At 39.0% G+C, this 67036-nt stretch overlaps 2 protein-coding genes and 1 pseudogene across 2 annotated transcripts; all 3 read left to right on the top strand.

Moving 5' to 3' along the window:
* Positions 1 to 11233: 11233 nt before the first annotated feature.
* LOC127426977 (DNA-directed RNA polymerase II subunit RPB1-like) lies at positions 11234 to 29282 on the top strand. The gene is made up of 28 exons (XM_051674217.1): positions 11234 to 11554; positions 12622 to 12754; positions 12877 to 13013; positions 13167 to 13340; positions 13468 to 13749; positions 13852 to 14013; positions 14244 to 14464; positions 17196 to 17328; positions 17431 to 17555; positions 17700 to 17910; positions 18038 to 18247; positions 18357 to 18525; positions 18617 to 18711; positions 18827 to 19030; positions 19152 to 19374; positions 19524 to 19707; positions 21288 to 21459; positions 21637 to 21742; positions 22256 to 22461; positions 22963 to 23434; positions 23571 to 23671; positions 24055 to 24159; positions 24258 to 24440; positions 24537 to 24740; positions 25199 to 25385; positions 25461 to 25574; positions 25725 to 25874; positions 26009 to 29282. The coding sequence occupies exons 1-28, from the start codon at positions 11468 to 11470 to the stop codon at positions 27154 to 27156; spliced, it is 5898 nt and encodes a 1965-aa protein (XP_051530177.1). The 5' UTR covers positions 11234 to 11467; the 3' UTR covers positions 27157 to 29282.
* A 15605-nt stretch (positions 29283 to 44887) lies between these two features.
* Positions 44888 to 51389, top strand: LOC127426820 (gelsolin-like; annotated as a pseudogene).
* Positions 51390 to 59450: 8061 nt separating this feature from the next.
* On the top strand, positions 59451 to 65179 carry LOC127426819 (E3 ubiquitin-protein ligase TRIM39-like). The gene is made up of 11 exons (XM_051673855.1): positions 59451 to 59523; positions 59873 to 59926; positions 60505 to 60638; positions 60756 to 60854; positions 61585 to 61716; positions 61875 to 62009; positions 62261 to 62389; positions 63350 to 63401; positions 63606 to 63632; positions 63753 to 63779; positions 63908 to 65179. Exons 1-11 carry the CDS (start codon positions 59451 to 59453, stop codon positions 64438 to 64440), a joined length of 1395 nt encoding a protein of 464 aa, XP_051529815.1. The 3' UTR covers positions 64441 to 65179.
* The last annotated feature ends 1857 nt before the right edge of the window (positions 65180 to 67036 follow it).

Genomic DNA, 67036 nt, shown 5'->3' with positions numbered 1-67036 from the left:
AACCACGTTGGTAGACAAATGCGTGATATAAGGCAATTGAGAAAATAGTTTTTACGTTTTCGTTTAAGTGTACTAATTAAGCACAGGCTAAAGTTCACTGTCAGCAGGTGCAATGAACTTATGCTCTAGCAACTTCATTCCAGAAGGGGGATGAATATAGTATCAAAATTATTCACAAATGTGTAAACCATCAATTCGATAAATGTCATACATGCATCTTACTATCCACACACAAATGCCTTTCAACATGTGTCTGTGAAATTCTGAATTAAATTAATGTGCACATATTTGTACAAATAGAGACATATTTGTGAATACAAATGTTTCCTTTTCTATAAATGTAACACAATTTGCATGTCTAACCAAAGGAAGACATTCCAAATTAAACACAAAATGGCCTTGTGAAGCATTGAATGTGCATTTGTGGATCAAGTGACACGTGCATTCATTGACATGTTTTTAAGTCTAATCTGTTTATTTCTTTGAATTTTGAGACTTTTGTTTAGCTGTTTTTACCATGGCCGACCCACACACAAACAACTACCAATGAATAAGTCCTAAATTCATCCATAAGTGTGGGCACATCTACCCACCAATTTGGGAAAAATTCACAAATGCGTGTTATTAGCCTTAAACAAATGTCTTTTTACTTGTGTCTATGTAATTTATTATTAAATGAATGTGCAGCTATTTGTACAAATAGAGACATATTTGTGAATATAAATGTTTTGTACAAATAAATCACAGTTTGTGTATGCAACCAAATGAAGATGTTCAAAATGAAACACAAAATGGTCTTGTGAAGTATCGAATGTGCATTTGTTGATCAAGTGACACACGTGCATTCATTGACATCTTTTGTGTTTTTTTTTTTCATTCATTTGAATTTTGATACTTCCTTTCCACTGGTTTTGCCTTGCATGATCCACGCGCAACTTTGTGTAATAAAAGCAGCTACCACTAGATGGTGGTCTCATTTTACAGATGTTCAATCAGGTGGGGCATGGTTTATTCACAAGGTCACTTGGCATGCACCATTTGCAAACACCATTTCAAACAAACAGCGTCTGAGATCAGCTGAGGCACGTGCTGTGTACATGCGCGTCATAAACAGGGCTCTCGTCCAATAACGTGAGACCACACATTTTATTGCAAAAATATATTCCTTCTCCTGCGTTTGACTTGTTTCGGAGTCGTCTTGCATTCTGTTTGTTCATCTATCTCCATGTTTGTTTGTTCGTCTCTCTCACTATCACTCTCACTTTCAGCCAAATGGAGCATTGCATGCACAGATACTTGCATACCACGATATTGATGATATAGAAACATTTCTACCGATTGACACTTTATTTCGTCTCCATGATATATATCGCCATTCCACTCAGCCCTATTGGATACTACACCATTAAGAACTATACTCATGCTTTGACTACACAAACAGATATTTCCCATTGTGTAGACAGCAATTTCAGTCTAGAAACATAGTTAAGATTGAAGTAGCAGACTCTAACGCTGACCTGGAACAAAGACCCGGTGAGCCAGGTGTTAGAATCCTATTAGCTTGAAAGCTACTAACATCTCACACAAACATATTGTCACTAGGACTTACACTCTAAAATGGGCTTTTTTCGCCTTTTGCAATGTGACAGGACATTATCCTTGGTTGTATATGAGAAAAATGTAGACAAACCTTTGATTTGAAACCTTCTGCTGATCTCAGATGTTTGTTTGAGGTGGAACTTGCAAACTGTGCATGTCAAGTGACCTTGGGCCGGTTGCATCAGCTATACATACGATACAACTTAGCCTAGTTGTGTAACATTGGTTAGTGGAGTGGAAGAGAGGAGACGCAAGAGTAACTTTCTTTTAATTGAGGATGCTGGATTGGAACAAATCTCATACAAAGGATCAGTCAAGGAAACACACTGGAGTGGAACAAGTATCAGACAAGGAATCAGTCATGGAAACAACGCTAGGAGATCTACAACTAAACATTACAGCGTAACACTTCAAGAACTGACAAAGGAATGGACAAAACAGAAGGGTACTTATACAAGAAGGTGCTGATGAGGGAATGGAGAACAGGTGAGGAGGATTGGAAATAGATGGCAGTGATGAGGGCAGTGTATTGTGGGAAATGTAGTTGGAGAAAACTGAAGACATAGGACAAAAAAACATTTCAAAATAAGAGTCCATGGAACAGAACGGCGAATAACTGTGACAAGTTGTGGCGTAAATGGGCACTAAGTCACAATTTACGCACTACTAAATATTTGAGTGTTGCACCATTAAACTTAGGTAGGACGTAAACCTACATATAAACTAAATATTTACAGAAGCCTCCGACCAGGAGGAATGGTTGGAATAAAGAAGCAAACTCCCTTAATGACATCAATGAGCTCATGTTTAGGTTGACAGGCTTCAGTCCTTTCGACATATATGATGATATTGGCATTTACACTCGTTTACATTTACGAAAGAAAACATTATGTAAAAAACTTACCTCTATAGCATGAACCCGATCTAACGGTGCACTTTCCTGTGCATGCCGCCCTGTGTCAAGTTTCAACATATATGAAATATATAAGATATTAAAATGAATAAATGTCTATTTTTCCAGCCTGTTGTATAAGTAATTATTTATTTATTGTCCCTTATTCATTTTAGATACAGTTATTAAATATTGCTATTTACATAAACAATATACCATTAATGAAATCCTGTTTTATTATGTATCGTATTTTAATGGGGATATAATTTATTACAGCTGACAGTTACGTGAGCAAACAAGGTTTGAACATCAACCATAACAAATTTGTACACTTCTGTGTACAAATTTGAAGGCTGCTTATTGGATCAATTAAGGTAAACATAATATTATGCCACTACGCATTACGAAGAGCTTACAACCTACTAGTTAAGTCTTGCCTTAAGAACAGGTGGTGGAACCAAATTAAGCACTGAATTAGTTACAAACTAACTAGTAGTTACTAAGCCCTTAGTGTGAACTTTACATCCTAACTTACGTGAGAACTCATGCACAACTGGTGCAACCCTACCCTTGTGACTAAACCACGCCTCGCCTGAATGAAAATCTGTAAAATGAGACTGCCATCTAGTGGTAGCTGCTTTTATTACACAAAGTTACGTGTGGATTGTGAAAGGAAAAATCAGATTCAAAGGAATGAAACAGAAAACACAAAAAGACGTGAATGCACGTGTCACTTGATCCACAAATGCACATTCGATACTTCACAAGACAAATTTGTGTTTCATTTGGAACATCTTCATTTGGTTGCATACACAAATTGTGATTTATTTGTACAAAAGTGAACATTTATATTCACAAATAGCTGCACATAAATGTAATAATAAATTACAAAGACACAAGTAAAAAGACATTTGTTTAAGGCTAATAACACGCATTTGTGAATTTTTCCCAAATTGGTGGGTAGATGTGCCCACACTTATGGATGAATTTAGGACTTATTCATTGGTAGTTGTTTGTGTGTGGGTCGGCCATGGTAAAAACAGCTAAACAAAAGTAGAAATAAAACAGAATAGACACAAAAGCATGTCAATGAATGCACATATGCCACTTGATCCACAAATGCATGTGCTATGCTTCCCAAGGCCATTTTGTGTTTAATTTGGAACATCTTCCTTTGGTTAGACATGCAAATTGTGTTACATTTATAGAAAATGAAACATTTGTATTCATAAATATGTCTCTATTTGTACAAATAGGTGCACATTAATTTAATTCAGAATTTCACAGACACATGTTGAAAGGCATTTGTGTGTGGATAGTAAGATGCATGTATGACATTTATCGAATTGATGGTTTACACATTTGTGAATAATTTTGATACTTTATCCATCCCATAAACCTAGATGAGTGAGGTGCGTAATTCCCCTTGCCTGCCAGGTGGGGCTGATGATCTGTTTGAAAAGCACCACTTAAGTAAACAGAAAAACTATTAGGCTGTGTACTTGAACTGTGTAACTTAAAGGGATAGTTCACCCAAAAATGAAAATTCTCTCATCATTTACTCACCCCCATGCCAACCCAGATGTGTATGACTTTCTTTCTTCTGCACAACAAAAACGAAGGTTTTTAGAAGAATATCTCAGCTCTGTTAGTCCATACAATGCAAGTGAATGGTGATCTGGGGCCGTATGCATAAAACTTCTCAGAAATGCTCCTAAGAATAGTTTTAAGCTTTGACTTAAGTGTCAAAAATTCTTAGCAAAGAGTAGTACTTGTGTAAGAGTAGGAGCTTTTTATTGAGATGCTAAAAGCAACTTTCAGCAAAGTCCAAGACAGAGTCTGGATTAGTCTGAAAGTTTTTGCTTAAAAACTATTCACAAAACTGCTAAGAGCAAGTTTTACTAAGGAAATCTTAATTTAACGTACATTTAACTTACATGACGTGACATTTTATGAGCGCACTCTTTTAAATCACCCAAAGTGATTTGTAGACAGAGAAGCACTATTTCTCAGCAAATTCCTCATAGACAGATAGTGGTATATATATATAACAAATATAATATAAGATAGACAGAGAGCCAAAAACATATATAAAATATAATATAAGATAGACAGATAGCCAAAAATATATATCAAAATATAAATAAAATGTAATATAATATAATTAGCTCCTAAATTTCCATGTTAGGAGCTACTCTTAGCCTTAAGATTTTTTTGTGAATAATCTTTAAGTGTTGACTGAGGTGACTCTTAAAGGAGCAATATTGACATCAAGCGTTTAAAATGGAACTGCAGTCCAAATTCAAAATACTGGAGAGAGTTGTCTCCCCCGCCCCCTCCTTCCCAGACTCGAAGCTCACGCGGGTTGCCAGGTTGAGGACACGCAACAGGAATGAGCAAACTGACAATGGCAAGCGACGAGCCTTACACTGTAAGTTGATCCGCTAATGTATATGTTTGAAATGTTTTTTATTGTTTGCAAATTAAAAACCAGCTCATGTGGATTTGTATTACTCTGTCAATGTTAGCTAGATGTGTTGCTGGCTTCCATGGTTGCAGTGCTCTGTGTTTGCCCGCTAACTTGTTTTAAATCTGGCAAACCGGGGTGTCGAAATACTATTGGGAAATGGGCAGTGGGCGGGATCACACAGACCAAAACACAAACAGAAATTCCAGCCCGGAAAGGACATTTCAAAGTAGAATACGGGCTGTAGCATTGTTTTCAGATAAGCCAGTATTTCAACTTAGCATGTTTCCTAAATCTCTGATAACATATTATGATAATGTTATGCTTTAGTACAGTAAATATATAACATATTGCACCTTTAAGTGTTGTGAAATAAGGACTACAATAATGTATATTCAAAATGGCGCCCTCAAACACTGAATTAGCCAATAGTGAGCCTGCAAGGGTAATATATGTCCCAGCTGTATGGCATCATTAAATCACTCATGATTTAATACACCACATTATAAAACAGTATTTTGATAATAGGTTATTTTCTGTTGATTAATTCTTTGGTTAATCAAATGAAAAAGCCAAATATAATTTCCTGTATATTAAAATATTATACCACATCTTGCCAAACGTTGTTCTTAATAAACTTGCAAATTGAAGGCTACAAAAAAATCAAATGCAAAATCTTGCAATATAAATATAAATAGAAGAAATATGAATATGTATAAAATATATATAAATAAATATAAATAGAAGCACAATTTGAATCACAAAATGAAAACTTTGTTTGGTTACTTCACTCCATTCATGTTTTTTTTTTATTTATTTATTTTTAATTATTTTTATTATTATTTTTTTTTATGTATATTTAATTTTTTGCCTATTTAAAGTAATAATGACTTGCTTGCTATTTTGGACAAGTTGTTTTGCAATATGGGAATTGAAACTTGCATGACTTTGAGTTTATAATATTTACAAATAAGTATAAATCAGCAAAATGTAAGTTATGAGCTGGGGTTAAACATCTCTCAAGCACATTAAACTGCAGAAGGAATCTGTTAAAGCACCTGACACCCCATACAAAACTATGAGCTTATTAAATGTTTTTATAGTGCTTGGGCTGGGCTCTTTTCAGATGCAGCTCTGTACCATTTTTCAAATGTATTTTTGCCCCATCAAAACACATTTTCACACATGTAAAGTGGTGTCACTGACGGAGGTTGCAGTGCTAGGGCAAAAATATTAAACTAATCATAATTCAATTCATTTTTGATTATTTTATTCACTGATTTATATAATTTTAGTGATATTTAGATTGCATTAATTAGTTGTTGCAGCCCTCTGAAATCTTAGGCATGTAATCCATTAAATTTTTCAAATGCTTCATTCACAACGAGTTTCAATGTATTCATTAAATGGAAAAAAAAAAGTGCTGCAATTAATATATATATATATATATATATATATATATATATATATATATATATATATATATATATATATATATTGATAGATTTAATTTTGCTGAACTACGAAACACATTTACCCTAATTCCACTATCGTAAGTCAAACACATTCTTTCTTTGTTGTAGATTGTGTTGTCCCTGCAGAACACAGTCATCATGCTACTATTAACTAGGTTAGGAGACCTCTCCAGCACACTTAGACAATTTAGGAGCTGAAAGTGAGATCAAATCTTAACACTTATGAACATTTATGAATCACACTTTTTCTTAAAGGTGCAGTATGTAAGATTCAGAAACCCTTGTTATTAATGACACCTGTGGCCGTTAAGTGAACTGCAGCCAGCTACCTGTTGCTCGTGATCGCGCACACACTCCATAAGGACGCGAGCAAAACAATGACATCATGTACAGAGAGACTGAACGTGATTCACCGACATCATGATGACAGATGAGGTAGCATAATTAAAATTACACAGTTATGACTGTTTTACTACAAACTTTGAGACTGTATATTATATTTGACTCACCAGTGCTGGAACAGGGCTAAAACAAAGTGTGGATATAGGTCTGACTATGCGAGACTGTAGTTTGAAGTAAACACTTTTCTTTGCATGATACATTGACTGCATTTATACGATAGCCTATGTCGGCGTTAGCTAGCTAGCCAGCTTTATCAATAGCTGTTAGCTAAATTTGGTGGATGATGACAGTAGCTGTTTATAAAATAGACTGCACATTATAAATATGTTGACACAATTCAGTATTGATGTGATTCCATCACAGCTGTCATTTTGATATATCGATGCGTTATTGTTTTATAATAACAGATTGTATATATTTTCTGTATAACCAAGTTACGTTGCACTAATGAATGGAGTTTTTTGCATAATCCTGAACATTGTCTAGCATTCATTTCATGTGTTATTGTAGTTTACCTTGTTGAATAATTACAGATTATCATTGACATTAACCTGACTTTTAGTATTAAGAGAAGATCGTTGAAATTATTTGAAAGTTATAAAGCAAGGTAGCTTACGATTTGTAAGCGTTAGCAGGCAAGATCAAGTTAGCTAAAATTACACAGATCAATCCTTATGGCACTATATTTCACATGCTTTGCATTTATGTAAGCTTACCTGTCCAATAAGAATGCCAATTCAGGGTCAGTTTTGATCCCCAAAAACAAATGAAGGTCCCTCCAGGAATCAAATGCCCTGCCGATGTTCACTCTAGTTTTCGCTCAACCACGATCATGTTCCCACTTAGCCAGACGGGATTCAGTAGATAAAATGTTTTTGTTTTTGGCTTACTCGGAGTTTGTGTTGGAGTCGGTGTTGTGCTGGATTCCATCTCTAAGATAACGTTACCTAGTGTTGTAGTTTGTTGATGCTGTTGAATAGCGGAAGAGCAACTACTGTCAGAGGCAAGGCTCTCGGGAGCGGGCATAAACGTCACATCCTTTGGATTTTCCCGGCAAAAGCGACCCGCTCCCTTTGCATGAAAATCAGTCTACAGGCTTTAATAGGCAACCTAGGAAGTCCAGGAAGGGCTCATTTTTTAAGTTTTGTTACAAGCCGTTCACACATTGGCAAAAAAAAAAAAAAAAAAAGGCGACTAGTACATGAAAAATGTTACATATTGCACCTTTAAGTCTAGGAATAAGAGTAAAATTACATAATTCTTAGAATTTTGACACACTTAAGACTAAAATTTATACAAATGATCCTAGATCACCATTCACTTTCATTGTACCTACAAAGCGGAGATATTCTTCTAAAAAAAAAAAAAAATCTTCATTTGTGTTCTGCAGACGAAAGAAAGTCATACACATCTGAGATTGCATGAGGGCGAGTAAATTATGAGATCATTTTCATTTTTGGGTGAACTATCCCTTTAAATATGTCAAACTTGTTTTAGTGTTGTATTTACCTTATACAGGTACATGAGCCTTTTTTCTACTGAGAAATCCAGGCTCAGCAGGCAGTAGTAGGCTTAAAAAAACACAGTGAAACAAGAATTTTGAATCCAAGCAGATTTTTATTTAGATACACTTAAGGAATGATAAAATAAATGAACATTCCAAATCCTTCAGAGTTCAGGTTGTGACATAATTGTAACCAAATAACAAAAGCCTGCATCTTTGAGAAAAGAGGTAAACGCATATGATAACTTCTTTCCGTTTTAGCCAAAACACCACCAACTTAATTTAAATAATCATATGCCAATGGTGGTGAAACCTTGGTCGGTGTGTCCCATTCAAAAATCTTTTCCAATCACAAATGGAATCCTAGCAAGTAGGGAGCCAAATAACGGATACTAGCAGTGTCAACTAAAGCACACCAATACAGTCCCTCAAGTTTGACAGTGAAGTGTGTGACCGTAAAACACACGTCAGACACTGGAAAACACCTGCATGTGGGACAAGAACATTGCAGCATGTCAAAGCACGCCGAACTCATCCATGTTGCATCGACATGAACGGCTGCTAACAAGACAAGTAAACGACGATCAGTGCTCGTATTTTTATGGATTGAGATAAGGATCTATCAAATACTTTTTGCCTCCCATCAGATAACTTAATGTCACCAGTTTCATTCGTGGACGAGATTAATGTTTTTTTGCAAATGTTACAGCGAGCGTTAGCTCGAGACGAGCTCGTTTCACTTCAGTCTGGAGTTACGCAACTCTGCTTCCCTTCTGCCCCAGTAAACCCGCCCAAGCACACAACTACTCAGACTCCATGTTTGTTCATCTCACCGCCACTGTACCCGCCATCTACGACAAAATGTCTATCTTTATGGTGTTAGAAGCACGAATAGATCTGCTTTACGTTAAGAGACTAATTCAGACTCAACCCAACACTTGCTCTTTAGAACATTGACGTTGTAGACTGTGAAACTACCATCGTTTTTGAACACTTAGACCCCCTAAACATTTAACGAAAATAAAGCGACCATTTATAGAACTTAAAGGCCTAAGTTTCTGGATAAAATTAAACGATTTGGGGTTGAAATGAGCCGGGCTGCAAACTCAATACAAGCTATAGCTACATTATCCGATTAGCTTTGTTAAGATTACTATTTTGAACAACTACATAATAACTTGTGTATTAAACAACCAATGTGTTTATTGGATTCGCGAGTCAGAGAACCTCAGAAAACAAATATTCTGTTTACATATATAACCAGCCAACATCGATGCTAACAGGCCAACATGGACATGATATAACACATACTCGGTTAAACAACCACATCTACGATATGAAACAATTTAAATACAAGATCGAATTAAACGAAATTTTCTTTTTCTAAGAATATTCACACACAAAAAAATTCAACGTTTGTCGGAATATACGTCTCACGCATTTGTCTTTCATCTATAATGTATTTATACTTCATCTGTGTAACTGAACTCAAATCATATAAAATATATATGATTGGCCCTATACTAAGAACAGTTCCACCAACATTTTACCTTGTGCTTTTACATCCAAATGGTAACAATATAACCAAGAATGTAGTTTACCCCCCGACTAGGCAACACAAACATTGGTTCTTTATAGTAATGTATGTCTATATATTGTTATATTACCCGAATACACACTACCTCATAGCATATACAAAGTATTTTTTAAGAAAGTGTCATAAAAATGGGCTTGATGCTTAGAACGTTTGTATTCTACACAGCACTAACGTCGCTAGGTGACATGTTAGACCACATTATACTAAACTTACAAATATAGATATAATACGATGGGTATAATAATAATAATAATAATAATAATAATAAAATAAAATAAAAATATTTAAGCATGCTCTCGGTACAATTTTTCATAGACATATTTCTGATAAGCAATATGGCCTAAAGTGTAAAATGCAAATTTTGTCTTTAATAACATAACTGTAATAACGTAATCCTCATAATAGTTGCAAAACATCAAAAGTTTGAAACTAGACCATTTTGGAATGATTTCCCCTATTAAAATGAATTGCCCGTAGCTATAGGCTTTCAGCGGACTTTCTAACGGAGCATACCGAAAAAAGCGCGTGTCGTCCAGCCATCGTTTTTACTCGACCTCGTGGATTCTTGCATTTTCCCGAAAAACACAAATAAACCAATGAAATTACAATAATAAAGTCGAGAAACATTAACAAAAACATAAAAGAAAAGCACCGTAATAATTTAAATAACACAAAACCTCATATTTATAACAAAAATATAAGTGCTAATCCTCGATGGTAGGTGTAGGCCTCTCGCACGAGCTACTTTTCCAGCACTCCTAGCTGATCCAGAGCGAGACGGACGGACCAGTACAGGTTTTTTTTATTTTTGCTCAGAGGGTGAAAAAATACCAGTCGGATAAAATCGGCAATGCTCGTGAAGAAGGCGGGTTATTTTACCGCCGTCAAGCGTTTTTTACAATTGGTCAATTACTCTCTTCTTATGAATATTAATGAAACGTCAGACGAATGATATCCCATATGGTTGAATATTATTTAATATTCATGTATAACAAATTTCAAGACCCTCCCTTGGTTTATATGGGCCTATTGCATCTCTTAAAATGCTGTGTCCCGCCTCCAACCGTATGGGATTGGCAGGACTCAACAACGCGCAACACCATTGGCTGTGCGTCTATTTAAATGAATTATTCAAGTTTTGCCCTCGCGCAGCCAATAAACGCTCAGAATCGTTGATCTATAACCCGCCTTCTGACTGTGCAGCCCCTGCCAAGCAGACTGTGTCAACCTGTAGCAACGCTTACAGTCTATATAAAGACGTGTGCGAGAGGTTTGCTCTCAGATGCGCTTAGAGCGCACTGGAGTGTAGATCAGAAGAAGGGAAGGGGATTGCTGGAAGTGGCAATAGCTAGTATATAAACACAAATTTAGAAAGCACATTGAGTAGCAAGACACGGTAGTCACTGGGAAACCGCCATCGGACAAGTTCCGGTCACCATTGGGTGCCAGGAGAGTCTTGGTGGCGTTTCAGAGGTGTTCCTTCTTACAAAGCGGCGTGCCGGGGGAGGACGCGTCTCTTTGAATAGACAGGATGCACGGACCGCCTTCCAGCGACAGCGCATGCCCATTGCGCCTCATCAGGAGAGTGCAATTCGGCGTCCTCAGCCCTGATGAACTTGTAGGTTCTGCTCTTGGGAAGGGGTATTCTCTTAATTCTTTGAGTATTACTGTGTTACTCAAGTCCTCATCGTGTTAACATCATATTAAATACGGAGAATAACAGAAAGTGTCTTCTGTGAGCCTGTGTTTAGCTAACATAGATAGCCGGCTAGCCAATGCTTCCTCTCTAGCAAGAGCATGTGTTAGAAAGTTGAACAAACACTACACAAGAGTCCGACTTTAACAGTTAACAACAAAGTCTGATTTGAACTCATAATTTTAAGTTGTTGTTTTTCTTGTCTCTTTATTCTTTTTGACCACTTTTGGAGGCACTTGGCAGACCCAAAGTTAGACCAAGTCTCCACATTGTTCCCAGTGTCTCCCTTATTGGCAATAAAATGTCTGAAACTTTTATTTGCATGCTTTCAATTAAAGAGGTCAAATTCATTCATTCTTACAGTTCCTTAAATGCACGTATGTTTAGGAAGGAGAGTATTACAATAAACACGGAACGTTTCTCATATCAGTGTTGACCTGTCAAACTTTTCTTGAGAGCAGTGAAAAGCAACTGGCCTTTTCATTATATAACAAACCTTAAACATTTAACCTTTTTTCTGCTGGTGTGTGTGTGTGTGTATGTGTGTGTGTATATATATATATATATATATATATATATATATATATATATATATATATATATATATATATATATATTATTTTTTTTAATGGTGGTGACTGGTGAGTTGAATGAAGAATTAAGCACTTGTTGACTCAAAGTAGTCCGTTTATGTTTCATGGGCTCAAAATGTACTTTTTTGGGTACATGTAAATTAATCTCATAGTTGTGGAATTATAAAACAGCCTTAGAGATGTTCGTGTTTCCAACAGAAAGGTCTAAAGAACTTTTCAGTGTCATCTGGCAAATTTATGTAACCTACATCTAAGCTATGGCTTCTGGCTAATGACAAATATATTGTTTTTGTTGTCTTTGCATTTCTCAAACTTGATTTTTAAAAGTATTAACAATATTTTCTAATCATTGTGTAAATATGAAAATTTGTAATGCCATTACATTATCATTTTCAGAAACGGATGTCAGTCACTGAAGGGGGCATCAAGTACCCTGAGACCACAGAGGGAGGACGCCCTAAACTGGGTGGTCTCATGGACCCCCGGCAAGGGGTAATTGAAAGATCCGGCAGATGCCAGACATGTGCGGGTATGTTCATATACTGATTTTGTCCTGGGCTTTGTTGTATTTACATATTTTGAAAGCTCCTTTTTTAAATGTTTTTGCAAGAAAATTTCTGAAGTTCCACTTATTTGGTTTTCATCATTTAGGTAACATGACAGAATGCCCTGGTCATTTTGGTCACATTGAGCTGGCTAAGCCAGTCTTTCATGTTGGCTTCATTACAAAGATCATAAAGGTCCTCCGCTGTGTCTGCTTCTTCTGTTCTAAGCTGCTTGTGGATTCGGTATGTAGTAGTTTCAAATACCATTTTATTTTCTCACTGTTGCAATGTTCTCTCATTCTTCAGATGAAGTTCCTTTGGAATTTATCTCCATGTTGAAAAGGCATGGATGAATTCATCAAGCTAATTTTATACAATAATTGCTTTTTTACCCAGAACAATCCAAAAATCAAAGACATCTTGATCAAGTCGAAGGGGCAGCCGCGAAAGCGTCTGACCCATGTCTATGACCTCTGTAAAGGCAAAAACATCTGCGAGGGTGGAGAGGAGATGGACAACAAGTTTGGAGTGGAGCAGCAGGAGACAGAAGAAGACATTACCAAAGAGAAGGTGCTAAAGAGTATCATCACAGATGGCAGTTTTATAGGCTCTTTACATTGAGTCCTAAAAGTTTTTGAAATGTTTATGTAGATGTTTACCAAACCATTTAACTGATTTTGAATTTTTGCATTTCAAGGGACACGGAGGCTGTGGCAGGTACCAGCCACGTATCCGTCGCTCTGGTCTGGAGCTGTGTGCTGAGTGGAAGCACGTGAATGAAGACTCCCAAGAGAAGAAGATTCTCCTCAGCCCTGAACGCGTGCATGAGATCTTCAAACGCATTTCAGACGAGGAGGACGTGATCCTCGGCATGGACCCCAAATATTCCCGTCCCGAGTGGATGATCGTCACCGTTTTGCCTGTGCCCCCACTTGCTGTGAGACCTGCTGTGGTCATGCAAGGATCTGCTAGAAATCAGGTAAGCACTTATAAAACAAACTGAAAAAAGTCTGTTGTGGAGCTTAGTACTAATAGCTGTTAGAATTCTTGTATTTCAGTTGTTCACTCCTTTTCCCTCTAGGATGATTTGACACACAAGTTGGCTGACATTGTAAAGATCAATAACCAGCTACGGCGAAATGAGCAGAGTGGAGCTGCAGCTCACGTTATAGCAGAGGATGTCAAGCTGCTTCAGTTCCATGTGGCCACTATGGTGGACAATGAACTACCAGGCCTGCCTAGGGTAAGCTCTGTGATCTGTTATACTATACAATATATGAATTGAGGCTAGTGCCAGTTAATTGTTTGTGATCTGCATGATTCTAGATACATGAGATGTGAATTTACATCCTTTGAAATGAACTGTATGATTATGCCAGCCATAATGCTTGCTTCTGCACTAGTTGCCAGTTCAAATCATCACATATTCAGACTAATGAAGACGTTGCCCTCATCTTCTTGGTTTTGTTTCAGGCAATGCAAAAGTCTGGTCGTCCTCTAAAATCCATCAAGCAGAGGCTAAAGGGTAAGGAAGGACGTGTCAGAGGTAATCTGATGGGGAAGCGTGTAGACTTCTCTGCCCGAACTGTCATCACACCTGATCCCAACCTGCAGATCGACCAGGTCGGAGTTCCCCGTTCCATTGCTGCAAACATGACCTTCCCTGAGATTGTTACGCCCTTTAACATTGACAGGTAACATTTGGAGTATTTAGATCTCTTTATTGTACAGCCGTTATTTACACACTCTTTAATTTTTATTTCTGTGTCTTAATTTTAAGATCATCTCCATAAGCCAGGGCCCACAGTAATGGAGTTCATTGACATGCATAATCTTACTCAGGTTATGCTTAAGCAGGTAGCATAAATGCCTTAAACCATTAAGGGCTTTTCCCTGGCAAAGGCAAAAAGTTCATAAAAACAGTTTTTTGCGCTATATACAGTATGTTTGTTTATTACACAAAGTGCTAGGTAGATTACTTCTGAATTGTAATCTGGTATGGATTATAAATTACATGACTAAATTTGTAGTCAGTAATGTAATCTCTTGGATTTCATTTTAAAGTAATCTCATCTGATTTCTTTTGGATTACTTCTGAACTTGTTTTTTGTTACATGCATTTGACTAGGATAAGCTTGGACCATTTTGACAATGTTATGTAAATGCATTAAAGAATTTATTGGATCACAATAGTGATGTTTTTTTTGTGCATTTTACTTGCTATTTTTCTGTTTCTATGTGAAATAAAAGGCGCATAAAATGTTCTTACTCTAGCAATTTTAGCATTACAAACGGCTTTTCAGTTTAATGATTCAGATCAGACCAGTTATATTTGTAAATCAATTTCACACACAAAACTCAAATTGTCGCAAAGAACCCGCCCGCCCCCACTCTCCATTAGAGAGAAAAAAAAAAACTTGAAGATTTACCGAATGCATATCAGCTGTAGGCTGAATTAGAATGAAAAATGTAAAATATTTAAAAAGAGAATTATATTATGTACAATTTACTTTTGTCTGATTATATAATCCATAAACAAAATCTAATTACAAGTATTTAAAAATTAATGAATCTAATAACAAGTACTTGATTTTTGTAATCTTTAATGAAGCAGTCCAGATTACATGTAATCCATTACTAACCAGTATTGTGTGTGTGTGTGTGTATGGATGGATGGATAGATAGATACAGTTGAAGTCAGAAGTTTTCATACACTTTGGTTGAAGTCATTAACTAATTTTTTTTTTTAACCACTCCACAGATTTCATATTAGCAAACTGTAGTTTTGGCAAGTCGTTTAGGACATCTACTTTGTGCATGACATGAGTCATTTTTCCAGACAATTGTTAACGGACAGATTGTTTCACTTTTAATTGACCACATCACAATTCCGGTGGGTCAGAAGTTTTCATTCACAGCAGCTTGGAAAATTCCAGAAAATGATATCAATCCTTTAGACCATTAGCCAATTAGCTTCTGATAGGATGTGTACTGAATTGGAGGTGTACCTATGGATGTATTTTAAGGCCTACCTTCAAACTCAGTGCCTCTTTTTTGACATCATGGGAAAATCAAAAGAAATCAGCCAAGACTTCAGAAAAAAAAATTGTGGACCTTCACAAGTCTGGTTCATCCTTGGGAGCAATTTCCAAATGCCTGAAGGTACCGCATTCATCTGTACAACAATAGTACTCAAGTATATACACCATGGGACCACACAGTCATCATACCGCTCAGGAATGAGACTCATTCTGTCTCCAAGAGATGAACATAGTTTGGTGCGAAAAGTGAAAATCAGTCCCAGAGCAACAGCAAAGGACCTTGTGGAGATGCTGGAGGAAACTGGTAGACTAGTAACTATCCATAGTAAAATGAGTCCTATATTGACATAACCTGAAAGGCTTCTCAGCAAAGAAGCCACTGTCCAAAATCACCATAAAAATGCCAGACTACAGTTTACAAGTGAAAGTGGGGGCAAAGATCTTACTTTTTGGAGAAATTTCCTCTGATCTGATGAAACAAAAATGAAGCTTTTTGGCCATAATGACATCATTATGTTTGGAGGAAAAAGGGTGAGGCTTGCAAGCCGAAGAACACCATCCCAACCGTGAAGCATGGGGGTGGCAGCATCATGTTGTGGGGGTGCTTTGCTGCAGGAGGGACTAGTGCACTTCACAAAATAGATGGCATCATGAGGAAGGAACATTATGTGGATATTGAAGCAACATCTCAAGACATCAGCCTGGAAGTTAAAGCTCGGTCGCAAATGGACAATGACCCCAAGCATACCTCAAGTTGTGTCAAAATGGCTTAAGGACAACAAAGTCAAGGTATTGGAGTGGCATCACAAAGCCCTGACCTCAATCTGATAGAAAATTTGTGGGCAGAACTGAAAAAGTGTGTGCGAGCAAGGAGGCCAACAAACTTGACTCGGTTACACCAGTTCAGTCTTGGAGGAATGGGCCAAAATTCCAGCAACTTATTGTGAGAAGCTTGTGGAAGGCTACCCAAAACGTTTGACCCAAGTTAAACCATTCAAAGGCAATGCTACCAAATACTAACAAAGTGTACGTAAACTTCTGACCCACTGGGAATGTGATGAAAGAAATAAAAGCTGAAATAAGTTGTTCTCTCTAGTATTATTCTGACATTTCACATTCTTAAAATAAAGTAGTGATCCTAACTGACCTATGACACGGAATGTTTTCTACGAAAAAATGTCAGGAATTGTGGAAAACTGAGTTTAAATGTATTTGGCTAAGGTGTATGTAAATTTCTGAATTCAACTGTAGATGGATAGATATATAGATACAGTATACACACAATGACAATGGTATTTTGTCATAAATGTAATTGTAGTCATTGTCAAGTTCAGCTCCAACTAAGTTTAGACTACTTTAACTCTTCTCTCCTTTAACTTTCCAGACTCCAAGAGCTTGTGAGGAGAGGTAACAGTCAGTACCCAGGAGCCAAATATATCGTCCGTGACAACGGTGACAGAATTGACCTGCGTTTCCACCCTAAACCAAGTGACCTTCACCTTCAGATTGGATACAAAGTTAGTTTTGACCATCTGTTGCACTGACCAGTTTAATGTAAGAATTTGGGGTATAACATAATATGGTGAGCAGTGTTTGAAATCCATGTGTTTTCTTGCCAGGTTGAACGACACATGTGCGATGGGGACATTATTGTGTTCAACAGACAGCCCACGCTGCACAAAATGTCTATGATGGGCCATAGAGTGCGAATCTTGCCTTGGTCTACATTTCGACTCAACCTGAGGTATTCCAGATTTCCTTAAGACTTGGTCTGTCACAGTGGTTGTAGTTTATGCTGATCAGATTTAGCAACATTCCAATAGGAGCATATTTGACTCTGCAGAAGAGGGCGATTGTATTTTAAAAGAAACATTCCCTTTACCTCTAGTGTGACAACCCCGTACAACGCTGACTTTGACGGCGATGAGATGAACCTGCACTTGCCACAGTCTCTGGAGACCCGTGCTGAGATCCAAGAACTGGCCATGGTGCCCCGTATGATTGTCACACCACAGTCCAACAGACCAGTCATGGGCATTGTGCAGGACACACTCACAGCTGTGCGCAAGTTCACCAAGAGAGATGTCTTCTTAGAGAGGGTGTGTTTACAAAGCATTGGGAGCAAGTTTGACCTGAATCATGAATGTAACAAGCTGTAAGGATGTACAGATGAATGACATTCATGCTAATGAAGAGCTTGGCTCTTATTTGTTTGCTTTATTTCAGGGTGAGGTGATGAACCTTCTTATGTTTCTCTCAACATGGGATGGTAAAGTGCCCCAACCAGCCATCTTGAAGCCTCGACCTCTATGGACAGGCAAACAGATCTTCAGCTTGATCATTCCTGGACACATTAATGCCATACGCACACACAGCACCCACCCTGATGAAGAGGACAGTGGTCCTTATAAGCACATCTCCCCTGGAGATACCAAGGTACAATAGGGGTTCCCAAATTTTGGCACTGTTTTAAAGGTTTATTCATCCAAACGTTGTTTATGCAAGTCTGGTTGTCTGAGTGTATGTGATTTGAATGCTTTTTCAGGTAATTGTGGAGAATGGTGAGCTGATCATGGGGATTCTGTGTAAGAAGTCTTTAGGAACTTCAGCCGGCTCTCTGGTCCATATCTCATACCTTGAGATGGGCCATGACATCACACGACTCTTTTATTCCAACATCCAGACTGTGGTCAACAACTGGCTGCTCATTGAGGGTATAATACAAAGCAGTTTTGGTAGTTGTACACCTGTTTAAAGTCATTTTGACATCAGACACTTAATTTTTTTACCCCTTGTCTGCTTCAGGTCACTCTATTGGTATTGGAGACTCCATTGCCGATAAAGCGACATATCAGGACATTCAGAACACTATTAAGAAAGCCAAACAGGATGTGATAGAGGTGAGAATTTGTAGTCAAACATGTAATTGAAGCATTTTTTGATATTGCTAAACTTCAGGAATCTATGTAATGGAGCCCTTGTGCATACATTTATGCATGTAATCTCTTCTCACAGGTCATTGAGAAAGCTCACAATAATGAGTTGGAGCCTACACCTGGTAACACTCTGAGACAGACCTTTGAGAACCAGGTTAACCGCATTCTGAACGATGCTCGTGACAAGACTGGATCCTCTGCCCAGAAATCACTGTCAGAGTATAACAATTTCAAATCCATGGTGGTGGCTGGTTCCAAAGGTTCAAAAATTAACATTTCACAGGTGAGATGGTGTTTGATTGTAAGTAAGTCTTACGCCTTAAGGCACTTGACATGGACACATGAGTAATCAAACAATAACTGTTTCATACTGTTTTTGAACAATTTTATCTTCACCCTTCTAGGTTATTGCTGTGGTGGGGCAGCAAAACGTTGAGGGTAAACGAATCCCTTTTGGTTTTAAGCACCGCACTCTCCCTCACTTCATTAAAGATGACTATGGTCCTGAGAGTAGAGGCTTTGTGGAAAACTCTTATTTGGCCGGTCTGACGCCAACGGAGTTCTTCTTTCACGCCATGGGAGGCAGAGAGGGTCTGATCGACACAGCTGTCAAAACTGCTGAGACAGGTAATGAATGGAATGAGGAGCTAATGGGGGCTGCAATGCCTGTTTCTGGTCCCACCGTAATGTGTCATGAGAAATTGATCTACACTTATGTTTATCAGTTTTTAATTTAAATTAAGTGTTTTCTGATGTATTTTTTTCCCATTCTTCAGGTTACATTCAGCGTCGTCTGATCAAATCTATGGAGTCTGTTATGGTGAAGTACGATGCTACAGTCAGAAATTCCATTAACCAGGTTGTCCAGCTGAGGTATGGAGAGGATGGGCTGGCAGCCGAAGCAGTGGAGTTTCAGAACATGGCCACACTTAAGCCCTCCAACAAAGCCTTTGAGAAGAAGTGAGTGTAGATGCTTTTTGTGCTCATAGTGATGTAGTGTTTACCAATAATAGTTTAAGCCAACTGAAAATGAAAGCTTCAGTGTTTAATTTCTGTGGCACTAGTGTCACCAAACGGAATTGCAAAAATTCTCAAATGGGTTTCCTGAACACTACCCCAACCACCATTGGTCAAAAGTAGATGGTCCATTGTTTGAGCCGATGTTACTATAGGTGTGTTCAACTTCATGCAGCGCTGTGCAGACTGATATGCGCCTGGTTTGAACCATTGCATGTCGGTAAGAAAATCTATCAGACTTTCTTTGGTGTAAGCCATCAACATGTCGTGAGGGTAAGGCGAGACCAGCTGCCTGGCTCAGCTGATTCAGCTGCACAAGCTCATATGACAGCACAGCTTATTCTTAAGGCCAAAGTATATTTCGGCTGTCCGTGTTGCAAATCACATCGCACACCATATGTGTGATGCAAATTTCATTATCAGCCCAGATTTTCCCAACAGGTGGACACATCGTCTGTGCATGCGCTTGCCATTGACTGTATTAAGAGTATCACAAAGCAGCTGTAGTGGGCATGCGTCAAATGCGTTCATATTTTCTCTTCGAAAAGCAATGCGGTCAAGGGGGCACGAGCCAACCCGGAACACACAGAAACGAAGTATACCCCAAATGTGTTTATATAAACGTAAAATTGTATTTTCATGTAAGCGTAAACTTGCACATTTATTCCTAAAATTATTTTATTTTTATTTATGTATTGGTTTTTAAATAATGTTGGCTTATATAGGACTCTCTTGTATATAGGTATGTCCCGATACCATTTTTTGAGTATGAGTACTGCTACTTTTTGTTTAGTACTTACCAATACCGAGACCGATACCTGTTTTTTTTTTTTTTTTTTCTGAACTCAATATCAGCAGTTTATTTTAATTTTTATCATCAAAATTGTTTAAATAAATTAAAACTTTGATTAAAGTATAACAATTTTCAACATGAAATTGTATTTTTATCGAATGAAGTGATTTTATACAGAACCTCACAGCACAATCCTAAATATAACATTGGAGTTATTTTTGTCAAATAACGTTCAACCGTCTGTATAGCTGAATTTCTATCACGTATCCATATCTACAATAAATATAGCAAACATTGCGCAATCTGATGGCTCTCTTTTCTACTCTTTCCCCCGGCAAAACTGCAACTAGCAAATCTGGCCGATTGGTAAGGTGGGGCACAATTGGAAGTCGAACACACCCAATGTCCGGCTGGTTAGGTGTTTACTTTTTGGGGGAAATCAACTTATAAAATGGCTTGCTGATAGTTTTCACTGCATATTAAGGAGGGAAAAGTGTTGTAGCATAAAAAATTACACTAATTATATGCTGTTAATTAGCTCTTTAAAGATGACATAGGTTAACCTATGTCCTTTTTTTTTTTTTTTTTTTTTTAGTGCGAGTTGGTCCTTTTCAAAGTTATTGTTTGTTTTCAAATTATGGTTTTCTTGTCTGAGCAAAGAGCCGATACACAGCTGATTACCTGCTAACATCATTAATTCAACCTTCAACATCTGTCTTTAATCGCATAGATTCAAGTTTGACTACACCAACGAACGAGCTCTCCGTCGCACTCTACAGGAGGATGTGGTGAAAGATGTGATGACAAATGCTCATGTCCAGAGTGGGCTGGAGCGAGAGTTTGAGAAGATGAGGGAAGACCGAGAGATCCTGAGAGCCATTTTTCCCACAGGAGACAGCAAGGTGTGTCCCGCAGTGTTAGATTAAACATTTAAGCTTCATGTGCATTTGCCGTTTGGTTGAGATGGCCTCATACAATGGTCACAAATGGATGACATGCATGAGTATAACTGTACAGTGTACATGCACACAACAGGTCTTTAGACCCAAAGTTAATGGAAACTGGCATGTTTCCCCTAGGTGGTACTGCCATGCAACCTCGCCAGAATGATTTGGAATGCTCAGAAGATTTTCCGCATAAATCCTCGGACACCAACTGACCTCAACCCAGTGCGAGTAGTGGAAGGTGGGTGAAACAAACTAATTGGGTGGGGAATGTTTTAACAGTTAAGCCTTTATATTTTTGTCATCCTGCTACACCGTTTTATACACTGCTTTAAACCTCTTAAGGCTGTAGTGATTGAGCAGGTCTCCCAACTAAATTAAGACCTTGCTTCTGCCAGCTAAATAAAGCCTGCTGACGACTGATCCCTATAGCTTACATTGTCTTGTGGCAGATCTGTGCAAGCTGATTATAAAAGCCAGTTTTATATCTTTTGTATACTTGTTGACCGAAGAAAAATTGGTGAAATTGACCACATATACTATTTTTCTGTGCCTACTCAGTAGTTCATATGACTTCCTTTTTATTCAGCTTTTGTTCCCCATAATGCAAGCACCATTACTTTGCTTTGTCGTGATTGTGGAAACACTCACTAATTGTGTTATTGGAATGGGCTACAGATGAACCCTGCAACAGTACAATTGTGCATTAATTACAAGGCTATGGTTCTATTCACAATGTGGTTTTTGTGTATAGGAGTTCAGGAGTTGAGTAAGAAGCTGGTGATCGTAAATGGTGATGATCAGCTAAGCAGGCAAGCCCAGGAGAACGCCACTCTGCTCTTCAATATCCACCTGCGTTCAACCCTCTGCTCGAAGCGAATGACTGAGGAGTTCCGTCTTAGCACAGAGGCTTTTGATTGGTTGCTCGGAGAGATAGAGACCAAATTTAACCAGTCGATTGTAAGTATTAATGCTTGATTAGAGCTGTTCAAATATTGTATAAATCTTGTATAAAGTAGGAAGGAGAGAGCAACGACACTTGTAATTGTACAATTATTGAATTTAAAATCAACTAGAGCAATTTACCTTAAGATTTTTAAATGGATAGTTCAAAGGCAAAGATGAAAATGATCATTTACTCATAATGTTCCATGTTGTCTTTTGTGGAACACAAAGGGACATCTTAGGCAAAGTGACCGCATCGGCCACCATCTTTTTTTTTTTTTTGTTTTGTTTTTTTTTTTTTTTTTGTATGGTAAAAAGATGCAATGAAAGTGAATGATGACTGCGACAAACATTGTGAAACATCATGTTCATACGGGTTTGGAACAACGAGTTGGAGAAAATCATTCATTTTTGGTCAAACTATGCCTTTAAAGAATTTTCTCCAACATTATTACATTAAAGTGTTCCCATTGGCCAAGGACGACTCCATTGAACTTTGCCTCGTCTCTTCCTCAGGCTCACCCTGGTGAGATGGTAGGTGCTCTGGCTGCCCAATCTTTGGGAGAGCCTGCCACTCAGATGACCCTGAACACTTTCCATTATGCTGGTGTGTCTGCCAAAAACGTCACTCTTGGTGTGCCTCGTCTCAAAGAGCTTATCAACATCTCTAAGCGACCCAAGACTCCCTCTTTGACAGTCTTCCTCCTGGGCCAAGCGGCCCGTGATGCAGAGAGGGCCAAAGATATCCTCTGTCGGCTGGAGCACACAACCCTGCGCAAGGTCACTGCCAACACAGCCATTTATTATGACCCCAACCCACAGAACACAGTGGTGACGGAGGATCAGGAGTGGGTGAACGTATACTACGAGATGCCTGACTTTGACGTGACCCGCATTTCACCTTGGCTGCTGCGTATCGAACTCGACCGCAAACACATGACTGACCGTAAACTGACCATGGAACAGATCGCAGAGAAGATCAATGCTGGTGAGTGTAAACAACCATGAGAATATTTATCAGTAGATCAAATACACAAATGTTTATACATTGTTTAAATTATGAAACAGGCTTTTTGTGGGGTGGTACATAAAGTGTCAAACACTAATCCCTCTCTCTCTCCTAGGATTTGGTGATGACCTAAACTGCATCTTCAATGATGACAATGCTGAGAAACTGGTGCTGCGAATTCGTATCATGAATAGCGATGAGAATAAGTTCCAAGAGGTACTTTTTTTTCCTAATTGATCTTGTTTGATCAGGGTTCTGACCATCATGAAAAATCTGGAAATATCAGGGAATTTTGAAACTGTTTTAAAGTCCTGGATAAGTCATAGAAATTACTTTACAACTTGCTCACAGACCATGTTGATGTCTGATTGTGAGCAGATTGTTCTTTTAAGTCAGTTCTTTTAAAGGAAATTGAACCGTACACCAATCGGCCTGAGTGGTTCATTAGGGAATCAGTCTGAATCAAAATTATCTTTTAAAAATGTTTTATCCAGTAATCACAAATGACTCGAAAGGTCATGGAAATTAATTTGTAAAAAGGTGTTAACTAGCCTCATTGCTCTCAATATCATATCCTAAACTTCTGATCTCATCTCCAGGATGAGGAGGTAGTGGATAAGATGGATGATGATGTCTTCCTGCGCTGCATTGAATCCAACATGCTAACAGACATGACCCTCCAAGGCATCGAGCAGATCAGCAAGGTATTTTATTTATAAACTTCTCACTATAGAAATAATTTTACTTGTTTAAAGAACACTTTTTACACTGAATGATTAATTTCTCCCACTCTGTTCCCTAGGTCTACATGCATCTTCCACAGACGGACAACAAGAAGAAAATCATCATTACAGAAGAGGGAGAGTTTAAAGCCCTGCAGGAGTGGATTCTGGAAACAGATGGAGTCAGCCTCATGAGGGTCCTCAGTGAGAAAGATGTGGACCCTGTCAGGACCACCTCCAATGACATTGTGGAGATTTTCACTGTAAGACTTTTCAATTCAATAGTTTGCACTTTGAGGACTTCATTGGTCACCATTTTTAGACAAAGAACTTATCAAATGTGTGCTCTTCACCTGCAGGTTCTTGGTATTGAGGCGGTGCGTAAGGCTCTGGAGAGAGAGTTATACCATGTCATCTCTTTCGACGGTTCTTATGTCAACTATCGCCATCTTGCCTTGCTGTGTGACACAATGACCTGTAGGGGTCACCTGATGGCCATCACTCGTCATGGCATCAATAGACAGGACACTGGACCACTCATGAAGTGCTCCTTTGAAGAAACTGTGAGAACTCAAATTTATCCACTTAATTCAAAACATTTTGATTTATATTATACAGTGGGATTTTAAGAGTCTATATTGAAATTTTTACATTTGATATTCAAATTATGATTTTAAACCTCAAAACGAAGCTTTAGGATTTTGAAATCTAATAAAATGCAATGACAAAGATTCTTCAATATTTCTTGGCTATTAATCAAATAAGCATATTTGTGACATTGACCATGTTAACACTGTACAAAAGGTCAAGAACTAGTTTCTTCCATTAAAGCACAAGATGCTCTTTGGAAGATTTTAAAATCATGCAGGGGTAACATGGATCATCAGGTTTTGCACAAACTTGAGTCCAGGCCACCTCTCCCATGATGTCATTGCAAAAATTGGGACATACCAAATACAAGAAACTCTGACATTCTTAAATTTTAATATAAACTTTCTGAACAAACTTCTATTTTCTACAGGTGGATGTGTTGATGGAAGCCTCATCTCATGGGGAAAGTGACCCAATGAAAGGTGTGTCTGAGAACATTATGCTGGGACAGCTGGCTCCTGCAGGCACTGGCTGCTTTGACCTGTTATTGGATGCTGAGAAATGCAAATATGGCATGGAGATTCCTACCAACATCCCTGGCATAAGTGTTGCAGGACGTAAGTGAAAAGTCCTATTTTGAGACCTTGAGGTCTTAAAATTTAAGCCAAATAATAACACTTTTTCCTTTCCAGCCACAGGTATGTTCTTTGGCTCTGCCCCCAGCCCCATGAGTGGCATGTCTCCAGCAATGACTCCCTGGAACACAGGAGCTACTCCTGCATATGGTGCTTGGTCTCCCAGTGTCGGTAAGTGAAGCATTCTACTGTGATATCAGTAAAAAAAAAAAATATATATATATATATATATATTTTTAGTAACACCCTTATTTACAGTGCCTTATCTCTTGTGCATGATTGCAGACTTAACTTTTTCATGCTCTGTTCTTTTCCATAAAGGAAGTGGAATGACACCAGGTGCCGCAGGCTTCTCTCCCAGCGCTGCGTCTGATGCCAGTGGCTTCTCGCCCGGCTACTCTCCTGCCTGGTCCCCTACTCCTGGTTCTCCTGGATCACCTGGGCCAGCCAGCCCTTATATCCCCTCACCAGGTTACTGCACTGTTCATTTAAGCCTGGTTTTCTTCATAGTAACAATTTTGTGACAACATTGTTTGTCCAGTTGCATGTTTTTATTTTTTTTGCAAACTGAACTGGTCACTAATGTTTTCCTTCAATTTTTTCAGGAGCTTTGTCTCCCAACTACTCTCCAACATCTCCTGCCTACGAGCCTCGTTCCCCTGGTGGCTACACCCCACAGAGCCCTGGCTACTCTCCAACCTCACCATCATACTCTCCAACTTCGCCATCTTATTCTCCCACCAGCCCCAACTACAGCCCCACATCTCCGTCCTACTCTCCCACATCACCCTCCTATTCTCCCACATCTCCATCCTATTCTCCGACATCTCCAAGCTACTCCCCAACCTCACCCTCTTACTCTCCGACCTCGCCGTCTTACTCCCCAACCTCACCATCCTACTCGCCCACATCACCAAGCTATAGCCCAACGTCACCCAGCTACAGCCCCACCTCGCCAAGCTACAGCCCCACATCCCCATCCTACTCCCCCACCTCTCCGTCTTATTCCCCCACCTCCCCTTCCTACTCCCCTACCTCCCCCAGCTACTCTCCAACCTCCCCAAGCTACTCCCCAACATCTCCAAGCTACAGCCCCACTTCACCCAACTACACACCCACCTCACCCAGTTACTCCCCAACCTCTCCTTCTTACAGCCCTACCTCGCCCTCCTACTCGCCCACCTCTCCCAATTACACCCCAACCAGCCCCAATTATTCCCCCACATCTCCTTCATACTCACCCACCTCACCATCCTACTCACCATCCAGTCCACGCTACACCCCACAGTCTCCCACCTACACCCCAAGTTCGCCCTCCTACAGCCCGAGTTCTCCATCATACTCCCCCACCTCTCCAAAATACACTCCCACCTCTCCTTCCTACAGTCCCAGTTCTCCTGAATATACCCCAACGTCACCTAAATATTCACCCACTTCCCCGAAGTACTCGCCCACCTCACCCAAATACAGCCCCACCTCTCCAACCTACTCTCCAACTACACCCAAGTACAGCCCCACCTCCCCTACTTACTCTCCAACTTCTCCCACTTACACCCCAACCAGCCCCAAATATTCGCCCACCTCCCCAACCTACTCTCCAACTTCTCCAAAATACTCACCAACATCTCCTACCTACTCTCCGACTAGCCCCAAGGGCTCCACCTACAGCCCAACTTCTCCTGGCTACAGCCCCACCTCTCCGACCTACAGCCCAGCCATCAGCCCTGACGACAGTGATGAAGAAAATAACTAAAGATGGTTTGGGCCGTTTGTCCCACTTCCCTGATTGGAACTCTGACCCTGGGAAAAAGACTGAAGGAAAGCCACTCAGCTGGGGTTGCTGTGATTTACAGGGAAGGCTGAGGAACTTGGGATCCCACATGTGAATTATTTTTTTTTTTTATAATTCACATGTGGACTTCTTGGACTATTCTAAAATAGCCTCACTAAACAAGCTCACTTTTAATGGTTGCATCTGTTGTCACAGGTTTGAACTATAAGCCATACAAGGCTGCCTTTGTATAGACCATTTTTGTTCTAAGTTTGAGGGAGAGATTACTGAACCGTAACTCAAAATTGATGGAAAGATGCTGGATGTTGACTGTTTTTGGAGGAAAAAGATTTGTGCTCCTCCTTTCCATCCAGTCATTTCTGTCTCCCTAACTTTTTCTCAAATTCAGTGTTGGATGTAAAAGAAATGAGATCTCAAAGTATTGCCAAAAGCCTTCAAACAGAAAACAGTGGATTGTATCTAAAAAGTTTCAAAATGAAACCTTGAAAAATCTATATATCTTAAAAAGAAAGGGGAAACTGACCTTCTACATTTTACAGAAACTATTCTTTTTTTCTTAATGTATATAAGCGCTTGTTGCTAGTTTTGATTTTTGCAATATAAGTGGAGGTCAGAATTGAGATCTGTTTAAAGGTTAATGTTGATTTTCTGTCAAATTTGACTTCACTCATGAAAAATGTTATTTCTAAAGAAATGGGGCAGTGGCTGATGTTTATTAGAAAGTTGCATTTTGAAACATGGTGAAGGTGATGTACATTTTTCAGATAAAAAAAAAAGTCTTGTAATACTGTAGTCTGTAATGTATGCCAGCCCATGATATGGGTAAAAGTGTTGTGTAGTGATTTTATAGTAATAATTGGAGAAAGGATGCATGGTTTTAAGCCATCATCTTTCTAATCAATTGTGTCCCCAAATCCCTCTGTCCCCAAAAGATGCAAGCCTTATGTCCTTCACCAGCATCTACCCAGTGCTTTACCATTTTAAAAATAGCAAAAACAAAACATGAAACAATAACCAGCAGTCTTGTACCTCTGAGCGCACAGAGGAAGTGTATTTGTTACCTTTCTGGTTTTCTTTTATCCTAAGAGTGGGCTTGGCAGGAGATGACTAGGTGCACTGCTTTGCACAAGCTGAACTGTTAACATTTTCAAACCTACTAGCTTTAAATCTTATCAGAGATCTGAAATCCCTGTCCTTAGCACTCAACCCTTTAATCTCTAATTAGCAAGTGTATAATTGTGTGTTTCTGATATTTGGATCATTTATTCAAAGTTATTTTATAAGTACATTTGCTGTTCTCTTGTGTGAATTATTGAGGAAAGGATTTATTTTACACAATTTTCTAGTGCTGGCTTCATAGTTGTCTTCGAGTCAGCCTGGCTCCCTGGATTAAGTGCTTGGGGAAAAGGTGCACTTTGACTTGTTTCCTTTTGAATATGCACTGTTTCATATCTAGCGTCATCGTGCCCTTAGACCTTGTGGTCATTTATCCTAAATTTGTCTTCACACAGCTGATTCTGTACCTGCTTAGTGCTTGATAGGCAAAAGGCATACATTTTCTATAACATCATTTGCTTAAACAGTAGAGGGTGACAGAGACTTGAGTTAACATCAGTGACAAGTGGCATTTGGTTCTATTCAGGTGCAAACGGCACCTGTTGTTTCCCTCAAGCTGGTTTTCCTAATAGACACTTGTAGTGACAGGAGTTTTTGTTGACCTGTAAAGAACTTTAATGCTCTTGCATATTTCAGTTTTAGAATTAAGGCCTCATATTGCATTAGGGAGAGCAGTTTTGGCAGTGTCTCTTTAATGTCCTTGTTTGCCTTCAGTTTCATGGATGTTTCAAACAAGTCATGTTATTACTCTGTACCCAGGCTCCTAGTAATGTGCGTGTGTGCATGAGGGAATAAATGGTAAGACAGGGTTTTCATGCGATCGAGTAAATACTGGGTGGGGTTTATGGGGGAAAGAACATTTAAATTAAGAGAAATTGCCACTGTATAGAAATCAGTCTGATTACTTCATTTTCTGTATCTATTTGTTTTTTTGTTTTTTTTGACTTAGAAAAATAAAAAGTTTGATTACACCTGTTGTTTGTTTCTTTAAAAAACAGGGGTTGTGTGTTTGATGTGGAAATATGTATTAAAATATTTTTTTCGAGTTCAATACAAGTTAAGCTCAGTCAACAGTGTTTGTAGCATGATGTTGATTTCCACAAATCAATTTCAAGTTAGCCCTCAATTAAGGCAATTACATGTAAGGTTTTTACAATAGAAGTCAATGGGGCCGGTCCATCCATAAACATTAACATACACACGGTTTCAAAAGTATAGTAACTAGATGCAAACATCATGCATGTTAATATGTTTTTGGTGTGATAAAATCACTTTGTTGCCATGACGAGACAACCTTGTAATTGATTTTATCAGACTAAAATCAAGTAGAACAGATTTTATCACATTAAAATCATGTTAACACAATGTTTGTTTTGTAGCAACACTTTTGAACTTTAATGTTTATGGACTGGCCACATTCACTTAGATTATAAGTGGCTCACTGTAACCACAATTCTTTTATTTTTTTAATAGAGGGACAATTGAGATTATTTTCTGAGCTAATTTATATTGTACTATAGATGTTTTTAACTGAGCTCAACTATGTATTGAAGCTTCAAATTGGAATTGAGTTGTATCTTACTAGTAGAACAGGTGCAATTTAAGTGAGAAATCATATGACTTATGATTCAACAGAGTGTTTGTTTAGGTTCTTTAATGAAACAGCGATGTCTGTCTGTAAGAACACCACATTGTTGATGCTCAGACATTATCCAGTTCATAATTTCTAATTTCCAAATCAAGAATTTCCCTTGCTTAGGCAGTGTTCTACATTTCATGGCTGAGATAGGTTCTTGTATTCAATAACCACTGAAACTCTTTCCCCTATGCTCTTTCAAATGTCTGGGGGAATGCAGTCATAGCCATTGCATTTCAACCACATGCTTGGCTACATTTTAAGGTTGATATTATGACCTCAGTTGTGACTTCCAAATGCACAGCTCTTAGATCAAATATAAACCCAGCAAAAAAAAAAAAAAAAAAGATACGTCCCTTTTTCAGCACACTGTATTTTAAAGGTAATTTTGTAAAAATCCAAATAACTTTACAGATCTTTACTGTAAAGGGTTTATACAATGTTTTCCATGCTTGTTCAATGAACCATAAACAATTAATGAACATGTGTCATTAAGACACTAACAGCTTACAGACAGTAGGCAATTAAGGTCACAGTTATAAAAACTTAGGACACTAAAGAGACCTTTCTACTGACTCTGAAAAACACCAAAAGAAAGATGCCCAGGGTCCCTGCTCATCTGCGTGAACGTGCCTTAGGCATGCTGCACGGAGGCATGAGGACTGCAGATGTGGCCAGGGCAATACATTACAATGTCTGCACTGTGAGACACCTAAGAAAGCCCTACAGGGAGACAGGAAGGACAGCTGATCGTCCTCGCAGTGGCAGACCACGTGAAACAACACCTGCACAGGATCGGTAAATCCGAATATTACACCTGCGTTACAGGTACAGGTTGCCAACAACAACTGCCTGAGTTACACCAGGAACGCATTATCCCTCCATCAGTGCTCAGACTGTCCGCAATAGGCTGAGAGAGGCTGGACTGAGGGCTTGTAGGCCTGTTGTATGGCAGGTCCTTACCAGACATAACCAGCAACAACGTCGCCTATGGACACAAACCCACCTTCGCTGGACCAGACAGGACTGGCAAAAAGTGCTCTTCACTGACGAGTCATGGTTTTGTCTCACCAGGGGTGATGGTTGGACTCGCGTTTATCGTCGAAGGAATGAGCGTTACACCGAGGCCTGTTCTCTGGAGCGGGATCAATTTGGAGGTGGATACAGGGAAGATATCCTCCTCCCTCATGTGGTACCCTTCCTGCAGGCTTATCCTGACATGACCCTCCAGCATGACAATGCCACCAGCCATACTGCTCGTTCTGTGTGTGATTTCCTGCAAGACAGGAATGTCAGTGTTCTGCCATGGCCAGCGAAGAGCCTGGATCTCAATCCCATTGAGCACGTCTGGGACCTGTTGGATCGGATGGTGAGGGCTTGGGCCATTCCCCCCATAAATGTCCGGGAACTTGCGAGTGCCTTGGTGGAAGAGTGGGGTAACATCTCACAGCAAGAACTGGCAAATCTGATGCAGTCCATGAGGAGGAGATGCACTGCAGTACTTAATGCAGCTGGTGGCCACACCAGATACTGACTGTTACTTTTGATATTGACCCCCCTTTGTTGAGGGACACATTCCATTTCTGTTAGTCACATGTCTGTGAAACTTGTTCAATTTATGTCTTAGTTGTTGAATCTTTTTATGTTCATACATATATTTACACATGTTAAGTTTACTGTTAATAAAAGCAGTTGAAAGTGAGAGGACATTTCTTTTTTTGCTGAGTTTGTCAAAATGTTCTACAGTATGTTCTAGGCCTATCTATATATTCTATTTTACTCATTCAGTTTCAGTATGTCCATTGGCAAGCTCTGATGTAAAAACCTGAATGCTTTGTGACCAGCCTGATCTCATTAGTATATGTAGCTATTTGTACGTTAATATCTGTAACTTTTAAACATACATGTTTGAATGGACACTAAAACATTCAATACGGATGTTTGAATGCATCTAAAACGTAAAAGTTTTTACGTATTTACAGCTTTAGAAATGTAAAATATTAGGTCATGTGACACCATGCAAGAAGCAGACGTGTGAGCAACGAGCTCTGCGCACTTTGCTAAATTTTTAATTATTTTCATGTTATAATCTGGTGAAATTTGATACACCCAGTTACACATTTGCTCTTTAAGGCAAAACATGGCAAAGAAGTCAAAATCCTCGTGCTCTGGAGACATTAAAAGACACTTACGTGTTCAGGATGAAAGCCCCGACAGGCCTACAGACTCGATTTGGATCGCGTGGTGGGAGAGGTGATCCAGCATCAATTGTCCAACATGTCGGTGATGTTGACGAAGGTACTTGCGGACTTTGAGGATCTCGCTGTAATACATCAATCGATTACGGCGATGGAAATAAAATTCTCTGAGTTAGTTACAAGAGTGACTGATGTTGAAAGCATACGCGATTGTCTGGAATCTTCGGAGAGGGAATTAACCGCTAATCCGCCCGTGACCAAAGTTGATTTGGAACATCTCCTTTAAAAGCTTGAAGATCTTGAGAATAGAAGCCGCAGGAATAACGTTCAAATTGTTGGAATTCCTGAGCATGAAATTCCTAGACAAGCTTTTCCCGAGTCTGCTCGACATAACAGGCCACAAGCTGGAAATTGAGCGAGCTCACAGAGTCCCAGCTCACAGATTTGCTGAGGGAGATCATCTGATAAAGATCTTGTGTTGCACCAGGCGAGGAGCAAAGGGAAGCTTTCTTGGAAGAACCATAATATTTTCTTGTTCCCGGACTTTGCGAGTTCAACAAGAGAGAAACGCGATCAGTTCAAGGAATGTAAGAAACTCTTACATCAGCGAAAGATCACAATTGCTCTGATGTTTCCGGCCAGACTGAGAATAGAAACGAAGGACGGTCACAAAGTATTTACATGTCCCAATCAGGCAGTGTCTTTTATTGAATCAGTGGGTGAGTATGTGTTTCTCATGTGAGTGGGTCGACTCGCTGTACTTACTCTGGCTTTTGAGGAAGCTGGGCGTCATTTTGGTTTCTTTTTTCTTTTTGCGTTGGCTCCACCGAGCGGCTGGAGTTTGTTTTGTGAATAACACTTTTCCTTAAAGAAACATTTGCATTGGCGAAAGATTACTTTTGCATTGAAGTTCCCGGCCAGTTTGAGAGTGGACACTACGGATGACTGCAAAATATCTACATGCTCACACAAAGGATGTCTTTTGTAAAGTTGACAGATTGTGTAAGTCATGGTATATACTTTTATGCGGCCTCCGAGTGAATTGACTCGACCATCCGGGGAACCGGGATGCCGGTTTTGTTTCTTTTTGTATTGGTTCCACCTAGCGGCTTGTTCTATTGAATAACACTCCTTTGGAACAGCTGTGGATTAATCTGTTCGTTCTTCATGCTTATTCCTCCTGCTGGCTGGAGTTTGTTTTGTTGAGTATTTTTACGGAACATTGGAATGATTACGTCATCCGTTGAACTCATAACAGCCAGCTCACTGAACATTCGTTTGTCTGTCTGAGGAATCTGAATGGTTTTATATCAGCTGGAATTTGTTTTGTGGAAGATCACACCTTTGAGACAGTTCTGTGAATGAATCTACACATTCTTTGTGTTCATTCTTCCTATTGGCTGGGGTTTATTTTACAAAGTATTTTCTGTTATGTAATTTTGCCTCACAAATTTTTGAGGCAAAATTGAGCAATCCGATGGCAAAATTGTCATGGGGGCTCGTGGGCGTTCATGGACATTTTGAGTTTAGAGGGATTGTCGCCGGTTGGCGCTTTTGTGCGCGGGGTTAATACGCACAATTTTCTTTTTTCTGTTTGTTTTGTTCGGGGGGAAGTTCGGGGTTTGATTGTTTCACTAATGGGGAATGTGGTCGGTATAATTTGTTTTTGATACACAATTTATTTTTTCTACTATATCAAAATGTCAAATGTTAATATAAGTGTACTATCTCTCTCCATATGGAATGTGAATGGGTTGGGGCACCCCATAAAAAGAAGGAAGGTTATTACTTTTCTTAAACTTAAGAAATATGATATAGTGTTTCTTCAAGAAACATCTCTCCCCGCAGGAAGCTGAAAAATTTGGGAAGATATTGGGTGGACATGTTTTTTTTTAGTGTTGGTTACACAAGCGAGTGTAAAAGTTACCATCCAATCTCCCTGATCCAACTAGATGTAAAAATATTGTCAAACATTTTGGCTAACCGATTAAGTAAGGTTATGACTTCTCTTATACATATAGATCAGGTGGGATTTATTCGGGGCCGTAGCTCTTCTGATAACATCAGGCATCTCATCAATATCATGTGGTCAGTAGTGAATGATCAATCTCCAGTCACTGCCATCTCACTTGACGCCGAAAAGGCATTTGATATGGTAGAATGGGATTATCTTTTTAAGATTTTGGAAATGTATGGGTTCGGGAGTACATTTATTGGTTGGATTAAGTTACTCTATTGACACCCTGTAGCAGTGGTACAAACAAATGGATTAATTTCAGATTATTTTACTTTGGATAGGGGAACTTGACAGGGCTGCCCTCTTTCCCCTTTATTGTTCTGTCTTGCCCTGGAACCATTAGCAGCCGCGATAAGGTGGGAGGATGATTTTCCAGGGGTGGTGGCGGGAGGTGTGGCGCATAAGCTTCTGCTTTACGCAGATGATATTTTATTATTTGTCTCTGAACCTACTAGATCTATGCCTGGCCTCCACAGAATTATTAATTCCTTTTCCAAGTTCTCAGGATACAGAGTCAATTGGTCTAAATCCGAAGCTTTGGCTTTGACAGCGTACTGCCCGGTAACGGCTTTCCAGCTGGGCGCCTTCCAGTGGCCCAAACAGGGAATTAAGTATTTGGGCATTTTATTCCCAGCAAATTTGTCTGATTTAATTAAAGTTAATTTTGACCCCTTAATAAAAAGGTTTTCGAGTGATGTGGGCAGGTGGGCTTCATTACATTTATCTATGATTGGGAAGGTTAATGTTATTAAAATGAATTTTATTTCAAAATTTAACTACCTGCTGCAGTCTCTCCCTGTAGATGTCCCCCTTTCTTATTTCAACCAATTTGATAGCATAGCAAGGTCCTTCATTTGGAATGGTAAATGTCCCAGATTGCATTTTTATAAGTTACATAGGCCGATTGACAAAGGAGGGCTAGGCCTACCCAAGATTTTATTTTATTACTATGCTTTCAGTCTCAGACATTTGGCTCAATGGTCACTTTCACCTGAGAGAGCCCCTCCCTGGTTTGTTATTGAACAGGCAGTTGAATTATTTTTGGGAGTAGCACACACCCCCCTAAGGAGGTAGGTGCTTTGGGAGAGGTGATTGCGGCTTTTGGAAAAGGTCATGAGGCATCAGTGTACAACTCCCTGTTAATTCAGAGTATGGGGGATGGAGCTTTAACTTCTATTAAGAGATTATGAATTTGGTATTGGAGGATGGAGTGTGGACTAAGATTCTGAAAAATGTCAAGTCTGTATCTAGAAATGCAAGGGTTTGCCTTATTCAGTTCAAGATTTCACATAGATTCTATTGGACCCCCTCTAGACTGTATAGGCTTGGTCTTAAAGACACACCTACCTGCTGGAGATGCCGGAGGATGGAGATATAACCCATGTTTTTTGGGGGTGCATTAAGATCCAAGGGTTTTGGTTGAGAATTCAGAATTTTGTATGTGATGTCATGGGCACTCAGGTTTCGTTTTGCCCCAGACTCTGTATTTTGGGAGATGGGGCAGAAATCAATGTGGAGAATAAACATGTGGAGGATTGGGTCCTAACCTGTGTTATGGTCGCCAGGCAGGTGATTCTGAGGGGTTGGAAGTCGGTTGGAGCACCCCCGTTTCAGGAGTGGTGCTCGGAGATGGGGAGAGTGGCAGTCTTAGAAGAGGGGTCTTATAGAAGACTAGGGAATCCGGATTTGTTTGTAAGAAAATGGGGTGGATATTTAGCATTCTTGGAGGGTTCTCGGGTGGAATAGTGGAGAGAGAGGGGTAATTGTCAGTGTGTGTGATTTTTATATTTGTATATATATGTATTATTATTGTTTTATTATTATTATTATTATTATTATTATTATTATTATTCTCTTTTTTCCTCTTTTAGTTATTTGGTTTTTGTTTTTGTATTCTTTTATATGTGTTCATCTAAGACCACAGGGATGTTTGTTGAGGTTTGGGGTGGGGGTGGGGTTGGGGAGGAGGAAGAGGGGTGGTAGTGGGTGTTAAAACTTGATTTTGTGTATTTATAATTATGTTTTGTTTTTCTGTGTTTTAATAAATAAAAATGTTAATCATAAAAAAAGAAATGTAAAATATTGATGAATCCATTACAAATATATTTAAATACACAAATCGATTATAATATCGAATATATTTTTATTGTTTTATAGATATTTTAGATCCCTTAACCCTTCACAACCTCTAAACAATCACTTTTTAACAATATAAAAACATGTAACAAATAGATTAATGTACAGTAGCAATAATGTTTGTTACAATATATTAATTTATATATATTTTACAGCCGCTAACACCTACTCCTAAACCTAACCATAACCATCTATTAAGCATATAAAACACATAACAGGCAGATACATTTAACCTTTTGATGAGTAGGGTCTAAATTCCTCTGCAGTGCCCCCTGGAGTGAGTTTTTTTGCATGTGACACTGCACAGCCGGTAGAGGGGGCAGAGTGTGGATGAGTTTTTTTTATTTTATTTTTTATTTCTTGTCATTAATATATAAAAACACTGTATATAATATAGTAAACATGTGAACAAATGGGTTATGTCTGCTGTACTGTATTTGTTTAATTTATTTTGTTTAAATATAGCTAGAAAAAAAAAAGAACAAATAATATTAGCAGTCTGGTTTGCTTATATGCACTTTTTGACATCTCATACATTTTGTGTGTGTGTGTGTGTGACAAGCGCTAATGTAAACAGATGTGACTGCGTGCATCCGTTAATCATGCTCAGCATGTTTTTACTGTGAGTATATGAGTTTTAAACTGTTATCATAGTGCCTTTGTGATATTTTGGCTGTCTGTTTCAGTAAACAAACATATTATATGCCTGAAAAGACTGTTTGAGTTGCTGTTTGTGTGAATGAAAACCGCATGTGCACCTAATAAGTAGACGTGGCTGTGTGCATGGGAAGATCACGTTTAGATATGATGGCTGTGCATATACAAGCTGTGAACTGTTATCGTGGTACTTTGGTGACAGTTTATAAAATAAACATATTATGTGTTTGAAAAGACTCTTTGAGTAGCTGTTTGTTTGAAGAATGACAACCGCTACTAATGTAAACAAACATTTCAGCACGCATTGGAGGACAGGCAGCGTTTGCGTACGAAGGTATTTCCAGAAACTGGTTTTGGACAGGCTACTGAGGCAGCATTATGTCACATCATTGCTAGGATACCAGCAACTGATTATAGTCATCTGGTGTCCACTAAAGTTAATGTGTCTACTTCATTCATCCAAAAGTAAAGTATAGTATTTCAGCTAATTATCGGTTGGATGAGGCAGGTTGGATAAAATTATTATGTGAGGTGAACAGGTCCAGGATAAGCTACAAAGACTACAAAAACTGAAATGCCAAAAATGAATTAAATACTAACTGTACTGACTGACATTTTGGAGGCTGTAATTTGTATTTATTTATTTTTTATTTTTTTGCCAAAGTAGCTATGTTTTTCTGTGCTTCATCTATCAACACTCTCTGATGAGTAGAGGAAAGATGGATGGTGCCTTGCAGTAATTATCACGCTAGTGTTTAGCGTTAGTCAGGCAACCCGACTCTCCTCACTGTGGGGCATCCTCAGCAGGGCCGCTCAGATTATTCCCAGTGTCCAGTTACTGGCAACATATAAGCTAACCAGGCCAGGTAAATGCACAATGCATATACAAACCCACTGTGGAACAGGCAGAATGGAGCCAGACTCAGAAAGCATGCCGGAGCTGACCGAAGGGGTTATGCAGTTAAGTGAACTACTGTGTTTTTTAACTTTGAGTGCTTTTCACACTCTTTACATTTCAAGTGAAGCTGTGAGCTTAAGATATTCTGTTGTCATCACTGTCTTTACATTATGTGCACAAACCCTATCTCTACTATCCTGCACTGTATATCTTTATCATTCTCTTTTGTTCTGAAAAGAGGAATCAGAAACATTTCTTCATATTTATTATGTCACTCTCACTCTGAATGTTTCTCAAATTTTATGCTCTTCAGTATTAAATACTATTGTTTTCCATGCAATGGTGCTTTGAATGATAATGAAAGTCTTGTCCCCTAATAGGAAATTGGTGACTTCTGTTGAAAACTTAAAGGTGATGTCTGTATGTTTTTTTTTTTTTTTTTTTTTTTACGCAATTATACTTTTAACTATAAGCAAGCCATTTATAGGTTGATTTCTCCAAGAAAAGTCCAACAATGTTGCAAGATTTGAATAGGACTATCTATTTACCCAACCAATGGAAGACAAGAGAACTGGTTGGGGAAACCTCTTTGATAACAATAATTATTTCTGCAATTCAATTTGGTGACACTAGTGGGACAGAAATGACACACTTTACCTTAAAAGAATAAGCCATTAAAAGTGCACTCAGTAACCTTTTGTTTGTGTCATCTTGGACTTACAGTTACAACTAGTGGTGTGGATGCACCATCATTCAAAATCAGTAGTTTTCATTTTACAGATGCCATTGTAGAAAGTCACTATTCACAATCAGCCATGATTAATTTAATATATAACAAGATGGTTACTGATATTAAGTGAGTAGTATTCAGCTGGATGAATTGCGTTAGGCCGTAGTGCGATGCTGAGCATGCACCAAATCTGGAGGAGCAAAGACATCAGCCTCACAACCAAATGCAAACTGGTCCATGCTATTGTGTTCCGCATATCAATGTATGGGTATGAAAGCTGGACCCTGAAAAAAGCTGACCGAAGGAGGATTAATGCTTTCGAGCTATGGTGCTGGAGAAGACTGTTACGGATACCATGGACAGCAAGGGTCACCAACAAAGAGGTTCTGGAGCGCATCAAGCCAGAAATGTCACTTGAGGGAAAGATCACCAGACACCAGCTCACTTACTTTGGCCACATTAAGCGATCAGTTTCATTGGAGAAAGCAATGATGCTTGGAATGGTCAGTGGAACAAGAAGACGAGGCCGCCAAAGAATGTGCTGGCTCGACACCATCAAAACGGACACTGGCCTAGGTGTAGAACAGTTAAAAGGGAAAGTCCAAGACTGGAAAGCGTGGCGAGAGATGGCCCATAGAATCACCGAGAGTCAGATCCAACTGAACGGATAACATCATCATTCAGATGGTCATGTGATTCTAAAATGGCAGCCCCCTTGAGAGCACCCTTCCCCATGTAAAGGGGTGCTCTCTACATGGGGACCCATCTTGGACTCAAGATGGCGCCGAGTATGGCTGCTGCGTTGCGAGCTCCAACACAACATAGTAGTGTTTTGTTTGTTTTGTTCACAATTCTTATGTTTTTTGTCTTGGATGTTGTCTGCCTTATTGTCTACAACAGACAAACACTTTTGGATATTGGTTCAGCAATCTCACACCGTAAACCGGACTTCACATTCCTCAATGCCGACCCACTGTTTACAAACACGCAAGCAGAGCCCTTTGTCTGGGCAGCATGGCCGTGGAAAAGCAGGAGGAAAAGGGGAAACAGAGCTGACGTTCTCATCAGAGTAAGACGCTGTGCAAATCGACTCCCGCTACCCACTATTCTACTGGCAAATGTTCAGTCTCTGGATAACAAGCTCTGCAAGCTGAAAGCGCGGATCTCTTTCCAATGAGATACAAGGGACTGCTGCATTATCTGCCTTATGGAAACTTGGATGTCTGTGGAGATTCCAGACTCAGCCATTGAACCCGTGGGGTTCTCCGTGCACCGAGCAGACAGAGCGAAAGACCTCTCAGGTAAAAGCAGAGGAGGTGGTGTATGTTTTATGATCAACAAATCCTGGTGTGATCAGAGGAACGTACATTCTGTCAAGTCTTTCTGCTCTCCTGATCTGGAATTTCTCATGCTTCTGTGTCGACCATTCTGGCTACCGAGGGAATTCACAGCGGTCATTATCACAGCTGTGTACATTCCCCCACAAGCCATCACAGACCGGGCACTCAAGGAACTGTATGGGATTATAAGTGAGCAGGAAACCACGCACCCTGAGGCCGCGTTCATTGTGACCGGGGACTTTAACAAAGCCAGTTTAAAATCAGTCGCACCAAAATATCACCAGCACATTATTTTCAACACACGAGGGGACCGGGTTTTGGACCATAGCTACTCTCCGTTCCGGGATGGCTACAAATCCCTCCCCCGTCCACCATTTGGCAAATCGGACCACTCTTCCATTCTGCTTCTGCCAGCTTACAGGCAGAAACTGAAACAGGAAGCACCCACCCTCAGAACGATCCAGTGCTGGTCGGACCAATCAGATTCTATGCTACAAGACTGTTTTGATCACACGGACTGGGAGACGTTCCGGTCCGCCTCTGATGACGACATCGAGCTTTACGCTGATAGCGTAATGTGTTTCATCAGAACGTGCGTAGAGGACATCGTTCCGACCAGAACAATACGGATCTATCCGAATCAGAAACCATGGATTAATAGCGATGTTTGCGCGGCACTTAATGTGCAGACCTCCGCTTTTAATTCCGGGAACGTGGAGGAGCATAAACAAGCCAGTTATGCCCTCCGAAAAACCATCAGAACCGCAAAACGCCAGTACAGGAGCAAGACTGAAGGACAGTTTAACACCACCAACTCTAGAAGCATGTGGCAGGGAATTAACATCATCACGAACTTGAAAGGGAGTAAAAACTCCGCCATGAACACCGCTGCCTCTCTACCGGATGAGCTAAATACTTTTTATGCTCGTTTCGAGGGAAATAACACCACCCTCGCGGAGAGAGCTCTCGCGACCGAAGCTACAGAGGTTAGTTCACTCTCCGTCTCTGTAGCGGATGTAACCCGATCCTTCCGACGGTTGAATATCCGCAAAGCCGCGGGCCCAGATGGCATTCCGGGCCGCGTCATCAGAGCGTGCGCGAACTAACTGGCTGGTGTTTTTACGGACATTTTCAACCTTTCCCTCTCTTTGTCTGTAGTCCCCACATGCTTTAAAACATCCACCATTGTGCCTGTTCCAAAACAATCAAAAATAACTTGCTTAAATGACTGGCGTCCTGTTGCTCTGACCCCCATCATCAGCAAATGCTTTGAGAGACTAATCAAAGATTACATCTGCTCTGTACTGCCTCTCTCTCTTGACCTGCTGCAGTTTGCTTACCGCAACAACCGCTCCACTGATGATGCCATTGCATCTACAATACACACTGCTCTCTCCCACCTGGAAAAAAAGAACACTTATGTGAGAATGCTGTTTGTAGACTACAGCTCAGCATTCAACACCATAGTGCCCTCCAAGCTTGATGAGAAACTCCGGGCTCTGGGCTTAAACAGCTCGCTGTGTAGCTGGATCCTAGACTTCCTGTCAAGCAGACACCAGGTGGTTAGAATAGGTAGCAACATCTCCTCATCACTAACCCTCAACACTGGAGCCCCACAGGGCTGTGTTCTCAGCCCACTACTGTATTTCCTGTACACACATGACTGTGTGGCAACACATAGCTCCAATGCCATCATTAAGTTTGCTGATGACACGATGGTGGTAGGTCTGATCACTGACAATGATGAAACAGCCTACAGAGAGGAGGTGCACACTCTGACACACTGATGTCAGGAGCACAACCTCTCCCTCAACGTCAGTAAGACAAAGGAGCTTGTGGTGGACTTCAGAAGAAAAGACAGAGAACACAGCCCCATCACCATCAATGGAGCACCAGTGGAGAGAGTCAGCAGCTTCAAGTTCCTGGGTGTCCACATCACTGAGGAACTCACATGGTCCATCCACACTGAAGTCGTTGTGAAGAAGGCTCATCAGTGCCTCTTCTTCCTGAGACGGCTGAGGAAGTTTGGAATGAACCGCCACATCCTCACATGGTTCTACACCTGCACTGTAGAGAGCATCCTGACTGGCTGCATCTCCGCCTGGTACGGCAATAGCACAGCCCACAACCGCAAAGCACTGCAAAGGGTGGTGCGAACTGCCAGACACATCATCGGAGGTGAGCTTCCCTCCCTTCAGGAAATATATACAAGGCGGTGCGTGAAAAAAGCTCGGAGGATCATCAGAGACTCCAGCCACCCGAGCCATGGACTGTTCTCACTGCTAGGCGGTATCGCAGCATCAGGACCCGCACCAGCCGACTCCATGACAGCTTCTTCCCCCAAGCAATCAGACTTCTGAACTCTTGATCTCCCACGATCAAATACATCAGCACTGCACTTTATTACCCTTACTCTTATATCTCACACCGGACTGTCATAAATTATATTATTATTATATTATATTCTCTCTTAACAACTGACTATCAACCGACAGCCTGAATGTCAATACAGTACAATACTGTACATTCTATATATATATATATATATATATATATATACTTTTTTATATATTTTTATTTTTTATTTTTATTGAATAATGTTTATCTATATAGTGTGTATTGTATACTATACAGTGTATGTTATTATTTGTATACTGTTGAGTGTAATTATGTGTATATCAGATGTTTAAATTGTGCTGTGTTAATTTGATGTTATTGTAAATTGGTATATGTCTCATCACTATCACGACTGCTATGTTGATCGAAACTGCACCCAAGAATTTCACACACCATTGCACTTGTGTATATGGCTGTGTGACAATAAAGTGATTTGATTTGAGAATAAAAGCACTTTTATAAGGTTACTGATATGACTAGAGTTCTCATCTCATGTGGGCATTCATGATTTCATATATTTCAAAATTAATTTCTTTAGGGGTAAATCTTTTTTAATGGGCAAAAAATTACCGAGTGCACCTTTACAATGAGAGTACATTCAATCTGCCACGAAAGGGAAAATTAGTCTGTAAGTGTGATTGAAACAGTGAGTGGGTGTTCCATCCCTTTTGTCACCACCAAAACAACATTTATAAGCGTTGTTATACAACTGCATTGTTTTCAAAGAAGTTTAACTTTTAGGGTGTTTAACTGATCAAAATCCTGCGAATAGTGCCAACTTGCATGTTCTCTGCAGTTCTTCATGACTCACGAGTTTACAAGTTACAAGTGTTACAAGTTTACTTTATTTATCAAATGCACAACAATACAGCACACTGCAGTAAATGCAGGCAATGAAATGCATTATCTGCAAGCTCCATGCAGAAGAAAGAAGAAAAATCCAAATTAAAAGTTGAAGAATTTAAGGTTAAAACAAACATTTAAACATTTAATGAAAACATAAAGTAGAGCACACTTTAGAAAAGCTACAATGTAGAAGTGTAAATATGATACTCAATATACTAAATAAATAAATAAATAAATAAATAAATAAATAAGAAAAATATAACCATATTTGGAAAGATTCAGAAAGGCTGTGGCTGTTTAGCAGTCAAATCACCTTCAGATAAAAACAGTTTCTAAGTCTGTTTGATTGGTATGGAATAATTCTGTACTGTGTGCCTGAAGGTAAGAGATCAACTTATAGCTGGGATGATGACTGGTATCTCCTACGATAGACCTGGCCTTTTTGAGGCATCTGTCAGAGTAAATGTCCTGTAGGTTTGATAGCTTGCAGCCTATGATGAATTGAGTTGCCTTCACCACTTTCTGCAGCATTTTTCGATCATTCGACTCACTTTAGTTGACTTACGCACATAGTGCTCCTGTTTGAATTTCTGTACTTCAGCTTAAATGGTGACACTTTCACATTTGCTTACTTAAAAAAAAAAGCTTTTTTTTTTTTTTAATCATCCTGACCACCCCACCCCCCAAGAAAAAACTTTACATGGACTTACTAGCACCCCCTTGCAGCCTGGGGGTCCGTGGTCCACGGTTTGAAAAGTCCTGGCTTAAAGGAATGTTCCAGGTTCAATACAAGTCACAACGTTTGTGGCATAATGTTGATTACCACAAAAATTATTTCAACTGGTCCCTTGTTTATTAAAAAAGTAATTGCAAAAATCACAGAAACATTAAAGGCACTTACAATGGAAGTGAATGGGGCCAATCCATAAATGTTGAAATACACAGTGTTTTAAAAGTATAGTCACATAATTTAACCTTGTGAGACCCTGCATCCACATGTGTGGACATTACGTTTTGGCTTCGCTATAGGCTATGCTTAATAAAAAATTATTTAAACCAACTGATCTTAGTTCAGGAGACTCTAGGCTGTTATTAAAGGGTTAAACTTTCAGCGCACCGAGTCATGTGACAAAACAACATGGTGCCAATCTCAGCCAAGTTTGTCTTTCGGAGAAACAGCAAAAAAACTACATCTGGTAAGAAACCAGCTTAAGTTTTCACACTAATACCTGTTTGAGTCGAAAGCCTAGAGTCTCTAGTTTAAACCGATATGGTATTTTAAAATGTGCATCAATTTATCGCGGAATGGCATGTTGTTAAACACAGGTACGTGGATGTAATGGGGTTCAGGATGGGCAAGGAGGAGGCGGAAACCGGCTGAACAGTCAACGTAAAGTTGAATGAAATAAATGAACTTGAAACAACATAAAACATAAAGACACACAGACACACATGCAGCGCGGCCGTGTGCATCTCTCTCTCTCGAACCAGCATCTCCAACTGCCCTTTTTAGCGCTGTATCGCGCTGTCCACTGCACAGCAGCATCTCTTCCTCAGATGCATCGCTTCTCATATCGGACTCTTGGAAATAACAGTGAAACAAAATGGCAGTTCTTGTCGATAAAGAGCAGACTGAAATTGACCCGGCAGATATGGAGGATGTTGAAGAGTTGGAGGAAGAGGAGACTGGGGAAAATAACAGGTAAGCACATCAGCTGACGATGCAGATGATGCAAAATCCACAGATCCTCTTGGCACTGCTGGAGAGGTTGGATGGGTTTGTGGAATCTTCCTCAGGATACATGGAGAGCTTACCAAAGGTGGTGAAGCAACGCGTTAATGCCCTTAAAAACCTCAAGGTCAAATGCACCCATATTGAAGCAAAGTTTTATGAAGTCCACGAACTGGAATGGAAATACGCCACACTGTATCAGCCTCTCTTTGACAAGCGTAGTGATATCGTGAGAGCAGCATACAAACACACAGATGAGGAGTGTGAGTGGAAGAAAGATGAAGAGTTGACCGTAAGCAGGAGGAAATGAAGGAAAAGGCCAAAGTGGAGGAATAGAAGAAAGACGAGGAGAAGGAAGACCCTAAAGGAATCCCGGGTTTCGGCACCAATGTAAAAATTAAAAGATGGCAAAAGAGGAAGCTGGGACTGGCTTGACAAATACGTAAACATTTAATAAACACTTTTCAGCGTGTAACAAAACAAAAACATAAAAAGACACACACAAACAGGCTTTGTGCATCTCTCTCTCTCTCTCATCTGCCTCTGTCTCCTCTCCTTAAATACTCCCGCCGCTCCTCACTAGAACACAAGACTGGTGTGGCACACAGGTGGACCTCATTCACCACTTATCTTCCCGGCCTCGCTCTGCCCAGATGCGCTCTGCCCCGCCCTGCTCGCCACAGTGGACAACATGTTTTGAGACCAGTGAAGACTGACAGCACACTAGAGGTTAAGTCATTCACCAATTAGGGAGCAAGGGAGCATCCTATAGCTCACTAATTAGGGAGCAATGGAGCAATGGATCATCCTATGGCTTTCTATGCAGCTAAGTGCATTCACTCCTAAAATCTGACCAAAAGTTCAGTTTCAAGCTGCAGATGATGTTTAGACCACTCAACATGTTTGGCAGACATAGGATATAACTTTTCATTATTTATTCAGCTTTATAGAAAATCAGCTGTAATGTCTATAACATCTCAAAAACATGAATATCCTACACTCCTGGACACATAAAAACTATCTGATGAAAAAAATCTGACTTTCTATAGCTTGAAATTACTTAAAATTTCACAACTTAGTCCTGCTGTCCACATATGTGGACATCAGTTGTTTGTTTTTTCTTTTTTTTTTTTTTTTTTGCTTGTTTATTAGGTGCTACTAGTTACAAATCAAAAAGGGAAATGGAAAATGCTCCCAGTAGTCATGTGGTGGTCTCAGGAGGTTAAACATTATATGTGCTAAAATGATTTTATGTGATAAAATCAGGGGTTAATTGGCATTACGCTGTTAACCAGATTACAGGTTTTACAGTGTTATGTTATCGACAACGAAGTTGTCATATTAGATATAACTTTACACAAATAGGGTTAGTAAGTGGTTTTATTACACTAAAATCATGTTAACGCACTGCAAAAACTGATTTTTTGTCTTGTTTTCCTGTAAAAATATATAAGCGTCCCTAAAATAAGATGGCAAAATGGTGTGAGATATCCAGAATTCTTTCAGTAAATATATATTGAAGTAAGCTTATACATGCTTGAAACATGAAAAAAACAAAAAACAAAAAAAAAAAAAAAAAAACGGTTTGCCTATGGGGTAAGAACAATTTATTCAAGATTGATGTAGGCATTTGTTTGTTACCCCATATGTTTATTACCCCATTGGCAAACAGTTTTCTTGTTTCAAGCATGTACTATATAAGCTTAATTTAAGATACAGTATATTATCTGAAAACAAGTCTTAATATCTCAATAGAAATATTGAAGTCCTTTTTTTCACCCTTAAATCTCCCTTTTCACTTTTTTGAAAGTTGATTTGGAGTACAAAAAAAAAGCCCTTCACTTCATTTTGATCTGTTTCTCACCCACACCTATTATATTGGTTCTGAAGTTATGGATTTACACACTAGAGTATTATGGATTACTTCTGTGTTTCCTTTATGTGATTTTTGGAGCTACAAAGGTCTGGTCACCATTCACTTGCATTGAATGCACTTGCACATGGATATAAAGAGCTGAGATATTTTTCTAAAAAGCTTTGTTTGTGTTCTGCTAAAAAAAAGTCATACACATCTGGGATGGCATGAGGATGAGTAAATGATGAGAAAAATTTCATTTTTGGCTGAACTTTCCCTTCAGTGTTTGATTTTTGCAAGAGCATACTTAATGTAGGACTGGATTTGCTTCTCTCCATCACATGATTATTCAGAAAAAAATTATTTTGACGACGTTTTGTTACTGAAACCGAACTATACAACTATCTAGCACACTTCTCCTTTTATAATGCCAACCTTTTTACCTCATCACGTATCCCTTCCTGAAACTGACAAGATTATATTAATAAGTAAAACTGACATCTCTTAGAATGTCTTAAAATGGATCATAAACTGTATCATAAAGTCATAAACTTGGCAACTGTGACTGCAACAAACAGTAACTGTTGAGCTTTCAAATAAATCATATTTTTTATAAGGAGATAGCTCCCTGTTATGGTTTATTGCAGTGTATGAGGCATAGCATCATGCCTTTTGGAGATGAACAAACTTTATAATGCCATGTGTATTGTGATTGAATGGATTATGTGGTACTGAATGGGCAGATAAAGAGGGAGCAGCAGTGTAATTTACCTATCATCACAGATGCTGTCATAGCTTGTTGTGTCATATGTATTCATAACAGTAACTATATCAGAGCATAGAAGATACCATTAGATGCATTCTTTCCTTTGTGAAATATGTGAGGGCTTGTTTGCCTCTAACTTTGTATGGCATGTCTCAGTAGTGGACTAAAGCACTGAACTGGTAAGCAGAAGGTTGTTGGTTTGATCCCCACAGCCACCACCATTGTGTCCTTGAGCAAGGCACTTAACTCCAGATTGCTCCAGGGGGATTGTCCCTGTAATAAGGGCACTGTAAGTTGCTTTGGATAAAAGCATCTGCCAAATGCAAAAATGTAAATGTATAATTTATAATACGGCCAGTTGTGGGTTGCATGTTGTTGGGCATGCCCATAACACAACAGAGTATGACCAATCACTAATATTTGACTCATGTCAAATATCCCCACGTATATAATCACTATATTAATCTCATTATTACTCACCACTGTTATATATATGTGTGGGTGGGTTGTGTGCATGTCTACGTCTACCCTCCAAGATCACCTAAACAAGTGATTCCCAACCTTTTATCTTTAGGTGTCTCCCTTTATGCCCCCTTATCTGAGACACCTGATTCAACTAATCAGCTCATTAGTAGAGCTTTCCATGAACCTGAACTGGGTGTGTCAGTTTAGTCAGACATTTTACAGTGCTGGGGTATTCCTGGATCAAGTGTGGAAATCACTGACCGAAACTACTTTATCCTGCTGTGGTAGAAACAAGGTCACAAGCAATTGCTTCTAATATATACATTCCAGTAAACAGAGTATTTAATAGTTTTGTATATAGCCCACAAGGTTATGGCTCGGACTATTTAATAACCTTTGATCTATTTTTATGAATTCAAGACTTTATACTGTATATAGCCCATTTCAGGCCAATCCAGGACAGTTTGGGGAAGAGGTGAGGCAGCCAGGGCTGAGGTGTTGGCGAGTGGAGAAGATGAAGGCTGTTCCCTTGGACTCTGCTGAGGTGGGGGCTTTCTTCAACGGTGACTCCTACCTTGTGCTGGATAACCTGGGCGACCAGGGAACAGACATCCACATGTGGATTGGTGAGATGTTAGCTATTGATTTGCTCATTGGCTGTGTCCGAAAGCTTAGACACAAATCTGGTTTCGGATAGCATTGCAAAACATCATAATATCATGTTTAATGATTTAAAACCAATTTAAGTGAGCTTTGGACATTACCAAGAAAAATTAAGAAAATACAATGCTAATTTCCAGCTAGAAGTCATAAGTTGAAAGAAATGAAAAATAGGACCTTATAAACTGAACTTATAAATGAACCATCCAGTGTCACAGCTGAAAGAAAGCACTCCAGCAGAAGACAGCCAAGCAGATCTATCAAACACTGCCTCCCTCTATAAGGTACTGCAACACGCTCAGAATTATGTTAGGCTTGTGTTTATTAACCTAAACAGTGTAAATAGACAATTTAAGGGCCTAACCCTAAATTTAGAGACTAGCTGCAGATATTTGGATGAATCCTAGCCATCTGGAATCTCATCCATATCTACAATTTCTGCTTGGTTCACATATTTACACCAACTCTCTGTTCCCATGTCTATCTGTCAGTGGATTATCAGCTTTCTGACAAACAGGCAGCAGCTTGTGAGACAGGGGAAACTCACTTCTAGCACCTGTACAATCAGTACTGGTGCCCCCCAGGGATGTGTGCTCTCCCCACTACTCTTCTCCCTCTACACCAATGACTGCATTGCCAAGGACCCCTCTGTCAAGCTCCTGAAGTTTGCAGATGACACCACTGTCATCGGCCTCATCCGAGATGACGATGAGTCTGCATACAGAAGGGAAGTTAAACAGCTGGCTGTCTGGTGCAGTCAAAATAACCTTGAGCTGAACACGCTCAAAATGGTGGAGATGATTGTGGACTTTAGGAGAAACACCCCAACACTGACCCCCCTCACCATTCTAAAGAGCACTGTGGCAGCAGTGGAGTCATTCAGGTTCCTGGGCACTACCATCTCACAGGACCTGAAGTGGGAGACCCACATTGACTCCATTGTGAAAAAGGCCCAGCAGAGGTTGTACTTCCTTCGCCAGCTGAGGAAATTCAACCTGCCACAGGCGCTGCTGATACAGTTCTACTCAGCAGTCATTGAGTCTGTCCTCTGCACTTCAATAACTGTCTGGTTTGGTTCAGCTACGAAATCAGACATCAGAAGACTACAAAGGACAGTTCGGACTGCTGAGAGGATTATTGGTTACCCCCTGCACCCTCTGAGCTCTGAGCACCAGAACCGTCAGGCACAGGAACAGTTTTTTCCCTCAGGCTACCCATCTCATGAACAGTTAAATTGCCCCATTGAGCAATAACTATGTGCAAAACACAGTTTAGTCTTTCTTATATTTATCCAACACATCCAACCTCTTCTGCTATTTCAATCCTCAGAAAAAAAAACAAAAAACATTTGCACTGTACATAACAGATAACAGATTGTATTAGATTTGCACTATGTATGTGTGTATGTATGTATGTGTGTGTCTACGTATGTGTATAGTTAGTTTTATTTTTTATTTATTTTTTTATTATTATCTATGTCTTGCTGCTGTTTTTGTATTGTTTTTGTATTGTTGTACACTGGAAACTCCTGTCACCAAGACAAATTCCTTGTATGTGTAAGCATACTTGGCAATAAAGCTCATACTGATTCTGATTCTGATATTTGACTCCAAAATCCTTAAAAGTTCTAACAAACATGCTTTTTATTTTCATATGTAATGTGCATTCAATTTGAAGAAATTGTCAATTCATTTAATAGGTTTCAGATGCAACAGGGTCAATGAAGTTGACAAAGGTGTCAGAGAAAATTCAATTTGCCAAGGACTTGCTAGTACTTGATGACTGCTTTATCCTGGACAATGGGGCCAATGGAAAAATCTTTGTTTGGAGAGATAAGAAAAATGTGTATGCATGTAATAATTTAGAATTCAGCCAAAAAAAATTAGTTTGCTTTGAATTACATGTGTCTGAACTGGTTACTTATCTATATAATTGCAATTATATGAAAGTATGCGTGTGTTTTTTTTTTTATTATTATTAATTTATTTTTGTTATTTTGTTTCAGTCATTGAAAATAAAACTGAATTGACATTATATTATTTTCTGTGACTGGCAGGAAGCAGTGCCAATGCAGAAGAGAAAAGGCTGCTCTGAAGATGGCAGATGACTTCATCCAACAAATGATTTACCCCAAGATGAAAACACAGGTCTGAACTTGCAGACCTACTTGATTCCTTGTGCAGTTGTTTAATATTACAGGTGAAGTGTGTAATGTCTGATCTAAATGGGTAATCCCACTCCAACCCCTTACTTCTGAAGTAATCCTGCCCCATTCTGGAGTTACCCCACTCTTTTTTGGAGATTCCGCCCCATTTGAAAATGTGCTGTCTGCAGCTATACCTACTTGGGACCAGTCCGGTTGCTCAAATAAATATTCTGTTTGGTGCCGCTAGTTATGCAGAAATTACACTTCACCTTTAAAGTTACATGCACAAAAGTCTATTTCTGATGAGAGTGATATAAGACAATTTCAGCATCTGCCATCTAAATTCATGCATACATGTTTAACTAAAGTATTCTATATGTACATGTACATTGTGATGTTCTGTTTTTCGAGGCATTACTCAAAAATATACTGACTTCTGTGGAGTTTAGAATGGAACCCCTCACATATGTGAATAGATGCCATGCCTTCTGAAACAATTTATAAGTGTTTGTTTTTCTTTTTGAAATGTATCATTGGTGATTTTACCTCAGGGTCGAGAGACCGTCATCTTCAAACAGTTTTTCCAAAACTGGAAATAAATTGCTTCACTGCATGATCAGAGAACAAACTGCTCCCAACCAGTTATCAAAAAGAGACTGTAATTTACTTAAGGTCTGCAGAGACAACAAATTATAGGCTATACATATATACAGTTTTAATTAATAAGACCAGCATTTGATTCATGGAGGGTTGCAGTAAGAGTGAGAGAGGATTTGGTATTTGTCTCTTAGCACATTATAGCTTTTAAAAAGGAGTTTATATTAATGAATAAAATGTTTAGAGCTTTTAAATTTTTTTTTAATTCAAGTCTATTTTGCAACCTTAACAAGTGGGTGCCACTCCTTCTTACAGATTATTTTTCTAACCATTTTTCAAGTCAAGATGCTATTTCACAAACCTTTGCACTTGTTGCTGTTTTTTGTATTTTTACTCATTTTGTGTATGTAATTGCAGCATGGCAATAAAAATGCAAAAACAACAATAGAACAAAGAATTGTGGGATGATTTCTCTTTCACATACTCGAACACAATCTTTTTCTAATGCCCTGGAATCCTCCTTCATACAGAAAAGATAAGATGACACAGTTATGTTACCTAACAGCAGTTAAGGTCAATGTGCCCTATCAGAGATAAACTATCACTGCTGTTATAATGGTTTACATAAGCTCATATAAACGCATACCTTTGCTTGCTCCAAGAGTTAAACCCTTAAACTTTAAATATATATATATTTTACATATGAATTCATTATAAGTAGTGATTGTTTAAGTAAGTCTTATACACACATGGCCTTCTCTATGACATCAAAATGGCCTTGCAAACCACCACATTTTGAGTATTTTATTAAAGCATTGTCCAAATGATCATTTTCACTTGATAATTGTATTAATCTGAAATTTGGTTTGGAGGACAGATAAGGTTTATCATAATTTCAATGAAAGTTCACATTAAGTAGGTGAACTTGCTCCTGCCAGCTGCTGTTTACCTGAAATCAGCCTTCTAGCCAGACCTTTGACTAACTGGCAAAAGGTCTGGTCCACATTGCAGCTTCTTTTGGCCAGGAACCGCCTACTTGGAAAGGAAGAGCCAAGTGGCCTGACATGTAAATTGACCAGCCACATTTCTTTTTGTTTTTACATGTCATTTAGGGGTGGGTTTATCAGCAGTAGAAAATAGCACAATAATATACCGGTGTGGAAAATGTTTGAAGGAATGTTTCCGGGTTCAGTACAAGTTAAGCTCAATTGAAAGCATTTGTGGCATAATGTTAATTACCACAAAAATTTATTGTGACTCATCCCTCTTTTTTTTAACCCTTTCATACATACTGTCACACATATGTGATGGTTAATAACCGTGCTCCGCAGAGTAGCATCACACATATGTTTCGTGCCGGCACAGGCCGCGCTGGTCAAGTTCTGTAATTTATATTTGCTCAAACAGTTACTCATACAGTCTTTTAAACCACAGAATACATTTATTTTATATACATACATCCAACTCGCAACCAAAGTACCATGATAAAACGTTTACAGCTCTTATATGTAAAGTCCGTACATCAGATCCCTCTGATACATGCTGCCATTTGTTTACATTAGTAGCGGTTGTCATTTGTCAAACAAACAGCTATTCTAAGAGTCTTTTCAAGCACATATGTTTATTTTATGTAACAAACAGCCTAATTGTCACCAAAGTACCGCAATAACAGTTCACAGCTTATATATGCACAGCCATCATAACTAAATGTGATCTTCCCTTGTACGCAGCCACGTCTACTTATTAGGTGCAGATGCAGTTTTCATTCACACAAACAGCAACTCAAACAGTCTTTTCAGGCATATGTTTGTTTTCTGAAATAGACAGCCAAACTATCACAAAAGCACCACGATAACAGTTGAAAACTCATATACTCACAGTGAAAACATGCTGATCGAGTGTGATTATCCGATGCACGCAAGTCTGTTTACATTAGCACTTGTCTCTCTCTCTCTCTCTCTCTCTCTCTCTCTCACACACACACACAAACTTGTTTTTATATCATTGTGGGGACTCTCCATAGTCTTCCATGCATTTTATGGATTTTACACAGATCTAACAATAATTTCTATCCCCTAACCCTACCCCTAAACCTAACCCTCACATAAACCTTTTTGCATTTTTACATTTTAATAAAAACATAGTTTAGTATGTTTACTAAGCCATTTCCCTCATGGGGACCGTTGCTAGGCCCCACAATGTAGGTGATCTCAGGTTTTACTATCCTTGTGGGGACATTTGGTCCCCACAATGTTGCATAAACATATACATACACACACACACACACACACACACACACACACACACAATGTCTGAGAAGTCAAACAGTGCACATAGGCAAACCAGACTGCTGATATTATTTGTTTATTTGGTTTTTACATCTATATAAACTAAATAGATAAAACAATACAGTACAGCAGACATAACCTATTTGTTCACATGTTTACTATATTATATACAGTATTTTATTTTTTTATGACAAGAAATAAATAAAAAAATAAAATAAAATAAACTCTTCTACACTCTGCCCACCTCTACCGACTGTGCAGTGTCACATGCAAAAATAACTGACTCCAGGGGTATTTAGACCCTACTCATGAAAAGGTAAAAAAAAAAGAAAACTTTCAACCCCTTAAAATCACTTGTCTGGTGATCATAACACTGGTTAGGACCCAAGTGTTTATTCCCTATATTGATGATCATACCATCGCCTAAAATACAGAGTCTGGGGCACAATAAAATTTGAGTACCCAATATGTCACACATAAAACTCGGAACCCTCAACCAAAATTCTTGGATCTTAACACACCACAAAAAAACATGGGTTGTGTCTCCATCTTCTGATTGGCATCACCACCAGGTGGGTGTGTCTTTAAGACCAAGCCTATACAATCTAGAGGGGGTCCAATAGAATCTATGTAAAATCTTGAATTGCATAAGGCAAACCCTTCCATCTCTAGATGCAGACTTGATGTTTTTTAGAATCCTAGCCCACACTCCCTCCTCCAATACCAAGTTGAAATCTTTCTCCCATAATCTCTTGACAGAAGTTAAAGCTCCGTCCCCCAGACTCTGAATTAGCAGGGAGTAATACACTGATGCCTCATAACCTTTTCCAAAAGCAGTAATCACCACTCCCAGAGAACCTGCCGCTTTAGGGGGGTGTATGCTACTCCCAAAGATAGTACAGAGCAGGTGGTGCAGTAAATACCTAAAGAACTGAGATCTGGGAATCCCAAAATGTTGAACCAAATTTTCAAAGGATCTCAACACTCCACTTTCATATAGGTCACCGAGTGTATTAACCTTCCTCACAATCCACTCTGACCAGCAGAAAGGGGACTTATTAATACATAATTTTGGGTTCAGACATATACTCGAGGCAACATTTAAATAAATGTCCAAATTAAACACTCTGGACACTTTTGTCCATACCAAGTGCAAATGCGAGACAACATGGTGTAACTTCTCCGATTAGTTTGATAGAAAGGCTTTGCATGTGCGAAATAGGGGCAAGAGGGGAGGGGCTCTCTCAGGTAGAAGCGACCAATGCGCCAAATGTCTGAGACTGAATGCATAATCATAAAACAAAATCTTGGGTAGGCCTAGCCCACCCTTGTCAATCAGCCTATGCAACTTACTGAAATGTAATCTGGGACGTTTACCATTCCAAATGAAGGACTTCGCTATGCTATCAAATTGCTTGAAATAAGAGAGGGGGACATCTATAGGGAGATTGTAGCAGGTAGTTGAATTTTGGAATACAATTCATTTAAAAAAAATTTACCTTCCCAATCATCGATAAATGTAATGAAGCCCACCGGCCCACATTGCTCAAAAACCTTTTTATTAAATGGCCAAAATTAACTCACTAAATCACACAGATTTACTGGGAATAAAATACCCAAATACTTAATGCCCTGTTTGGGCCACTGGAAGGTGCCCGTCTGAAAAGCTGTTACCGGGCAGTACGCTGTCAGAGCCAAAGCATCGGATTTAGACCAATTAACTCTGTATCCCGAGAACATAGAAAAGGAATTAATTATTCTGTAGAGGCAAGGCATAGATCTAGTAGGGTCGGAGACGAATAATAAAATATCATCTGCATAAAGCAAAAGCTTATGCGCCACACCTCCCACCACCACCCCTGGAAAATCATCCTCCTTTCTTATCGCAGCTGCTAATGGTTCCAGGGCAAGATAGAACAATAATGGGGAAAGAGGGCAACCCTGCCCGGTGCCAATTAATCCATTCGTTTGTACCGCCACTGCTGGGTGTCTATAAAGTAACTTAATCCAACCAATAAAAGTATTCCTGAACCCGTACATTTCCAAAATCTTAAAAAGATAATCCCATTCTACCATATCAAATGTCTTTTCAGCATCAAATGAGATGGCAAAAAAGACAAACGTGCACATTAACCACACGCACAACAGCACCAACTGGCATCCATCCCTCTAAACTCAAACAGTCCATGTAAACCTACGAGAGCCCCCGCGACAACTTTGCTGTCAGATTGCTCAAATCCGGTGTTTCTATACAAATTTTGTGAGACAGAATTACACAACAGAAAATAATCCATAAAACAAAGTCCAGCCAATAGGAGGCATAAGCACAAAGAGCATGTAGATTCATCCACATAACTGTCCCGAAGGTGTGTTCCTCCACAAAACTCCATCCGCTAGGCGGAACCAGAACAAAAAAAAAAAAGAAGCTGTTCAGATTCCTCGGGCAGTCAAACGAATGTTCAGTGAGCCGGCTCATTCGGCCATTACTTGAGTGCAACAAATGACCTAATCACACCAATGTCCTGCAAGAAATATTTCACAAAACAAACTCCAGCCAATAGGAGGCAAAAGCACAAAGAATGTGCATATTCATCCACAAACTGTCCCGAAGGAGTGCTGCTACACAAAACAAACTTCAGCCGCTAGGCAGAATCAGCACAAAAAGAAACAAAAAAGGTGCTCAGTTCCTCGAACAGTCAAGTGAATGTTCGGAGAGTCAGGCCCACTCGGCTGCAACATAAGTATCACACAATGACTTACTCACTCCAATGACTTTATGAAGGACATCGCTTGCTGTGGGCATGTAAATATTTTGTGGCCATCCTTAGTTATCTATTCTCAATTTGGCTGGGAACATCAGAGCAAAAGCGACCTTCCGTTGATGTAAGAGTTTCTTGCATTCCTTGAATCGATCACATTTCTCTCTTGTCGAATTTGCAAAGTTTTTGAACAAGAAAATGCTGTGGTTCTTCCAAGAAAGCCTTCCTTTATTCCTCGCCTAGTGTAACATGAGATCTTTATCGGATGATCTCAGAAATGTAGCCAGAATTGATCGGGGCCTGTCTCCCTCCACGGATCTCTTAGCCAGAACCCTGTGAGCTCGCTTGATTTCCAGCTTATGGCCTGTTATGTCGAGCAGACTCGGGAAGAGCCCATCTAGGAATTTCACCATATCTCGGCCTTCATCGTCCTCAGGAATTCCAACAATTCAGACGTTGTTTCGCTGGTTACGATTCTCCAAGTCTTCCAACTTTTCCCAGACGTGCGCCAAGTCTGCCTTGGTTGCTAGAGGGTTAGCAGCTAATTCCCTCTCCAATGACTCCAGATAATCGATCCGTTTCTCAACGTCCGCCACTCTTGTAACAATCTCAGTGAATTTCGTCTCCATGGCAGTGATCGATCAACGTATTACAGCAAGATCCTCCAAGTCAGCAACGACCTTCGTCAGCATTGCCGACATGTTCATCAATTGACTCCCAATTTCATTCACTTCGCTGTCCAAATTTACTTCCGGTCTCTGTTCACACGTCCAAACCTTGCATGGAATCACGTGACTCTCACTTACCTGTTGCATTAGTTCTTCTGTTAAAACTTATTTGTGTAAAATTGTTTAAATTGTCATTTTTACAGTCATTTTAGGGTTTGTTGACATTACATTGTCATGGCAACAAAGTTGTAAAACTGGTTATTACTTTCAGTATGCGATTTTATAACACTAAAATCATTATAACATGCATATTGTTTATGTTTTGTGGCTATACTTTTGAAAAAGTATTTTAATGTTTAAAAATTGGCCCCATTCACTTCCATTGTAAGTGCCTCACTGTAACCCAATATTTGCTTTTTTTTTTTTTTTTAAGAAAAGGAGGGGCAAGTCAAAATGTATTTTTGTAGTAATAAATATTATGTCACAAATGCTGTCGTTTGAGCTTAAATATGGTGCCCGGAAAGGGACAGGTTCGGTTCACTTAGTTTTGTCATGGCCTCATCATATTAACTCGTGGGAACGAGATAGTATGTTGTGGCCACTAGATAATATGTTGAGTGAACAACATCCTTTTCTCGTGGCCATGACTTTTAATGATCGAGGTAATGACATTCTTTTTCGTGGCCACAAGAAAATGATCTCGTTCCTTCGACATAATATTCGAAAAAAATATTTTAAATTATGAATGACATACGATTAATAACACAGTTTAATTTGAATTATGAATGGCATACAAAGACATAGTGCGGTCGCTGACGTTAAGACATGCTTTGAAAGCCATAAATGAGTTCTAAAAGTTATGGGCTTTGCAGATGAAAATGTGCAAGTTTGAATGAAACTATCGGATTTATCATTAGAAAGACTAACTACATTGTGCCCAAGACAAAATAATGACCAAAATGGCAATTGTAAGTGGGGTGGCAAATGGGGTGGCCAGGTTTTGGGCCTTGTTGGCCACAGCTACCCCTGGCCACCCCCTAACTCTGCCCCTGGCAATACACACAAGAAAAGAAGATCTTTGATTAATTTTAAAAGAGCTTGACCCAGACAGTTCAGTAATATTTATGTATTTAATCCAAACTGTATCCAAATTCATGAATTTTTACCATATAACCTATTTTTATATATAGCCTATATATATATATATATATATATATATATATATATATATATATATATATATATATATATATATATATATATATTTGTAACAATATTTTGGTTTGTATCTTTAATCTGTTCACTGAAAATATAAATACATTTGCAATGGTTATTGAGACAGGTTTACATTTGTTTATTTATTATTGCTTGGAAGGACATTATTATGGATGGCTGGCTGCGTGTACCACCCCAAAAATGCTGGAGGACCAACAGGTCATTGTTAGATGGGGATTATGAATTTGAATGTCGACGTGAGCCGCCACCAAAACTTATTTTAAACCAGCTGCGGTTTCATTCAAACTGGCACATTTTCGTCTGCAAAGCCCATAACTTTTAGAATGCGTTTATATCCTAACACCAGTGACTACACTATGTCTTTGTATGTCATTCATAATTAAAAATTAAATGTTTTTCATTAATCATTTCCATTTTTGCTGTTTGTACAGTTTGTAATAGTTGATCGGCTTGTGATGTGCGAATGGCTTGCACACACAGCGCGAGTCTCGTGACACTTTATCTGATGAAATCATGCTGCGTGATCATGAGGAAGGATTAGGCTACATCAAGATGTAGACTGGAATGCAGATGCGAAAAACTTCTGGGAATATCCCTTTAATTGCTTTCTTAATAGAAATTAATATGACCCACAATTGCACAGTTTACTGGTTTTTACCAATGCATTTTTACAATCCCATTAGTCACTGACATTTGTACAGTGTTACATTTATAAAGCATTACAGTCAGCTGTGTCAAAGGCAACATCCAACTGGCTAACAACACTTGTAGTGTAAGAATGCTTACAATCACAGTCAAAAGTGAGGTCTTCAGAGTAGTAGGCAAAAAAAGTCATTAACTACTGATCTAGAATCAGATTACCATCCTGCAACACATAAAACAAGTCTCTTTGTGACATTGGATGAATCAGTGCATGCACATGTTGCATGCTAGTTATATTATATTAGCTGTCTTTATTCTTGCTGCTGGCATCATACCGTCTATTGTCTGAATGATTGCTGGGAATGAGGGGACACTTATGTGAGAAATGTCATAATCCCTTTTCTTGGCTGCCACAGTTACAACAGTAATAAAGCAGGTCCGAAGTTCAGCCTATGCTGCTAAAACACGGGATGAGAGAGTGCCAATGCTCAGTTTCATCTGACTCCTCGAGCGCTCACCTGCCTCCCCAATCCTTCACCTTGGGTAAGTCTCAGTCTCATTAAGTAGTTTACAGTATACAAGGCTTTCAGTATTATATCAATTACTGAGTAATTAATTTTAACTGCTTTGTTTTTTATATTATTATTATTGTTGTTGTTATTATCATCATCATCATCATCATCATTGTTGTTGTTGTGGTTGTTTTTGTTTACTGTTAGATCTTCATCAACATGTTGTTCTTTCAGATACTGTTTATTAATTTCCTAAGAAAGAAATTTGTAGAATTTGTTCAATTTCTCTTTAAGTTAATATGCATTGATGATAAACTGCATTTTATTTTTTATTTTTATCTTTTTGTGAAAATTTTTGAGTAAAACTGTCCCTCTTATAGGAGAACAGGCAAAGCCATTCAAAATGAAGAGCATCCTGAAGGACAAAACTCTAAGTATGGGCCTTATGGCATGTTTTCTATGTTTAGCATAATTCTGAAAGAAGAAATCTTTTCTGTAATATTTTAAAAAATATATATATATATTACACACATTGTGCCTACTGTACTCCTTTGGGTGTATGAGTTTAAATGTGTAATGACTATCAAGAGCATTTCTAAAATCGAAAGGAAATATGTGCTTAGACGATGACAAATACAATACAGTTTTCACACATTAATATTTAAGAACCAAGATAAAACCTTACATAAATTCTTCTTGGCTATAAATATAACTTGTTTCAGATTTCAATATCGTACCTTTTTTGCACTGGATGTCTGATTTCCCATCTATTGAAAGAGAAAGACAGTGTTGTAATATACAGCATAGACAGGTAGAGCTAACACTTAGAGCTACTCAAGTAAAGCTGTCATTTCACCTGCTTGTATTTCTGTTTGTCAGGAACATTAAATTCATTCCACACTGCTGTGTTAGATTTGGATTCTTAAAGCACTTCTCAGAAAGTGCACTAAGACAAAACAAATTTAAATCTAATGTGGAGTCAGAAGTCTTTACTCTTTGTGTGTCTCTGCAGAAGTGAATCTGGAGATGCAGAGTCACTCTATTGGGGCAGTACGCTGGACACTACCTGAGGAAGATGTTCAGGCCCACAGTTCTGCTCCCAGCAGCCCCTTTAAGAACAGTAGCGCTTTCTCTACACGTTCACAGGTAACACCATTTTTTTAAATAAATGAATTATATACAGTAGATGAAATGGTACATCAACGTTGGGCCATGATCGCAATTATTTGTTGCATCACACTAACATTTTGTGTGTGTTTCCAGCAAAGGCAACGTCAGCAGGGCCTGAAGGACCTCCGCACCTTGCAAGAGTGCATCAGATTCATCAACCATTGGAAGGAACAGGTGGCACAAGTTTGCAAGGTAGGCCTTAGACAAAAGGAATAAGAAAAAGTACAGTTGTTTTATGTGTGCCTTTGTGGGAAGATGCTTTTCTTTACTTGGAATTTAAGTCCTTTGTCTTAAAGTCTCTATATTTGTATCATAGTATTCATATTCTATAATTACAAGTGGAAAGTAGTCTAGAATAATACATTGTCACTCAGCATATAAACTCCTCTTTGCGTGCAGACTCGATGGAAACTTGTTTTTATAATCTATGTCATAATATTATAAGCGTTGCCATGCGAGACGTGTATCACGCCAGTTAATTATCAGGGACTGACTCTGTTTATGGAACCCAGAGTCACTGATAATGCAAATACTTATCTGTACATGATAGCCTAAAAATTCTACATCACAAAATCCAGAGACTGACAAGGCCTTATCACAGCAGCAGTGTTTCACACAGTGTGTGTGGTGAGCAGGTGGGGCGATGGGGTCTGTGGGTTAAGGTTATTAGGATAAGTCACATGATAATTATGAAGGGGAAAGGGAACTCTGGGTATCTGGTTTATGAAGAAGTGATCTTCAAGGTGTCAATTAAATACAAATAAACTGATTCTAGAAGACAATAAGTCTACCTTGTTCTTCCTTAAGAGCCCTGGAAGCACTCAGAGAACTGATCTGTCTCTGAATCAGAAACTAAATTTGAACGTGTTGGTTGATGGCTGAGCAAGAATGATTTGTGAATGTTTGCATGTGTGATTTACAGACGGGGAATGATGCCGGTGAAGGGTGCAGCAGATGGACAGAAGAGCAGACACACCCCAAAACTGAACGTAGTCTTGAAGAGAGCCGCAAGCTTATTCTGCTGTGGGCCACTGAACTTAAAAGTGTAGACAAGGTTAGAAAATTGCCTGCAAAAATGTTGGGAACAAGTTTAAAATTGGAATACACTCCAATTCAAGCAGTTAGATCAATTTGAGTAAAACCAAGATATAAAATATAACTTCATATATAAAGGTTCAAACTATCCTTTTTGTGTGCCTGTGTGAACCCCAGTTGTCTAAAGATCATCCATGGATGAAGGAGAGGTTTGATCAAGAAAAGGAAGACACAAAGCAGGATAAGGATCAGAATGAGGTGGTGGAGAAGAGAATCATGGAGTGGGCCAAAGAGCTACAGAGTGTGTCTGAGGTGAGACATCAAACACTAGGATTCTTATGAGGAGAACTTTGGTGTTTTATCTGCTGCCTGTAATATTGAGTGCTTCTAAGTCCAGTCACAATTTTCAGGATATTGGAATGAGTTTGTATCTTTCTAAATCTCCACTTCTTGTAAAATGGCAAGTTTAATAAAGAGTACTGGTAAATGTAACCAGTGTAAATGAAAAGATTAACCAATGTAATGTTAAGCTTGCTAAATTAGCTCTTTCTGTGTGAATTCAGAGCTGTGGAATGCTGGGAGATGAGCTGGGACAGATGTTGCGTCTCATGGGTCTAAGGAAGAAGAGGTTGGTTTCTCTCATGCCACTGCTGGAGTTCATCACTTGGAGCTTGCTGAAAGAGGACAGTAAGGTGAGATGCACTACATGATTTGTTTATTTATTCCTTCATTTTGGCTCAGGTCAAGGTTTGGTGTAGAATACAGGTAGATTAACACAGAGCCAATGTAAGTTTGGGGAGGAAATTAATGTTTTTTTTCTCACTGCAAAAATGTTCTCACTGCAAATAATTTTGACAGTAATGTTTTTTTTTTCATTTGCAGTGTTGTGGCTCTTTATCATATTAATTAAGGAAACACAAATAATTAATTTTGCATTAAATAAACAATAATTCCAAACCCATGCCCTAATTAATGATACAATTTGTGATGTGTCTTTCAAGGGCAATGGCGAAGCTATAAAATGAAATTGCGTGGGAGATATGATAGCGCTGGTAACATTAATGGGGGCAGGGTGAGAGGATTATTTTATTCTCGTTGTATAAAGAGCAGAGTTCAAGATAGCATTTATGGTTTACTGTACATCGTCCAGTTATTGCCATGCGTGACAAGATGAAATGCATTTGGGATATTTCAGATACACGTACATTCAGTGTTAAAGAAATATATTAATCAAATGAATGGAAGAAAATTATTTGTTTAAAAGTGATGAAAATGACTAATTAAATGATAAAGAGATTAAACAAATAGCTGATATAAAATATATCTTATCTGAAAACTGTTTCGGGGTACTTGGTTTATTTGATTTATTTACAGTTTTTTTTTGACAGTCTCACATACTATTTAATTGACACCAGAGTGCTTTAAGCCAATTAAAGTAACAGTCCCTCAGTCTGTGAAAAGACAAAGCTCTGTATGAATTAGAATAATCTGTGCAATACAGGATTTGGAACGTTACTTTCCAGAACTGACGTAATATTTACGTCATGACCTTTTAACCTCAATGAGATACAGGTTATCTCATTACAGTCCTGTGTAATAACAGCCCTTGATGTTTGCAGGTTGTTGCTAATGCATATCTTTTTATATTCTAGGGCATGGTTCCTCATCTATGGCTTTCAGCTAAGCAACGCACCTGGAAAGCTGGTGAGAGATCCTAAATCTTAATTGAATTGTTCCTGCAAAGAACAGCAACATTTACCACAAAGACAGCATATTGAGCAAGGCAGATGTTCAGAACATAGTTTCCTTCCTTTTTTCATTATCATCATTTCACAAAATATGAATATACCAACAAAATGAAGAGAAACACTAATGTCTCTTCTTTTTGTGTTCTCTTTTCTCAAATAGGCATGCCACGATACATCCCTAATTCAGGTAACACTTTCATAACTTCAAGCAGACTCCACTAAGCATAAGTCAACTGAGTTGTGCTTGTGTCAGATTGAGAACCTACAGTATGATTGCATTAAAATAATTGTCCCTCATTTTTCACAGTCTGGAGCTGGATTGTCAGTGCAGCAGGTAGGTTTATGCCATATTTATGTCATATTTAGATATTAGAAAAAAAAACCTTCACTATAGCATTAACATAGGGTGGCATTAGATGACATTAGGTCTAAAGTCTTCACCTCCCTTTCTCTCTCAAATAGCTGATGTAACTCTTGATCCCATGACTAACCACCCCTGGCTGCAACTCTCTGATGACCAGAAGAAGGTCCAGGAGAGCCTAAAAGAAGCTGATCTGCCCTTTAGCCCTCAGCGCTTTGATGGCTGGCCTTGCGTCCTAGGCTGGGAAGGCTACATAAATGGCCGCCATTACTGGGAGCTGGAATTTGCAAACAATGGTTACTGGAAAGTGGGGGTGACAACTGGTTCCTCAAAGAGGCATGGCCGCTTTCCAATGAATCCCTCGAATGGTTATTGGGTCCTGTGGCGCAGCACACGGCAGTTCTTTGCATGCACCAACCCCGAAACGGCCCTGCCACTTACACTGGTGCCCCGGAAGATGGGGATCTACATTGATTATGAGGAGGGACAGATTTCTTTCTACAACGCAGAGAACAAATCACACATCTACACCTTCACAGGACACTTTAATGAGAAATTGTACCCTTTCTTTGCCCCACTTGATGGCAGGACCCTTATGACCATATGGTCTCCTAATGAACTCGCAAAACTTTAACAACATGGCTGATTTAAAAGATCGTCTTTCTTTCTGTGTTGCTCTTTGAACATCTATACCTGATTCACATAAATGATCCCTAAGCACCACGTTTACTGTCAGGTTATGTTTTGCGTATTTTATGTGCGTGCCTTTGTAGTAACAGTATTTTGCTTATAAATCTCTAACATTCTCCTTTTATGTACATATTCCAAAACTAAAAAGCAACTACTAACAAAATTCCTAAAACAGACCTTTTAATTCAGAGAATTCAACCCCATGGTGGGCTGGACCCACCTGATGAACGCTATTAAAAATATAACTTTTTAGCACCTTCATTCATTCTGATTTGAATGCACCATCAACATGATTGCTCTGTCAATGTATCTAGATGTTCTAGGTCTGTCTTTCTGTTTCTCTCCATTCATATAATGTATCTATGCATGTTTTATGTGGCTAAATGATTATGTGCATGTATCTAAGCTTATTTGTTTGCATGGCCATGTATTTAAGAACAGTGTGTGTTTTTGGCCCAGAATATTTCATGGAATTAGGTATGATTTAGTTAATTAGTCATTCATTTATTTTACTGATTGTACAAGCAATGTTCTTCCTATAACCACCTTAATACATCAAAAAGATCAATATGTATATGCAATATGTTTTAATAATACCTATTAGAAGTAAAAATAATTTAATTTTTTATAGTCTTAATGAAAAATAAAACACAGGTCGTCATGTGTCCAGTTATTGTTCACCATTTCCCACTGCACTGCTGTACTTGCAACACGCACTTTGTAACCGTAATTAAAGGAAAAGTTCACCCACAAATTAAAATTCTCTCATCATTTACTCACCCTCATGCCATCCCTGTTGTGTATCGCTGAACACAAATGAAGATTTTTTTAAGAATATCTCAGCTCTGTAGTTCCTATAAATTTCCATTTTCACTTCCACTTTCTTCTTTTGTTTTTTGGTGATTCACAGATTTTGTGCATATTGCCACCTACTGGTCAGGGCTGGTTAAACAAACCAATAATTAAAAAGTTTTTAAATTTACATTGTTGCTTCCAGCTAGCGCTGTGATGCTGTTTGAAATGAACCAACTCTCACATGACATACATTATCTATTTTTTTCTTAAACCAACCTATCGATTTGCTTCAGAAGATATTAACTGATCGACTGGAGTCATGTGGATTACATTTATGCTGCCTAAATATGCCTTTTGGACCATCAAACAGCCAGCAGCCTTTACTTACATTATAAGGACCTAAAGAGCTTTAACAGTTTTCTAAAAATCTTAATTTGTGTTCTGCTGAAGAAAGACAGTCACACACATCTGGAGTGACATCAGGGTATGTGAATAATGAGAGAATTTTCTTTTTTGGGTGAACTATTCATTTAAGCGATGGGTCTAATAAGCTTCTTCACAAGCCAGACCAAAAACTTTCAGCATTGTTACTGTTCTCATGTCAGCACACATACAATTGGAAAATTGTCTATCACTTAAAAAGGCCTCACCATTTGTCTTCTATGGTTTCTTGCAAACCAAAATATGCTTATTTAATGCCAATTCCTTGTATTTTGCAAATGCTTATACACTTCAACTGTATATGTTGATTTGCCCACCTGTTGATTCAGCCAATTATTTAAATTTTACCCACCACACAACAATATAAAAGGACATATCATTGATCCAATTGCAGAATGCATTATTTAATCATTATAATATTTAATAATTAACTGTTTTGATTATATTGGTTGCTGTCTCATACAAACAATTATATTGTTTGTATGAGACCATTGATAAATAACGATGTTCCATGGATAAATAACGATGTTCCATAGATAAATGAAACCATGGATAAATAACGATGTTCGCGCGGCACTTAATGTGCGGACCTCCGCTTTTAATTCCGGGAATGCGGAGGAGCATAAACAAGCCAGTTATACCCTCCGAAAAACAATCAGAACAGCAAAACGTCAGTACAGGAGCAAGATTGAAGGACAGTTTAACACCACCAACTCTAGAAGCATGTGGCAGGGAATTAACATCATCACGGACTTTAAAGGGAATAAAAACTCCACCATGAACACCGCTGCCTCTCTCCCGGATGAGCTAAATAATTTTATGCTTGTTTCGAGGGAAATAACACTGCCCTCGTGGAGAGAGCTCTCGCGGCCGAAGCTACAGAGGTTAGTTCACTCTCCGTCTCTGTAGCGGATGTAACCCGATCCTTCCGACGGGTGAATATCCACAAAGCCGCGGGTCCAGATGGCATTCCGGGCCGCGTCATCAGAGCGTGCGCGAACCAGCTGGCTGGTGTTTTTACGGACATTTTCAACCTTTCCCTCTCTTTGTCTGTAGTCCCCACATGCTTTAAAACATCCACCATTGTGCCTGAACCAAAGCAATCCAAAATAACTTGCTTAAATGACTGGCGTCCTGTTGCTCTGACCCCCATCATCAGCTAATGTTTTGAGAGATTAATCGGAGATTACATCTGCTCTGTGCTGCTTCTCTCACTTGACCCATTGCAGTTTGCTTACCACAACAACTGCTCCACTGATGATGCCATTGCATCTACAATACACACTGCTCTCTCCCACCTGGAA

This window comes from Myxocyprinus asiaticus, chromosome 36 (genome assembly GCF_019703515.2).
Source record: "Myxocyprinus asiaticus isolate MX2 ecotype Aquarium Trade chromosome 36, UBuf_Myxa_2, whole genome shotgun sequence".
NCBI classification, from domain to species: Eukaryota; Metazoa; Chordata; class Actinopteri; order Cypriniformes; family Catostomidae; genus Myxocyprinus; species Myxocyprinus asiaticus.
The sequence above is the reverse complement of the archived record's forward strand: the minus strand, read 5'-3'. Positions and strand labels throughout refer to the sequence as shown.

Coding starts and splice junctions, on each gene's coding strand:
- LOC127426977 (XM_051674217.1), top strand. CDS start 11,468: ATGCACGGACCGCCTTCCAGCGACAGCGCATGCCCATTGCGCCTCATC. Junction 18,526..18,616: donor CAACTGGCTGCTCATTGAGG/GTATAATACAAA, acceptor TGTCTGCTTCAG/GTCACTCTATTGGTATTGGA. Junction 24,160..24,257: donor GCATCGAGCAGATCAGCAAG/GTATTTTATTTA, acceptor TCTGTTCCCTAG/GTCTACATGCATCTTCCACA.
- LOC127426819 (XM_051673855.1), top strand. CDS start 59,451: ATGAGAGAGTGCCAATGCTCAGTTTCATCTGACTCCTCGAGCGCTCAC. Junction 61,717..61,874: donor AACTTAAAAGTGTAGACAAG/GTTAGAAAATTG, acceptor TGTGAACCCCAG/TTGTCTAAAGATCATCCATG. Junction 62,390..63,349: donor TGCTGAAAGAGGACAGTAAG/GTGAGATGCACT, acceptor TTTATATTCTAG/GGCATGGTTCCTCATCTATG.